Here is a 71,405-nt window from a genome sequence, read left to right as displayed (position 1 = left end):
GGTGATTCAACGCCGAAGAACAGAAACACTAAGACATGCTGTTCTGAAAACGGGGGCTGTACCTGACACTACTTTTATTTACCCAGAAAAGTTTTCTGCTCTGTATGCCCTTCCAATTTACCCAGTGTTAAGCAGAGTCCCCATCCCACCCTGGATGGTTCGCTGCAATCAGACAAGTAGATGGTGCTTCCAATACAGGTAGATTTTTTTTCCTTTAGGACCTATGAGAAACACCAGCTGAAAACCTGAGTATTACTTTTTACCTGACAAGGTGTTATACTTTCTTCCACCCCCTCCTTGTGCTCATGGCACAGAAAAAAAATCACAAAGAAACGGAGAGAGAAAAAAAAATCTTCCCACCTAAGTGTAAATATTTGTATGTAGCAAGAACAAAGTATTTCCATAAAGTTTTCAATAAAGGATAACTGCAGGCCAAATTTTACCCCTAGATACAGGCACAAAACTCCAGCTAAAATTACTCGGAGCTGCCCGAATTTCTGCAGGGGCCAACTCCAGCATACGGCGTTCACATCCAGAAGGACTGTGAGCTCAGGAGCTGAGGCCACACTTCCAGCTCTTGTCAGAAAGGCAGACGAGATCTGCTTCAAATCAGTGAAGAACTTCGGAGATGAGTCAAACCTGCAGGATTTGCTGCAATACTCGCTGCAAAAGAGGATGTGAGAACTGGCAAGTACGCTGTGTTTACTCACTGTGCCATCTAATTCTGGAAACTCGAGCTGAGATTCGGCGTTCGAGCACGACTCCAAGGGGTGGTAGGAAGATCCTGGCCCCGTTACAAAGCCACTCGCTGGGCAAAACTGGCGGTGTCTGCTCAAACGGGGCCACAGGCTGACCCTGCCAGAGGTTCTGCAGTTGGCAAGCAAAGCCTCCCCACGGCAGAGGCTGCACTGCATCTGCCTCCAGCCCAGGGACGAGCCTCCGCAGGCATCGGCGCACACGAGGAACAGAGATGCTCTAAAAATCACGCACTGCTTCAGTTAATGACACAGATTTACACTGGGTGTTAGCCTGTTTTGCTAAAAAAAGCCGACCAGATTTTTTTTCTTTTTTCCTGGTGCAAACTGTCCTTTATAGAGACTATTAATATCCCTCTTCCTTCAGTTTAAGCTCTACTTCTCTTCCTTGTTCTCCCACTGACTTAGAAGATAAGTTGCAAAACAAGATTTAATTTATCTCTATCTCTTCTCCTCATCCCTTCCCTCCTGTTACTGCCTGGACGGGCAGATTGTTTTGTAGGGAACCGCTGCATGGAGTGCTGTTTAGATTTGTGCAATATTCACATTTTTAAGCAGAAGAAGAGACCTAGTTTACACTAAACAGATCCCCTTTCATTCTGTCCTCATGTAATTAGTTCTGTGTTGCACACACTAATAACTTAGATAAAACACCTTGTTTTAAGCAGCCACCTCAAACAGCTGCAAAGATATTCCAGGCTATCAGACACCAGTGAAGACAAACAGCCGTGGATGGCAGACACCAGGAGATTATGCCGAAACAAATGCATTTTTATTTTTCCCTTTAAATTACAAAAGATTATCATTTTACTCAGCAATGCCCCTTATTAAATTGAAACTCTCCACATCAGAATTAAATACATCCTATCTACTCAAAATGAAGTGTATTATTTATCAGTAATATTTAATGACAAAAACCTGATAACTTTCTCCGATTATACCACTGATTTCCTCCAGTCATGCATCATTGGCTCTGCTGGTCATTAGCATTATCACAGTGCATAAACTCTGGCTTAGGCAGCAAGTTTGATAACAGAGCCAGACGCCTATAGCTACTATTTTTCAGTTTATTCGGATTTACTAGTTTACCTCTCTATGAGTGTGCCTCTATCTAATGGCATCTATTATAATCCCTAAAAATCCTAGAGAATAAATTTCTATTTCCATGCAACACTCTTCTGCACAATCAAAATTCCTCAGTAAATATAAAGCACTCTGTGAAAAATCAGATTTCCCCTTCAACTGTCTGAAGACCCTTTTCCTGAAAGACCATATGCCAGCCAATCTGAAAAATAAATAGGAAATATCTAGTCTTCTCTGACTGTTTAATGTTAAGAATATGCTGGATAGGCTTAAGATATTTTAGTTTCATTCACAGATCACATCCCATTTTAACTTTTACGAAACAGTATTTTTTGAATGCTGCAGATACTGCTTTTATAGAAGTGAAGGAAAAAAAAGAATCAGAACAAATGTACATGGTACAACATCAGCTAAAATCTACCAAGATGGGTTTCTCCCATTCTCAGTTAAATCCTGGAACTGAAATGACAGATTAGAAAGGTTTCCTGAGTAAGACCATCATTCCTTACACAACTGGCCTTCAGAAAACTCCAATGGGTTAGCCAGAGAATAACTTTAAAATACTTGTATAAACAGTAATTATGCTGCATACTTCTGACATTCCTCTTTCAAAGCCTTTTAAGTATCAAGTAATTTATCACGGAAAAATACATTTTCTCTTCTCTGAACCTACAATTCAGGAGCTTTACAAACCTAACACACATTATCTGAACATCCATGCACAGGCATGGCATTTAAAACTAACAAAAACAATTTACTACAAGCTATTTCAGAGCCACCTTCTCCCAGCACTCATTTAATTCAATGAGAGCAGGATGGAGCCCCTGACAACTCTCTGATTAAAATTAATTACCTAAGCTGTTAAGACATTATTACTATTGCAAAACTTGCTGAGAAAAATCTCTTCTACATCTGCTAAGGCAGATACTCACTATGATATTCTGTTCAAACATTCTTATATGTTACACACATGAATATTCTAAGACTATTCCCTAGACAAACTGTTGGGGTTTTTTTTAATATTTTTTAACAAAATTACCCAGGGAAGCTCCCATTATTTCAACAGGGGTATTTAGTGCTTAGGTCACATAACACTACATACGGAAATACACCTATTTATGAAATTCACCCCAGGGGAAGGAACAATTTACAGTACACTGATCAACAGAGTTTGCATGCTACTGTCTGAAGGAGCCCCATTTGAGAAGGAGAGCTGTTATGAAAGCAGAAAGTATCAATGCTAACACAATTGGTGCCACTGTGTTATGCTATTTGCTGGGCAGAATTCATCTCGCTCACAGAAAATTTCAGTTTAGGCATAGTTTCAGTATCACTGTGATATTAGAAGTTAGGGCCCTTATGTAAGAAACAGCAGCGAATTGATGAGGTTAATGCCAAATTCCATGATTTGTTGAGGCGAAAAACAGATCAAGCCCTGGAAGAACAGCAGCGAGCTCGGGAGCACAAGATGCAGAAGCACTAACAGAGATACTTCCCAGTCCTTGCTCCTCTCACCATCCAGGGGCTTCAATCTGATCCTCAAAAATGAAACGGTGAAAAATATTGTCACTGTCCTCCTCTGCCCACCTGCTCCTCTATCTGCAAAATACACTTCTGACCCTACTGAGTGCCAGCCAACGTCAAACCCCTCGCCAGATACATCCTCCCCTGGACTGCCAGTCTTTCCCAGCCAAATCCAGCTTCAGTGTCCTCCAAAGCCAATGCCAGGAGCCACTCTGTGATCCGCCACAGCCTCCTGCACTGCCACTGCTTTTGAAGAGATTTCTGCCACAGGAGGAAAGGAGGATTTACACCACTGATTTTAGTGGAATTTTTCTTTCCAGCGCCAAGTACAAAACGTGGGAACTGGGCTGGACGAGCTGCCTGACCAGCTAACAGAGATTTGTCATGAGGTTCATGGAAGACAGAGTTCATGACTCACTGGCAGCAAGCTCACTATTACAACATAAAAACTATTATTAAAAATAAAAATGCAAGCATCAAGAGGAACACTTCAAGAAGGTTTTAGCTTCTTAATCCTGAAGAGAATACCCTTGAAATGAGGCTAGCCACAGGCCCACCTGAGAAAAGTCATAAAAGACAACCTTGTAATCAAAAAAGCTATTAGAACAGCACATTTTAGTTGTAAAAAAAAAAAAAAAAACAAAAAAAACCCTCCCCAAAACATAAAAAAAAACCCACACAAAAAACCAAAACAAACAAACAAACAAAAAAAACCAAACCACCATCCTATTTCTGCTCCCTTGGCATTTCCAGAAGTTTCTCGGGAAGAGGTGTCCCACTCATGCTCACCACCCTCAAGCTCTCCAGCAGCAGAAAAACATATACTTCACTTCACCGTGCAACACAAGGAAGATGCTTTTTAAAACTGACTTGGGTTCCTAAAGAAATATCAGTTAATTACTTAATCCTTCTTAATGGAATGATCAACATCCTCTCGGCAAACAAGGCCATGATGATTTAACATTTTACTGCACTGGCAGAATTAACCCCCCTCCCCTCCTGTCTGCTGCATTGACTCGTTTCTTTAGAATCAGTTCCATTTTTCACTTCTGCAGAGCAGCCCCTGCACCCAGCCGAGAAAAAGACTCAATCAGACAAAAATCTGCATTGTTGTTATTCTGCTGTGAAGCCAAGGCCCAACCTCTGGGAGGGAACTGACAGAAAGGCAGGTGGCCAGGGCACCCAGGAAATCAAGGTAGGAGACAGCACAGAGCAACGAGCCCCAGCATGAGCCTGGAACAACTTCATCAGCATCCCAAGATGGATGAGGGGTAGCCACTCTAAGGGAACCAGGGAGGGATGTTTGAATCCCAGCTCAGACAGCTCCTGAATCCCTGAGAACCCCTGGCCATCGTTCTGGCAAGAATAAAAGTCCTTTCAGGGCTCCACCACTCACTGCAATCAGACCAGGCTCAGACAGGATTCTGCAGGCAACTGTTGTGCAAGAAGGGGAATTCAGCATCGATTTTTGTGATCAGATGTTTAGCAGCTGCTCTGAACACTCCAGCAATCCCCCCTCACCATTTTATCTTCCTTTATCACAAGCTTTTTAATAGAGACATGACATTCTGCTTACTGCTGGGCTCTCTCTATTTATCTCTCTCTTAACAACACTTTGGCATCATCGGCTCCGCTATCTAAATCAGCAATAGTGCATGTCCGGTCACATAAAACCTCAGAGGGTTTCCCGAGATGCCTTGGGAAGTCGGACTACTCTGGTTTACTGATGTGTTAATATGCCCGATCCACTAATTAATGAACAAACAGCTTAGGCGAGGAGCTGGGGGAGGGACACCAACAAGAAGACTGCGAGAGCCCAAGGAAAGACACTTGACCCTAATTGTTAGCAACAAGATGACAAGACTGATCGGGAAGTACAGCTAAAACTCAGATCCAACATGAAAGGAAATGTCTGGCAAAGAGGGGAAAACTAACGATGCCGTTAAAGAGGCTCCAGCCAACCTGCCGAACTGTGCCACCTTCTGTCGGGCTGCCAGTGCTCAGCGCCCGAGCACCTGGCCAGGGCTCCCCAGCACCACACTCCCATCACCTCCCTCCCTCCATGCCCAAATCTTCATCCTCCTCCTGCGACCCTGCAGCTCCAGGGTGTACACTCCAGCCAAGGAAAGCCAGGAGTTTGTTCCAGTCTGAGATGAGAAAGCATGGCCCTTCCTGCACCTTCACAGCAAAACCACCTGCCTTTGTCCACATGCAGAATCCCAGCAGGTGGGTTCTAAGTGGGACCAAAATTCACTGGAACTTTCAGCCAGACCCAGTTTTATCTAGGGCAAAACATTCCTCACCTTGAAACAGCCTGGACCAAGTACAACAAAGGAGATGCACCAGCAAGAGGGTCCTGTGTCCCGAGTGCACACACCAGCAATTCAGGAAATGCTTCCATACAGAGTTCAAACATTTGGAAAAAAGGTCATAAGCACTTTCTACCCGAAAAAAATCAACTCAACCAACAGTCACAACAATGCAAGAGACCCTGCAGCACCGTGCTCGGGGACAGCCAGCCAGAAGAAAGTTGACTTAGAGATCACACATCCAGCGCTGCCACACGGCAAATGCTGCAGAACGTTATCCCGCCGCACAGGGAGCCTAAGTTTTCCGTGTGCCTCTGAATTAAACTAACTTTGTGAGGAAAACAGGCACTTTGAATAAAAACACACCAGTGACAAATATTGTACAGAGAGCACGATTAGCAGTAAACAGTACGCTGGAGAATCATCCGAATAAAACATTCTGGGCATTTATTTGTGTTGCTTTCCAAGACCATTGCAACTGAACGGGAAACTGGAAAGAAAAAAGCCCACAATTAATTTCAGAACAGCACTCCCAGAAACACTGTAGCCTATGAGATATATGTAAATATTTTACGATATGGGTTCCATTTCAGTAGATCTGTCAAGATATTTGCAGGGCTTGACAGTATTTCTGCCTTTAATTAAATTTTCACACACATACTTTAATGTAATTTAAATAGATTATTAGTTGTCAGAATATAGTATAAATTTTGTTTACGATTTAGTTACTTTAAGTACTCACATTGAGGAAACTCATTTAACCCCCTGACTGAGGAGCATTAACTGTTGCGATGAGACTTCTAAAGAGCTTCTACTGCCCTTTGCACTCTCGCAATAATCTTAAATTACTACAACTTAATTGCAATTTCAAGGCACTAAAATGGAGATGTTTTAAAAACAGCACCATGAGGGTCAAGAGGGGAGAAAAATTATTTAGTCCTCCTCAGGTACCAGATGCTTCTTGGAGAGAAACTGATTTTGCCCATTTTCCATAGAATCCTGTCTTCATTTGCAGGATGGCACGGAACAAAAAGTCATCAAGATTATTCTGGATACTTGCCACATCCAAACAGCCATTAAGACATAAGCCTGCTCACTTGCATGCATGGAAGAGACCCGTGCCAGGAGAACAGAAAGACAAAACCCTAGAGCACATTTGCAGAGAAGGCTGTACACGAACAGAGCCAGCAGCTTCTCTGACTTGGGAGCTCCCAGGCTGGAGTAAGAAAACAGAGCACGTGTTAAACCACTCCAGAAATCACAACCAACAAATATCTGATCTCCTAAACACAGTACAACCGATTCCTGTACAGCACAAAATATAAGCATTTTTAAATGAAAAGACTACAGAGACTCCACAATCAAGTTTCTCCTCTAATTACTGCTTGATTTATTCCATCCTATTTTTTTCCCCCTCTATATACACTGGCATCACCTTGTTACCTGCAGTAGCTGCAATTCCCAGCACACCGCGAGCTGCGGGAATCAAACGGCACAGTGGTTTGTGAGAGCAGCAGGCTGCGAGCAGCGCCTCTGTCAGCGCAGAATCAAGCAGTTCTAGCAAACACAAGATCTTCTTCGCTTCTTCTTGCAACGAGACATTTTACAAGGATCTGGCCAACAGAAAAACAATCAGACTCACAATTTAAACACCACTGTGCCTCAGCACGGCCGAGCGCTGACGCGTGTCCTCAGTGGCACGAAGTCAAGGGCTCCCAGCCCGGCCGTACCTTTCGAAGCATTTCAAAAAAGTTTGGTTGCCAGGACCTCTAAGAATGGTCGCAAAGACGCCGCTGATCTCTAGTGCACAACGTTTCCAAATTCCACTTAGCAAATGCTTTCTGGCTCCTACTGCACATCACATCCCCGCTGAACCGCTCGCCGGGTGTGAAAACACGCCACTATACGTGGAGGGGAGGGGGAGAAAAAGTTTCAGTGATACCAGTTTGTGGCACAGACCAAAAGCCAAAGGGAGCAACATGAAGCCCTGGTTGATGCCAACACGCTCTGGATCTGGCCCAGGGCAGCCAACTGCACCCTGAACTGGCCTGTGGGGACACAGGGACCATGCCGTGCCCATGGGCTGTACAGAGCAGAGTGGCACCATGTCCCCACACTGCTGATCACCTGCTGGGTTTCCCCTCCAGCTGCCAGCCCCTTCCCACCTGCCTTCCCAGCAGAGACTCATAGGGAAAAGCACCGGGAAGCAACCTGACAGCAAGACTCATCTGAGGAATAATTACAATATGCTGTTTAATTCAGCTTAAATAAGAACACCAAACACAACACTTGTGCACCCGAGCTGCCTGAGTACTGCAGGGCCTGATCCCGCTCGCCCTGAGGTGGGAACCCCTGGCAGAGCTCCCTCCTGGGCGCCGGCACCGTGTCCATGCCCACACGATGCTGTGCTGGATGTGCTCCGAAGGGCAGGAAAGGCCTGAACAAACGCTGTGCCTCCAAGAGACACCCAGCTACCTGTGAAAACCTCACCGAGTCTTCTGCAGCCCTGGCTCAGCTGCATAAAAATATTTCAGCTCAGTGCCTTGAAGTTGCAATTAAATTGTAGTAATTTAAGATTATCACAAGAGCAAAGGGCAGCAGCAGCTCTTCAGCAGACTCCTCTCACCACTTAATGCTCCTCAGTCTTGGGGTTAAATGAGCTTCTTTAGTATAAGTACCTTAAAGCAAGTGAATCGTAAACAAAATTTATACTATTTTCTGACAGCATATAATCTATTTAAATTTATTAAAGCTTCCGGAGAAAATTTAAGATGACAGAAGTATCATTATGCCCTATAAATAACTGGACAGCCTTGCAGAAATAACTGTATTTTACATACATATCCTACATACGTGTGTGCATATGTTATTCCATTTGATATACAAATACATGCTCAACAGATATTTCACAAAAGGAATTGCATTATCCGGTTCAATCTCTCAGTACAAATGACCACAAGCAGTAAGAATACTAAACGCTAAGATACATTCCATAAATTTGCCTTTTTACTACCAGCCTTTTTCCTAATCTTTACAATGCCGTGAAACAGGAATAATTCTGGAGTTACAAATGTTTATTGTATATCATATCAAGGACGATAATGCAAATTTTAGCTCTTAAAAAAAGGTGATCCACTCCACGAGAAACTCATATTGCAGCATGTGCTGCACACTAATGTCCGATGCATAATTCCCTGCTCAACTTTCCTGTTCCTTCTCTTACCAGGGCAAAAACCATCTGTGTTACGGTTACTGGTGGAACTGATTTAAGCAGAAAATGTTTATAGATGTTAAAAAACACTACACATTACACAAAATGGCTTAACAGCATACACAGCACGTTTAATGCACATACTTTTTATTGTCTAATTAAAGTATATACCATAAAAATCTACAGGCTTTAGAATAAGTTACGCAGGACAGTTATGAAACCTTACCTTACAGAAAACATAAAGTACTTATTGTGTGATCTGCACTGCTAATTAAAGAAATGCTTATGCAAAAAGGTTTGGGATTTCTTAATTCTTCAGTAGATGTGCACTTAGTCTGCCTCCTGATTAATATACATTAGGGTAACAGCCTCTTCCTTCGATTTTTTTTTTTTAAGATATTTCCATTGTTTAGAATACTTTAAAAAAATGAAAGGAACATATTTGTAAAGTTTGCAGTGAAGTGTTTGACTACAAACATGAAACTGTCACGCAACAAAACTAACCTCACTCCCTTTGGTTCAGTTTGATTAGTACTTAAATCTTAAATGTTTATTAAAGTAAAATCAAGTGTCTGTTAATACTCTTTACTGCTATTGCCACTAAAAAACTACACAGTAACAGAGTCTCTCTGATACAGACATGAAGACACTTTACACACAGTTTTGTAAAAATCATGGCATATCAAAAACAAGGTCCATCCTGACTGGTTGGAAATACATTTGAAGGAAGGATATTACAAGTTTTCCCAGCTCTAGGAATGCACTCATACAACATACAATGCTTAATCACAACCAAACTTCTCTATTATACAGCAACACAGAACTTACACACAGAGAAAAAAAAATAAACCTATGTTTCCTTACAATTCAGAGATCCAGAAATAAAAGCTGAATGTCACAGAACTTTTAGTTTTCAACATTACACTACTGGAACATCGCCTTCTCTGCAGCTCTAGACAGCATAAATGAAATAAAATCCCAAGTCTCTCTCTGAAAGCATATACAACACACTCTAAACCACCATCACTTTAAAAAAATAAAAAACACCAAACCCAAAACCTAACCCATGCACAAAAAACTAACTTTCCAATTGAAATCGTAAGCAACAGAAAGCCTTGTTTGAAACAGTCGTTATTTTTCTCAGAGTTATCCTTTGGTTTCACAACAAAGATCAGCATTTGTAATGGTCCATTTCTGCATAAGTGAACATATAGCCTTGCTGCCTGATCGAATAGTCCAGAGCTTTCAGTGAGGCAGCTCCTGACAACAGCCCAGCAGCAGCTTTGTTTGATCTCTCCTGCCTTCCTTAATCTGGGTTGTCAAGGTTCACTTGTTGGAGGCTGTTTACTTTACTTTTTCCAGAAAAAAAAAAAAAAAGTGATTTTTTTTTTCCTGTCTCTCATACAATGACTAATCCAAAGACTAAGGGGGAAGAATGCTGCCAATGCAAGATGTTAAAGCTACAATACCTTTTTGCAATGAGATTTTAGCCGACACCTTTTGAATGGTAACTAGTGAAGAGCTTCCTCCCCCAGTGCCCTGGTCCATTCAATATGGTTGGGAGATAGTTCAAATAAAATGTGCAGGGAAAAAGCTTCAGAGCAGAGAGGTTGAAACCAGTAGCCCCAATTTCCCCATCCTCCCCCAAATCTGGTTGCAGAGATGCACGATACCTCCTTGCCCACACTCGCTTCTCTGGGAACTTGAGTTATTTCGGGCTCTCTCAAAGTTACAAAAAGTAGGAGCTTCTCAGCAGTAACAGAAACTGTAAAAATAATACTAAACCGAGTGAAACGCCTATTTTCCAAAATATTAAAGGAAACCGTGGATTAATAGCACAAGCAAAAAGTTTCTTCTATTACAAGCTTGCAACTTTGTCTAATTAAGCAGCTGTCACTACTGACACCAACATTTGGTCAAAGCAGGTAAAAAGCAAGTTCAGAAAAACTCTATGGAAAGGAAACACAGTTTAGAGAATTGTTTTAATATTTAGAACCATCCAGCACCCTAGAAAACAGTAGGCTACATGGCGTAGACGACATGCTACAAGCAGTACACATCCATTACTCACTCCGAGAGCAGTTACTAAAAATGAAACCTTAAACTTCTGAGCACAGAAGTTGGGCTCCAGCTTCTCTACAGAAGCGGCTCAGAGAGCGCTCGCAGGCGGCTGATACCTCGGGTAGGGACGGGAGGGCTGCGCGCTGCTGCCGCCGCCAGCCCTGGGGAGAACCGGGCGGGGGGGGGAAATTGGGAGGGGGTGGGTGGGTAGTAATGTCGCTCAGCTTGGTTCACTCAAAGCAAAACCACGCAATTAAAATCATTACAGCGAAGTGGCAGCTGACGGCTCGCTGAGAGCGCGGCGCTCCGCAGCCCGCCCGGCGATGCTCTCCGCGCCGGGGCCGCACGGTCACCAACAGTTGCGCGGCGGCGGGGAGGGGGCTGCGCTGCGCCCCGCGCGGTCCTGCCCGCGGCTGGGGCTTTTTTGGGTTTTTTTCAAAGGGGGGAAAAAAAAACAACAACAAAAAAAAAAATCCACAACCAAAACCAAAAAAACAAACCAGAGCCCGGCGGGGCGGGGAGGAGGGAGGCGCGGACACGCCGTCCGGCAGCGCGCACCCACCGCTGCCCGGGGGGGATGCGCTGCGCGGGGCGGCAGGTGCGCGGGGCGGCCCCTACTTACCGGGCACCGGTGGCGGCTCCGCGGCGCGCAGCGAGCCCCGGCTCCGTCCCGAGGCTCCGCACCGCGGGGGGGGACACGCGCGCGCACACACACACACACGCGTGAAGGATGCGCGGTCCGCACCCGCGCAGCGAGAAGTTGCGCCGGGCTGGGGAGGCGCCTCGGGTGTTTATTCAAACAATTCGTCTCCAAAGGAAAAAAAAAAAAAAAAAAGAATGGGGGAATGGGAATGGAGAGGGGGATGGGCGCAGAGCGCCCCAGGGACCCGCGGTGGGGGAGGATGCGCGGTGCGGGGCTCCGCGCCTGCGGAAGGGGCTGCGCGGGCGGAAAGCCGCAACAGGTGCCCGGGGAAGGGGGGTCGGGGCAGGCGGGCCGGGCGCGGGGGGGGCGCGGCCCCACCGCAACTTCTTGCCCCGAGTGCCGAAGTTGGGGCGTGCGCGCCCCTTGCGCGGCGGCGCGGGAGGGACCCGGCGGAAAACACGCGGAAAGCGCGAGCGGGGATGGGAGGGGGGCGGGAGGCGCCTCATCCCACCGGGGCGGGGGGTGCGCGCGGAGCGAGGCGGGGGGGAAGTTTCCAAAGTGGGCGGGGAGGGGGTGCGGGCAGCCCCGCATCCCGGGGAGGGGGCTCCGCACCCGCGCACCGCCGCCCCGCATCCCCCCACCCTCCCCCGGTACCGCGGCGGCGGTCGGGGAAGCGGTGGGGGTGGGGGGCGGCCGGGCACGTGGGGCCGGCGGGGGGAAAAGTGCAACAGCCCCGGAGGAGCGGGGGAAAGTGTCGGGGGGCGCCGGACTCACCCGCAGGACTCGGCCCTGCCGCTGCCCAGCACGGCGCGGCCGCGGCGCGGGCGGGCGGCGGCGCGGAGCGGCGCGGGGCTGCCTCCGTCCCGTCCCTCCCTCCCGTCCCTCCGGCACGCCGAGCCCGGGCGGCGCGGCGGCGTGCTCCGCCGCTCGGTAAATAACAATAGAGCCCCTCCGCCCGGCGCCGCGCCCGCGGGCCCCGCACGCCGCCCCGCCGCGCCCCCGCCCCGCGCCGCCCCGCGCCCCCTCCCCGCCCCGCGCAGCCCCGCGCGGGCGGGCCGGGGGCGGCCCGCGACACCCCCGCGGAGGGAGATGTTGTTATTTTTTGCTGTTGTCAGTCTCTGACGTCACATCCACCTGCTGGGTAAACAAGGCTCGGCACAAGGGAAAAATAATAATGAAAAAAAATAAAATAATGGAAAAACGGGGGGGAGGCGGGCGGGGAGCGCGGGACGCGCTGAGGAGCCGCAGCCCCGCCGGCGCGGAGCTCCGCGGAGGGACGGACGGGGAGGGAGGGGGGGGGTCGGGCCGGGGGAGGCGGGGCGGCCCCGCGGGGAAGCGAAAGTGCCGGCGGTGCGCGGCTCTGCGGGCAGGGGCTGTCCTGTCGGCGGGGGCAGCGCTGCGCACCCCTACCAACTTTTCCGCAGCCGCGGGGGGGCATGGAGGGAGCGGCAGGCCCGCGGAGCTGGGGGGTGCGGGGGACCCCGGAGTGCCTTCCGCGAGTGCCCGCGGAGCCGCCTTACCTGCGAGGCGGGCGCTGCCCGCGGTGCCCCCGCAGCGCTCAGACCCTGCGCGGGTGCGCAGCGGTGCGCACCGGCCGCTGAGCGGGACTGACCGGGCTGAACGCGGAGCCGCTCCGCGGGGGCGGCCCCGGGCCGCGTGTCCACATCCCGGGGGGTGCGCGCTCCCGGCCGCGCCGTCGGGGTCCCGCGGAGGGCCCGGTGGCAGCGCCCCCGGGGCACAGGGCGAGAGGGCGCCGAGCCGGGACCTCCCGGCTGCCCCGGGCCCGGCACTCGAGCACGGGGAATTGTAACAGCGGAGACGGCCTTAGCGCGGAGCTTGGAGGCTCCGGCAGCGCGGGGGCTTCGTTGGCGGCGGCCGGACCGCGCGTGGGGAGCGAGTCCCGCCAGGCATCTCCCTGCCCTGCCCTGCCCGGGACCCCGGCCCGCCGCCGGCAGCACCGCCGGGGCGGAGGGGCGGGGGGCGCTCGGCGGGCGCCCCGCGGGGATGGAGCGCGTCCTGCCCGGCGCTGCGGGCGGGAGGCACCGGGCGGCCGCGGAGTTGCCGAGCGCCCGACTCGTTCGGGGAAAAACTCTTTTTTCTTGACCCGCGAGAGCCCGGGGTTTCTTCCCTCTCTTTGGTTTTTGTTTTTGTTTTTGTTTTTTTTTTGGGCGATCGCGTGTAGCTGCCCGCAGGACTGACCCGGAGCTCCGGGGACGGCGGCGATGGTTTCACACATTCCCAGAAGGGACCCGCGCCCCCGCCAGCCCCGCGCCAGGCCCATCCTCGTTCCCGGTCCTCGGTCCCGGTCCCCCGGCCCGGCGGCTCCGGCAGCAGCGCCGGGTCCGCGGCGCCACCTCCCGACGGAACGGCGGGAGCCGCTGCGGCAGCAATTAACACCTGGAATTACCCTAATGGCGAGGTACTTATGCCTAATTCATTATATTTTAAATAATTAAGAGCGGAAAATCGCTGCAAATAAATATTTGCGGAGGTGATGCTCGCGCCGCTGGCGGGGCGGTGCGCTCGGGCCGGGAGCGGGAGAGAGCCGGGAGCGGAGCGCTCGTCATCCCGCTCCTCCAGCCACGTACCGCAGGAGACACCGCCGTTTGTGTGACCGGCGGGATCACCCGCTTTAAAAAGCAAACACCACCACCTTCACCGTCTGTTGTTATATTTTTTAGTTCATCTGTTTCTTCAGTAGGAAGAAAAAGGAGCTAAACCTGTTAAAAGAGCGTTTTTTAAACACTCTCCCCCTTAGTGCTCAAAAAAAATATTTGTTTTACATTTCGTCCTCAAATAAACGGTTATTGGAAACTTGTTCATCTCCTGTTTTTAACTTCACAAATCCAAACCAGTACATCAACTCTGTAAAACATGATTAATTCCACAGACAATACCAGCGGTGGGACTTCTCCCTCCCCCTCTGTCGATGTAGCTGCTAATTGTACTTGAATTGTTTACTGCTGTATTGTTTTACAAGTGCCTGGAGAAAGATGCTTCATATTCCCACCACCGGCGGAACCATCCCAGGAGCAAATGCTTGGCAGATTTTGGCAGGGATGTACACAGGCTACAACTACAGCTTGTTAGGTAAAAAAAAAAAAAAAAATTACGAAGGTGATGACGCCTTTGTAATTATAGGTGTTACTTGTTATAAAGTCAGAATGTTTTCCAAGCTACTGTAATGCCACACCTCCAGTGTCCCAGGAGCCAGGCCTTGGAGTCCTTTCCGCTTTAGTCACTGGTTTATGAAGCTTTGCAGAGCACATCACCAGGCTGCACGGCGGGTTCCTGGCCCACTTGGCACTCCTGCATAGGTGCAAAGCCCATGTGGGTACTCAGCTGTTATTCTACATTTTACATCAGGCATGAAAAGTTAAGATACACTATGCACTGCCCCAAAAGCTGGTAGGCGTAAAAAGAAATGTACATTGGATTCACAGCCTGGTTTTACAATTGTCTGACTTTGTTTCAAATAAGTCCAAGCAGAAGTAGTCCTGTGAGTACCCTCATACTGCAGCTCATGGCAAAACCCCTTTTTGAGAAGCCAGTGGTTGCTGCTTTCCACATTCCCTTGTTTTGGGTGTGGTCAGGGCAAGTCAGATCAGTCTGGCAACAAGTAACCTTCAAAAAGCTAGAAAATGCAGCTCTGCCCATCACATGGTATACATGCAAGGTAAAAATAACACTGGACATGTCTTTTGCTCAGGTAACTTTAAAAACAGGAAGGGTTGATTTAGCTATGAGGGGGAATTTTAAAAGGTATAAACATCAGATCCTTCATTTGCAAACAGGTTTTCACCCCTCATATGCTTTTGCTGTTATACTTTCCTTACTTCCCTGGCCACAGTGGAAGCCGTGTCCTGGCCTGCGCTGAGAGGACAAGCTGGAGCAGAACTGAGCCTCCGTGTGCCAGGAGGTGCCTGGCAGGATGGGGCTGCCCTGTAGGCACCCCAAGGGCCGGTGCCAGTCTGGCTGTGGCAGAGGAGGCAGCGAGCAGCACAACCTGCTCACTGCTGATTGTAAGGGAGAGAAATGGCTGTTCTGCCCTGTGGCACCACAATCCAGGGAGAGAAGGCTGGAGACTGGCATCACACACAGGGCAGTGGAAGTCAGACACAAAATGAATGACATTTTGCTCTATTGTGAGTCCAGAGGAGCTCCACTGCAGAGTTGCCTTGGATTTGCATGGGCAGTGCAGAGACATGAGTTCTAGATTCATCCCAGCCTCCTCCGGGTTCCTTGGTGGATGGGAAAGGCTCCCCACATGCGTAGCCACACTAATCCTCTTTACTCCTGGAGGTGTCCCTCCAGCCACTGTTGTACCAGAAGCCACCCAGAGATAACTTTTCTATAGCACATTTCCATTTGTCCTGAGCTGCCAGCCAATACATATTTCCTTTTCCTATGGGGGTGACGAACAGCCATTTGTCTCAGTTTAACAAGATTACAACTTAAAAATTAAGAGACTTCAGGTGGAAGTGTGGAAAAGGAAAAAGAAACAGCTTTTTATTAACAAAATCTGAATAAACAACAAATGGTGCAACCAAAAACTTTCAGAAGAAACAAAACAAAGTCCCAAATCCCCAGGTGGGGGGGAGAATCCCACAGCAACCCGGGGAGGGTGTGGGGGAAAGGCAGGACTGTCCCAGCAGTTCAAAAAGCTGCTCGCAGCCACATGTGCCTGCAGTCAGAAATGAAGGAGTCCCTTTTTCCCCACAGGCAGTCTTGAAAGCAGAATACCTCACTCTGAGATGGTCAGTGACTCTCTCTCGGTCGTTCTCTGTGAGGTGTCCCACAGGGGAAAAAAAACTTCCTCTCAGGAAAAGAGAAAGAGGCGGCCAAAAACCGGGCTCCCACTCTGTCATGTCCTGGACCACCACCCCAAAAGCCCCCAAACAAAGAACTCCCCAGCTATCCTTCTGGCCACTGTGCTTCCCCACAAGAAAAAATTCCAACATCTCTTTTCAAACCTATGACATCATCCACCCCCGAATTTTTTCCCATACTAACATACTATATCGGATTCAAACTTTCCAACCGTATACATATATACATTACCCTCTTTTACTCAAGGTGTGTAATGAATTTGGAAGGACATCTCTGAAGGTGACATACACTCTTTCAATAAAATATTTAAAGTAAACTGTTCCTGTGTAGCAGCTGTCCCCATTCTTCAGACTGTTCCTTTCTTCAGTGCATTTTTCTGTCTCAACCACCTGTTCCCAGCAAATGGTTAAAACCCCCAAAACAAACCAGGACTTGTGTATTAGCAGACTGCTGTAGGTCAGAGACCTTTGAACACCACTGAGGCTGCTCCTCCATCCACCCTTCACACTGCTGAAGGTCTTTCCACATCTGTCACTGGATTCTCAGTGAAGGCACTGACATAAATTCATGACTCAAATTATTTTTTAAACAAAGCATGGCAGTAACACCAGTATTTGATAACCATCTGCCTGCAGGAGCAGTGGGCACATGGATGTGGTTGGAATGTTCCTGTGTGCCCAGCAGGAAGCACAAGCCCAGGGCTCCCAGCACACAACAAGGCAGGTGTGTGTAGGCAGGCTGGAGGACAAAAGGAACCTGCTCTGTGAACATGAGACATAATTATTACAAACAACCATAAACCATGGGAAGCTCTTTAGCACACACAGAGGGGGAACATAGGCCAGATGAAGTGATTCCATCTCCCTCAAACAGTGTTCTGTACCTCAGCTTCATTAACTTTGCTGCTTAGATGAAGCACAGCCAGCAAAATAAACTTGACTGTACCGGGACAGCTGCATAATAACCAACCAATATACTTTTTTCTAATGCTGCTGCCTCTGTAGCATCTGACATGCATTTTTTGACTTCTGTGAGGTAAAATATTTCAGAGGTGAAATGTTTCCAGGTTACACCACAGCTCTAGAGGTACAGCATGAGCTTGTGTAAAGTTAACTAACATTTGCATAAGGTTGCAGTGGAAAACTGAAGGCTTTCTTCATGTCACAGAAAGATAGCGGGCATATTCCAGTACCTTATTGTTTTAAAACCAAGGAAATGATCCTATCTGGAGGCAAACAGATGCAGCTGCAACACAAAAGGTCCTGGCTGGGGTTGGGAGCACCTGAGCACCACACTGGTGCTACAGCTGGACACAGGGCTTGTCCTAAGAAAGGCAAGACGCTTATTCTGTGGGATGATGTGCTTATGAACTTGCACTCTTCATCTTTACGCCCAAAACACCCCAAAACACTGGGAGAGAACTTTGTGTACCAGTGTGCACAACCTCAGTAACAACCTCGGGCGCTCTCACCCGTTAACCAAACTGCATGAAGGCGTATTGACTTGGCTTTATACTTCTTCCTCTGCACTGGGGCCACTTCTGCTGGCTGTGACTTCCCTTCTGGGGACTGAGCTCTGGGGACTGAGCACTGGTGATGTCTGTTGGTTTCTCTGCTCCACTGTCTTTCCCTTCTGACTGTAGGTGGTGTTGCCCAGTCTGTACCATGGTGCAGTAAGCGTGGGCTAAGGTCCAGCACGTTGCTATGAGCTGTCCATCTCTGGAATTTATGGACCGATGTTCTTTCAGGCACCCAGCAAGCTTACAGGGGAATCTGTGTTTGGTCAGGGGAGAGCTTCCAAACAATTGGGGGAGAGTATCCTTCAGCACCTGGCCTATCTCCTCCCATGCTCACATCCAATCAGAGTGATTTAGGTCTATGAAAGGCTGTAGCACAGTGGCAGGTTGTTGGGCAGGTTCCTGGGTAGGGTCCCTAGTGTCTGGGGTAGGTCTTGGGGCAGTTACCAAAGACAACCTCACCCTGTCTCTAAATGCTGGGTGGGCCACACTGAACGAACACAGCAAAAACATCATCAAGAACGGAATATCTTTAACGTCCAGGGGAAAAATCAACCCTTCAGAAGCTACTGTGGCAGGGCCATACGAGAGGTGGATGAAGGGTTGGGAAAAAGCATTTGCCTGCATTCCTCTCCCAGAATAGGTACCATTATCAATAAAACCTCAAAAATAGGAACCTGGGTTGTGGTAGTAATGCATCCATGCATATATATATTCCAAAAGAGAACTACGGGGCCAGAATTTTTCAGCCACTGGTACCAATTTACAAACTTAATAGCAGCCACAACTATTGCAGCCATGATGCCCATCTTTAAGAAGCGATCCATAAATGGAAAGACCATATACACTGCCAAATGCCAGAAGAAGTTGGACCACATGATGGCTAATGGTGTCTCTATATGCAATACACAGGTGATTAAACAAGAGGGTTTATTCCTTTTCCACCTGTCCTCTAGTCAAGCTCCACATTGGGCGCCAATTAATATCTTAGTTTAAAAAGATTACAATTTAGAAATTAAGAGACTTCAAGTAGAAGTGTGGAAAAGGAAAAAGAAACAGCTTTTTATTAACAAAATCTGAATAAACAACAAATGGTGCAACCAAAAACTTTCAGAAGAAACAAAACAAAGTCCCAAATCCCCAGGTGGGGGGGAGAATCCCACAGCAACCCAGGGAGGGTGTGGGGGAAAGGCAGGACTGTCCTGGCAGTTGAAGAGCTGCTCACAGCCATGTGTGCCCGCAGTCAGAAATGAAGGAGTCCCTTTTTCCCCACAGGCAGTCTTGAAAGCAGAATACCTCACTCTGAGATGGTCAGTGACTCTCTCTCGGTCGTTCTCTGCGAGGTGTCCCATGGGGAAAAAAAACTTCCTCTCAGGAAAAGAGAAAGAGGCGGCCAAAAACCGGGCTCCCACTCTGTCCTGTCCCGGACCACCACCCCAAAAGCCCCCAAACAAAGAACTCCCTAGCTATCCTTGTGGCCACTGTGCTTCCCCATGAAACCTCCCACTCTCCCTGCTCCTGCACTGCCCCACATGTGTGGCCTCACTCCACCCCCACCCCCATCCTGGAAGAAACAGACAAGGGCAGGGGCAACATTGGGAAAAAATTCCAACATCTCTTTTCAAACCTGTGACACCATTGTATTTGCATTGGACTGTTAATCTGCCTGAATTTGGTCGAGATTCTTAAATGAATATTCATGGTAATTAATGTCATTTAATACCTATTGCTCCCTGAATATAATCATGTGCCATACGTGAACTGGCAAACACCACAAGATGTCCAATCTTGTTGAGAGTCTATGACCGATTAAACGCCATGAGCTGGACACTTGTGCAGTACTGAAGATGCACAAAGCACTACCAAGATGCAGCCTGACTTCAGAAGAGGGAGCCAATTAAAGAGGGAATATGTACACTGTGGGAAGTAAAAAACACCTTTAGGGATAGAAAAAAGGTATTTTAATATGAGCTCTTCCCCAGGTATTTGCCTACATGTAGAAACTACAGTAAACATTTATATTATTTTGCCAAAAAGTTTTATTTCTCCCACTTTATTGCCCACAGAAAAACATCTTTCAGGGTGTCCTATTCCTGGCCTCTTTCAAGACAATAGCATCTCTTGGAAGACCTTCAGCACATCCTACAAATAAGAAATGCCCAAGTCCAATCCTCCTTCTCCCAGCAGTCTGCCTGCCAAGGTTCATGCTGTTCCCCGAATAATAAAGCATAATCAGCTCCGTATTGAAGCAAAACCCATCCCCGGCATCAGTGCTACCAACCCCTGTCGTAACATAACAAGGACTCTTCCCAAAATATTTGGGCTTGCCCTGTCACAGTGAGAGGCGTTCGAGTTCAGCGCTCTGTCAACAATGCCAGGTGTCTCCTGAACCTCCGGCGCCCGAGCCAAGAGGGAGAGCTCAGAAGCACAGGAATAATCATTATTCACATTACTAAAATGTAACGGAATGTTTAAACAGATAACGTAACACAATCCCTCACAGCAGAAAAAAAAAAAAAATACTGTTTATTATTTATCCCAGTCAGATAGAAAATGAACTCAATCTCCTGGAAAGGAAAAGCAAGGCTCCTTTTTTTTTTTTTTTCTTTTCACAACTGACATCCACAAAAAAAATATTCTATTGTGCCAGCTGTGGTCCTTCAAAGGGGCTGATGTTCGCTGTGGCTCTTGATAAAATCAACTGGCAAATTGTGGGGTGAAAAAAGTGACTCAAAGCCAAACACATCTAAGAAGAAAAAAAACCCTGGTGAAATAAAAAATCCAAGAACAATTTCATGTTGAGTCAATCTGAAGATTTCATTTCAATTTTGATTTTTTGGGGGAATAAGAAAAGACACACACCCCCTTGCTTGAAAATAAAATTAAAGGACATTTTGAACACAAAGTAGTTTCAAAATGAAAAATCAAAGTGTTTCATGTCAGAAGTGTCAAAACTAACAGCTTCAGCATTTGTCAGAGCTTTTTTGAGTTTTTATAAATGACAAGTTTGGCATGTGTGCACAGACCGTTTTGGTGCTGCTGAATCTGCATTTTTGCATGCAAAAAAAATTGGTTGGGTGAAATTTTCTGCGGAGAAGCCGTTTGCTGTTCCCTTTGTGCAGAGACCAGCAGTGCTATCCCCGATGGCTGTGCCAGAGCCTCGCTGACACCTCCAGCTCCTCTTTGGCTTATTAATATTTTACTCTTTGGTTTGCAGGACTCTGCAGGCCTGGTCTTTTCCAGAACCAGCTCCCTGGTTAGCGGGAGGAGGTACAAAGGTTAGGAGAGGCTGACTGTGCGTCTCCAGCTTGATGTGCTGCTGTGTGACAGGTGGCCACGGACCTATCCTAAGGTGACATTAGGTAATTTATTAGCTTGGTTCATTACTGCCTTAACAAAGTTACAGGCTAAGCTCTCTTTCATCGGCTCACTGCCTTCCCAAAGTGGGGGTTTTCCAAAAACATTTTATCCCCAGAAGTTTGGAGATCTTACAGTCAGGTTTACACCTTTCCTGGCAGGAGGGTGAGGGTGGAAATCGGAGTAGATAGCACCTGAATTAAGGCATTTAGTTTAAAAACTTAAATTACATAAAAATCTTAAATTAAATTACATAAAAATCTTAAGTTACATAAATGCTATTGCTATAAAAATGTACCACGAAGCATTTACAATATTAGCAACTGAATACATTCTTGCTAGGAAAGCAGCAGCCACCCAGATTTTGCAGGTCTGCTTCCAGCATAGCTGACTTTGCTGCAGGTTTGGGACAGTGCCTAGTCCCCTGGGAAGGCAGCAGATAAAATCTTCTGCAGATAGCAGACACCTACCTGCCTTTTGCTACCCAATTCCTGTAACGCTTTCTACATCTCTCTGATGACAGCAACACTTCTTGCTGTATCTTGACAACTTCTAATTAACCCAATCTCAGCATCTCTGAAGCTTCCGTAGAAAACCAATGTAGTTCTTTAGAGCAAGAGACAAATCCAAAGCACCATCTCCTCCTCTGACCTCCATAGGGGCTACAAAACCCAAGGGTAGTCTGACTATGCTGAAGGCCAGACCAGCTCCTTCTCTGCCTTCCTGGAAGGCAGTACTGAAAGCCAGCAGAGATGGAAACAGATTTCTAACATCTTGTTGGCATTTCTGGGTCTGCTTAAACTCCTGCTGCAGGAGCACATGCAGAAATGTCCGTGAGGACATGCCACACATTCAGCTTCCAATGAGACAAGCAGTACCACATCAGGGAGATGGTGTCCTCACTCCCTGCCCTGCTCTCCCTGCCAAGTTCAGTATTCCCTGGGAAGGAGATGTAGTAATTGTGACTTTCCCCGTGAGGGGTTTTCTGTTGATCCTGTCTCAAAAGTGTACTACACTGAAATATTATTTCATCTTAACTTTTTCCACTATTATGACTATTTTTCAATCCAAAAGTCCAACATCAACAAAGATTAAAGCTTTTACTCTAGTTACATATCTACGAAAACAGCAGTCTCCTGTGTTTTGGGAGATAAACACTACCAGATGCTCTAGTAAACATAAGAGAGGGGGGAAAAAGAAAAAAGAGAGTGGCCAAGAGAAGGAAAGAGAAGTTAGAAATAGCAGAAGAGGAGGCCAGAAAAGTAAATTCCTGGTGTTTCTTGCTATGTGGCAGTGAAGAGGTTAAACCCCAGAACGCTACCATCTCTAGACAGAATTGGTTGTTATTGCATTGATAAAACCCCGGGTTGTGTTTTCCTTGTCCATTTTGACCCGTATCTGACGTTAGCATTGCAAATGATGTCTGCTGCCATTCAACTAGTCAGAGTGAGCAGACAGAAACAAGGCAGAGAGCTTACCAAAGACGATACTAATGGAAGGGGTGGGGAAAAGTCTGATTTACATGCAATTAATTATTATTTATGTAAAAACCATATCGTTGTGGTGGTTCTTGACATCATTCAAAGCCTCTTTTCAAAAGAGGAGTCCCCCTGGTTAGTGCACTGATCTTGCCTGTGCTGCAAATATGAACTGTGATTGCTGATGGCAGCCACGTTGGCCCATCGCCACCACTTGTAGGGTTGAAGTCAACTGCCCAAAAGAGCAAAGGAAAAGGATCCTGCCTCCTCCTGACTTTGCATCAACAGGGCCATGGGAAGCTAGCGATTCATTTGGTGGGAAGTCATCAGACCCGAGGCCAACATCGTGCAGAAGATGACAGAGTTGTGCATAACCATTGTGAAGAAGTTTCAGATTAAATAAATGTATTTTCTTCTGAACTTGTACAATGATTAACTTATTTATTTGATTTCAGCATCTAATCACAAAATAATTACCTAACCCAGCCCCAAGGTATCTTGGCAATGTTGTTCAAGACACACTCCAGCACAGACAAAAGCTCCCGCGGGAAGACATCAATCATCTTCCTGTACGAATGAAACTGGTCCACAAAAATGAAGGGCACGACTCCACCCCAGCTCTTTCAAAATTTGTGCGTCTCAGCCATAGTTCCAGTCCGGCTCCCAGACACATCCCTGCCCACTAGTTTTCACAAGAGCTAGGTCAAACCTCAAGTGCATGGATTACATATGGCAGCATGACCCAATTTATTCGGGCTCTGCTGGACAAAATCTATACAGTGGGAAGTTTATTGACAGTGTCTCACTGGTTCTCTCTAATTTGCCAAAGGAGCTGCTGGGCAGGAAACTCAGTTAACCTCAATCATGGTAAGGACAGATTAAAGGGAGCTAGACTCAAAAACAGGCAGGTCTCAAGCCATCTTCTTAATAAAGAAAAACAAACCACAGCATTAACTGGAGCAATTGGATGGGGTAGGAACTTTGGCTCAAGCCTGGGAGCGGAGGCTGGAGAGGATGGGATGGGCAGTGCTCATTGGAAGGAGGGATGTCACCTGGACAGACAGTCCCACCCACCCACTGAACTCTGTACAGCCAGTGTACCCCCAGCACACCTTCCCATCCTCCATCTCCCCCACACCCACCTCCAGAGCATTTCTACACACAGCATTGCCTCTGCCAATGCTGTCTGCTCACAGGGGAAACGCAGTGATGGTGGTGGCTGCTGAGCTTTGGGAGGACACACAGGGCAAGCCCAGGTTTTCCTGCCATAGACCAGGTGGACAAAAACAAGAGCACAGCCCGCAGAAACCTGCCTGCAAGGTTCCCACCTACCCTTCAGCTTTTAGACCACAGCACAACATTTCATGCTCTCCCTATCATTGCCTCCCTGTCAACTGCTGGGAGCACCAAAGCATAGCTAATCCCACCTGGAAATCTCCCTCTAAACATACAATTTTATCCCAAGCAATCAATTTCCAAACAGCACAAAACAGTATTTCCTTCAACCCTTGCACACCCCAGCTGTGATAGGATTTTCATCCTGGGTGAAATGGCTTGTCCAGCCTTGCCCAGTTTGTGAACGAGCTCTTATGCCAGTCAGGGACCTGATATCCCAGTTGGAAGGAAAAAAAAAAAAAGGGGGGGGGGAAAATAATTTTTCCTAGCAGAGAATAATCTTCTCTTTTGCATTATTTGTTCTGTTAAAAGCTTCTGTCATCAGCTTGAGACCAAGCAAACTCAGCTCACTCAGAGCATGCTTGGTATGAAGAAACATTTTCATTTCTTGGAGCAGGCTTCAAGATATTCAGCTTAGCTTGCCTTGCCTCCACTCCATTTCAGGCTTTAAATATTTTGCATTTTGGTTTTGGTATTTTTTGCCTACATCATAATCAACACATTCATTTCTAGTTTTATTTTGAGGAGGGTTTTTTGTGGGTTTTTTTGTCACCTTTATCACAGGGATAAATAGACCTGTATCTCTATATTCCAACCTTCAAACTTTGTAAAAGTGAATGAGGAGAGACTGTTTTTCCTTGTGAAATTAGCACAGCCATAGGGCAGAAACATTTTCACAGCTACCAAAAGCTCTTTATCTGGTTGGCCTAGAGACCAGATGTTTTCCTACAAATTCTTTGGCTCTCGTTGGTTCACAACTGCTCTCTGCCATCCTTGCACATTAAACGTCTGCTCTGGGTTTTTTTCAGAGAGAAGAAATTATATAAATGGGAAACTTCACACCCAAGAACATTGTGGCTGTTTGTTCCTACCCAGGGTGATTCTCTGGCCAACACATTACAGCTTCCACCCCGATACTGTGTGAGTTGGAGGCACATTTCCATCAACCCTCTAACATGCTTAATTACAGCAAATAATTTGTTTATGAAGTTCAGTTCTACTAAGCCCAACCTGGAAGCAGGTACTCATCCTCCCAGGTACAAGCACTTCTGCTGTAATTTCTTTTAAAGTCAAAGCTGATCTTTATCTACAAAAGGCCGGAGCAATAAGTATTTAGTGTGTTTAGAAAACACATCTCTTTCACCACACCTGCAGCCTGCCTGCCAGCTTTCAGCCATGTGGACTCTCCACTGCTCTGGGAGACTCCAGTGCAGTAAACAAAGTAGATGTCCCTGGCTTCCCATGTTCCAGGTACCTCTCCCAAATTATTTTACATGCTCATGCCCTAAAGGTCTTCCACAGGTCCTGTTTCCACAGCATTTCCAAGGGCTTGGATTGGCTGGTGGGAGGTGATGGTGGTTGGGTTTTCTTTCACTTCTCCAGTTCCTCTAGGTTGTTCTATTAACGACTTTACAAGAGAGACAGAAGAGCCTTCACTGTTGAACAAGAGCAGGAACCATTTCAGGAGTTAGTCCTAAGACTTTTTCTTCCCCCCACCCTTGATGTAAAAGACAAGTGAAATCCCATCCTTTTTGGGCTTCTGGTGAAAATTTGTTACAGCACCCAAACCTGCAGCTGTCTCCTATGAGCTGCTTCTACCTAACTCAAGATAATGTCCCATAAGCCTCTCCCCTGGCATTGCTGGTGTTCATGTGGGTCATAACAATGCCAGCACCACTGAACAAACAAACTTCAAAGGAAAAAGAAATGCCAGAGCCAGGGAGACACGCCTGGGGGCGAGAGAACTGGGATAATAAAACTCACGGCATCACCCCGGTGCCAACAACACAGTACTTTTTGTGCCTCTCATTCCTGCAGTTTCTTGGAATGATTTGCTAAGAACACCATTTCATTTTGGAGATGAAAGGAACAAACAGGCAAGGGTTAAGCCAGAGCCACCATCCCCCCACCCCAGCCTATTCACAGCAGAAGGAAATCTGTCTCTCTCCCACCCCTCAGCATCCTGTCTCTGCTGCCTTGGAAAACACACAAATCCCTTACAGCTTCCTGAGGGGCAGAGACCTCAGCCTGCTCCCAGCTGCCCTCCGCCCCAGTGCACCCTGCAGCATCCTGGTTTCCCCATGAGCGCCCTTCCCAGGGGCTCCAGCCACAGCAGCTCCTTCCCTCCCTCCTGGCCTGGCCAGAGGAGCTGCTCCAGTGGCACCATCTCCTGGGTTTTGTCCCAGCAGATGTTCAAATTTGGCCTTGGGTACAGTGGGTACCCCACAGCTACCACAGCTCTTCCTTCATGAGGGACTGAATTACTGCCAAGTGCCTGTTTCTCCCCCTTGCCCGCCTTTACCAGGTCTACCCCAATGGTTTATTTTCCCTTTTCTTTCTACAGTTGTTGGGGACAGCCAGAAGGGACTTGAAACTGCTCCCTCAAGATCATCCCAAGCTCATCCAATGTATTCCCCACTGGGCACCCAAGAGTTTCCCCATCCCACTGATGCCTACTACGTGGTTCCAAGGAGCCACGACATGTTCATAGCAATCTAGAGACGAGGAACCCACAGGCAGGTTTGTGTTAAACCAAGTCATGCAAGCCTTGGGAAGCCCCTCAGAGGTCACACAGTGTTACTGCTTTCCCTACATGGCCCTTGAGTGTTGCCGAGCAGCCCTGCCCTGCTGAGCAGAAAGGTTGGCTCCAGAGCCACAAGTCCTCACCAACAGGCTCAGAGAACAGAGCAGCTATCCAGCTACCCCTTCAGATACAGGGGATGGGTTTTAGGAGAAGCCAGCCCTGGGCACCTGAGGAGGCTCAGCATCACACAGAGCACCCAGAAGGCATCCCACCAACTATAACCACACGGCACTGCACAGCTGGGAGGTGCTCAATATCCTCACAGCAGCATCACCTCAGCTGTGTCCATGCCAGTAAGTGCAGTTTGAAACACGAAACGGCCTTCTGTGCTGCTTTCTGTCTGTGAGCTGGAGCATGGTGGTGTCAGCTCTAGGGCCTCTGACCCACAAGTTTTGTGTTACTCACAGAGGTATGCCCTGAGAACACTTCCAAAGCGCAGGTAGAGCACACTCTGCATCCTCATGGGGAATCTGTGCAGCCTAACTAGGCCACTGGGAATTCACACCCTGGCTCTCTGTGCTGGAACTCGCCTGTGGAGAAATGGCTTCTTCCAACACTCCTGGTCACGGGGAAGCGGCACGGAGAACTACAGCATTGCCAAATCTAAACATTGAAAATCATGAGTCATAGTTTCCGAAAATTATCTAGCTGGTATTTAAAAAGAAAAAATTAATGAACTCCATTTTTCATCTCTCAGATGACACCCAAAAGTTTCTCCACAGTTCTCAGTGCTAAAAACTCAAGGGAAAACAAACACATGACAGAAAGCAGGAGCAGAGATTTTCATGCATTCTCATGATTCCAGAAGCTGAAGCTTTAAGGAAATAGAAATAAACAAAAAAAGGCTCATGATATAAAGATTATAATTTGGCTAGCAGCAGAAGTAAAACCTCATGGTTTATGTGACAAACCTCAACTGAGTAACTCAGCTCAAAAACTTGGAAAAAGAAGGTGAAACATTCCAGCATCATTTTGGCTGCCAAAATAACAGAAACAATTGTGCAAAATTTCAACACAAGAAAAAAAAAAAGATCAGTGAGATTTGTTCCACTTTAATGAACTCAAAGGCAAACAGATGTTGACAAAAAGACGTTGCAAATAGTTCTTGTTGTTGTTCAGCTGAGCCTGACTCGCCGTGATGCGACTGCATCTCTCGTTCATTAAGTCATCCCCCTTCACTCTCACTCCTCACCAGTGGCTCCTCAGCCAGTGCCTCTGCACCCTCCGTTTCTTTTGCATCTTTTACCAGTACTACGAGTTTAATTTCAGTCTCTTGTACACCACATTAACAGTCATAATTAATTATTCTCATTTCTGCTGCAAGAAGTACCTGTACTGGGTACTTCTCTAAGAGAAAGAAGCACAGACCCTGTTTCAGACACATGAAAAATCCCCATTCCTTGGTAACATCTGCACTTTTTAATATGATTCTACAGTTTGGGCTAAAAAGGGCTCAGCTGGCTCCCACGTGCTACCTTCTGTCCTCCTTCAGCATTGAAGCAACTCTTAATTTTATTTACTCTACATTAGACTTGTAGGACCCAACCTAAATGATACCAAGATCCAAGAGGTGCTCTCTTGGGAAAAGCCCTCCGAAATGGATCCCATGTCCAAATTGAAGATGACACCAACACTGGTTTCATTTCAAGGCCATCCAGATGTTCAGTAAAGTGATTAGGAAGTGGTGTGTATCAAATATAAGATACTCTGCATTGAACTAATGCATTTATTTGCTCTGAATGGTTTTTCAGTTCAGGGCAGCACTTTGCCTGTCACAAGTAAAGTGCTTTGACAGAACACATGGACGTTTCTGCTGCTTAAACTGAGCCAGCAAATAGAATGGCCAGCAATTCCCAAGTCTCAAAAGAGTCCAAAGAAGTACTGTCACACTGATATATTTATTTCCTGGTCAACTAAATGCACGAGTTCAGGTCCCATTTTTCAGCATCCTTCATGTCCACAGCCATTTGAAAGGAAGCAAATAAACATAACAACATTATCGTGGGGTCATTGAGTTTTCAGCCTCTTACTGGCTACCAGGTGTCCAGAATATCGCTAAAATCAGGTCGTATGACCCTTTGCTTAGAAGAACAAAGGCCAAGAGCTTGTCCCAGATATAGGTGGTACAGCACCTTTGCCCAGACAGGTTTGTTTCAGTGCTGTTCCCAAACCAGGTGTCCATGCTTGTGGCACCAGGCTCTGGTGCATAACCTGGCTCCAGCTGTGTAACTGGGAAAAGGTAGGCAAAACCTGCCCAGGGCTAGCAAAAGGTGGTAAAGCCTTGTCTCAAAGGTGCAAGCACCTTCTACCTCTCCCATAGGGACCTACTGGGGATTTATCATTCCCTTCAAAGAGGAAGAATGAGGATGAAGTACAGCTGAGAACATGAAATTGGTGGGTCCCCTGTTTCACTGCTGTATTTAGCAATCCAAGAGAATAAGTAGCCCCCTTCTTCCTACTTATCAGAGAAATGCTCAGTGGATGTGCTGACTATTCCCCTGTTTGCCACAGTTTTCTAGGGAGAATTACAGCAACAAAATCCCCAGGCAATCACTAAATCCAGAGGCATCACATCCTCTGCTAATGGAAAACACTAACTCCATCCAGCTCAGAAAAGGCACCAGCCACCCCATCCCATCCAAATGCAGCATCCATAGACACGAGCAGGATCTCCCCTGTCAGGGTCCCTTTTGACTCTGAGCCTATGTTTCTTTTTCTCAATCAGGTTTCTCCTTGTACCTTCTGCTTGTGCAGAGGGGAGGACTCACAGGCACATGGGGAAAAAAATCCAGATAAGAGAATGCAGCTGGGTTGTAATTTGTAGTTTCACAGTCCTCGGTGGATAAGCCCCAACACAATACATCCATTTGCCTGCAAATTCCGAATTGTGTTAAACCCACAGTAGTTCTAATGTAACAATATCTTCATGCTGAGCAACTTGAAGACTGCTGAGAAATACAGCACTTAAAGAGAACAAAAAGCAAATTCCCAGCAGCACCTTCCCACCCCCATGTTTTTATTGAGTTTTAGTAGAAAAGAATTCAAAAATACAGAGGGCCTGCAGACCAGATTAGGCATTGTCTGCATTAATTTGGGGTTTACATTACTTTCAGCTGATACTCTGATGAAAAATTAACCCAGCATTCCTCCATGGCTTGGGATTTCATGAACAAGTTTTGCAGACACATCTCTGCTCCCTGTGGCTGGTGTTCCCAACAAATTCCACTTACATGGGCACATGGGAAAAGGAGGAACAGCCCCGTGAGTGTATATTTGTTTGCAAGGCAGTCACACAGATGAAAAAGAAACATGTAGAACATCAGCTCTGACACAAGAGCTCTGGAAGGGGTTGTGGTAACGTGACTTTTCACCAGCTTTAGTGACAGAAGAATCTGGCCACCAAGATACCTGGTCTTTTGCCATACAAATATCAGAAACTGATTTAAGTGGCATTGAGATTTTTCATTAGTGCCTGAAGGAGCTGGAACTCACATCTTCCTGCACATGAGGAGGTGTGGGGCTCCTCAGTCTAAGGTGATCTTGTAGGTTTTTATCTTAAGCCTATCCCTGAAGGCAAAAAGTTTTTTAAGGTTATGAAGGTGTTATGCTCCCAGCTGAGCTTATCCCATTATGATATCTTAATTCTCAAAATATATAACAACTTCATAGTTGTCATTTTATTAAGATATATAGGATGCAAACCAGAGAACTGCATTCATAAGATTCGTCAGTGTAACATATTTACATTTCCTGGCTTATTTCTGATGGAAACTAAGTTTTTAGCAGCCACCTGTAAATTCAAACACCCGAGGTCCTCCCTCTCACCAGAGGTTACAAACTTGAGCCACTTCTCCCAAGAACATCCAGGACCAGAAAACTCTCACCATAAGGGGCACTAATAAGCAAAAGCTCCATCTGTGACTGAGCAGGAGGAAACATGACTGTGGGAGGATAACAGGGCATCAACACACCCCAGCTGAACAGAGCACATGCTGAGCACTCCATCCAGACACCTTCAGCAGCAATCCAACATGCTTCACCATCCTGGAAAGACAGGCTCCTGCAACACCACCATAGTGCTTCCACCTTCCAGGGAAAGGCTGGTGGCCTTTTTCAGTAGCAGCACATCCAACTCCTGGGAAGTACCACCACAAAACTCACTAAGTCCCATTACTAACGCTTGTAGCTTCCCAAGGCACAAAAATCACTCCTGACTCCACCAAAACCGCTCCTCTCTCTCAGTTTTTCACTGCACCCCCCTCCCAGCAGCCCGCAAGCCCCCCAAGCAGAGCCCAAGAACACCTACCTTCCCACAGCAACACATGGTCTTCCTTTTCCCTGTGGCTTCATTCCAACCAGCCTTGATCCATGGCTGGCAGAGAGCTGAAAGGCATGGGAGCCCCTTCTCAGGGGCCATATTTCCCTTCTCCCTTCCAAAGCACCTCCCCAGAGGAGAGCTTACCTTCCTTGTGGGCTCTTGTAGCCTGAGGGAGCTCTGGGAAAACAGCTTGTGCAGATGGAGCAGGTCAGGCCCATTCCCTCACTGTCTGCTCACAGGTGTAGGCGTTTTCCTCTCCTGAGCAGGAACTGGAGGTTGCAAAAACACAGTGTGAAGCATCTCCCTGCTCTGCTCCCTCAGGTGGGATGGCAGGCAGGAACATGGGGACCTCAGCTCCAGAATTTCTTGTCTGGATATCCTCCACTTAAAGGATTTAGACCCTCTAAGTTAAAGGAGTTTACATGAGACAGGGTGGCAAATTTGGGATTAAAGCACATCAAACATTAGGTTTTTTAAAAATACAGTAAAAAACAACATCAGTTGGAAGTGATTGGCAAGAATTAACATGGGCATTCTCACTGGAGCAAGGTCTAGAAGCTGTAGCAGACAAATACAAGCATTGCCATCACGCATTGCTTTATATACACCCTGCAAAGGCAAATCACTGGGTGGGAAATGGAAATCATGAAGGAAAAATATACATGTTTCTGATTATTCTATCCCTAATGTTGTGTTCTGTCATTATGGCAGATTGCTTAATTGTGCTGCTGATTACTTTTCCTGAATTCTTCCTACAGCTGTAGTTTTTGCAGCGCCGTGGAAACACTAATTAGCAGGAGGAATGTTGCCTTACATTTCTTTACAATATATACATGTTAAAAAAAGAGAATTCCTCAGCATTTACTTACTTAGTCCTCCTCTGTTGTTTATTTAACCCATCTCACTCCTTGTTGATCTGTCCCTGCTGCACACCGTGCCTGGGAAAGGTGCAGAGGTCACGTCTCGCTGTAGGCTGAAGGCAGCTGTAATCCCAGGCAGCAGCAGTTCAGCTCAGTCCTTCCCACCCCACAAAACTCACCTTATCCAGCAATCCAAGTGTGCATTCACTGTGGGATGGGTTAGTCTTTTGCTACCAGGAATTATCTCTATACTTTGCAATATGCAAAATAAGCTGCCGGTATAGGAACATCTGCACGATGCTGTAATCTTACTGCATGTTTAGACTCCACATCCTTAATGATCCATCACAGGGCTGATTGGAGGTTGTTTAACTCTTGTTTCACTGTGACGTGTTTGCCCTGCTTGTCCTGCCATATATTCCTGCAATATATCCACTCGCTGAGGAGAAATGCTTATTATTTTTTGGAAATTACTGCTGTGGCATTGGAATTTTTTATTCTTTTGTCCTTAAGTGCTAACTTCCAGTTCAGCCAACCTTCCTCTTCCTCCTTGTCATCCTCTCTCCAGCAGATGCAATGGGAATAGAGAAGCTGCTCACTAGAAGTGTGTGTGGAGCCCTCACATAAGTTATTTTAAGAGGGGTCAGAGGGGATCCTAGTCTGACAGTTCCATAAACCCACCAGTATGGGATTGTTGGGATTAACAGCAAAATCTGAGGGGGAGTAAGCAGCACATGGCTGCTGTTTGTAAGCTTTGCCTCTCTCTGAAGTTACTGATGCATTGACCCCATCTAGCACAGCACTTTTTCTGTTTCTCTTGCACATTTAACCGTGGTCTGAGCCAGCACCTCAACTGTAACCCCAGGGCCAGCCAGCTCTGTGTAATCAGCATTTTAAGCCTCCAGCAGAGGAGGTTTTGCTCTGGATGCTTGAGACTACAGCTATTCCGTCAGCTCAGTTTGGGTTTGACTCTCTGGGAGCTCGCACAGCCCACGCACCACAGCACGGCCACCCTGCTTCCCAGGAAAGGAAACTTGGGTGGGATGAGAAACCTCTTCAGGCGCCCCAGGGGCCCGCGGCGTGGCTGACTCATGAGCGATGCCCACGGGGCTGCCGCCCGGCGCTGAGATTTCGGTGGCTTCAGCGAGTTCCCCACTCAGCCCTGCCCACGGCCCATGACACGAGCGATGGGTGTTTCGGTTCACCAGCAGCACCAAAGTCAAGACAAAGCAAACCAAAAGCAGGTTGGGCTGAGCAGTTTAACAGCTCAAAACCCAAGGCGAGGAACATCTTGGCTCAGCTGAGCAGCGGCAGTGGGTGAGGAGTGCCCAAAACTCACCGAAATAGGGTTTGACCACCTGAAAGCTGAGAAGGAAATAAATGAGAAATCTGGGTAAAGCCAAGGGCAGCTCATTAAGTCCCATTTGTAAGCAAGAAGCCAGCTTTGGGGCTTAGAGCACGTGCTCAAGGAACAGAGGCTACAACACAGATCCATTGGAGCAGCCTCCATGCTTTATGCACATTCACAAAATCCATTGGCTTCTTCTGGCATGTATTTTCCCACCCATATATTGCTCCTGAAACTAAAATGACTTGAACAAATAGTGCTGTGCACCAGGACAAGGACTTGAGGATGCATCACACTGACTGAAGCTGGCTGTACTGCTGGGACAGGCTGTAGGAAGAATCCTTGGCACCTCCTGGGCTTCCTACACACCCTTCAAAGGACCAGACACCACGTGCATGGCCAGCCCCGTGGTGCTGGAGGCACTGGGCTTGCTTTGAGCCTGCAGTGGAAGAGCTCGTGCATGCTTAGCAGGCGAGGTCAGCGTCTCCGGACATCTGGCAGCTCCCAACAGGCTGCCAGACATTGGGAAATCTGAGACAAACACACAAAAGACTCCAAATGGGCCCGTACACAATGGTCAGGTGGGAAATGCCTGGGGAAACCAGCATGTATGGTAACCTGGCACTCTACAGTCTAGTTTGCTTTAGCCATGATTGGAATGCAACCAGTTCTGGGTTTTGTGGAGTCAGGAGTGGGATCTTCATCCCTGTACCCACTCCACAGTCAGGTTCACTAAGGTATTTAGACACTGGAATCTCATTGAACAACTAAATCCCATTCATTTCACTGGACCTCTGCTCACAGGGAGAAGTCCCTACCCAAAAGAGCTTGCCAGTGAGGAGCAGAAATGTCAGGTAGAACAGACTGTTAAAAACCAATAGCAGACACATATCCTCCAGAAGAAAAGCCATTTTATCTGGCTGTTTCCAGTAAGTACAGGAAGAGGTTTCATGGTCACCATAAGTATTAGGATTGAATAATGTTTGGCTATATTAATCTGAAGTGCACAGCAGGGAATAAGGTAATTTTTCCATCCTTCTGATTATATGTAAAATTTTTATATGAGCTTTTTGTGGATTTGATTGCAGCAACTTGGGATGTTTCCCAGTTTGCTCCTCTCCCAGGACACTTTTTCTGGATCAGCTGCTAGCGAGCCCTAGTAGAACACATGCTATAAAATATTTGTTGCTTTAACATCTCAAACAACCTAGAGAGAGGAGGTTATACTCTCCTGGCCCGTGGCCCATGTGCAGTGCCTTTGCTGTCTCGGAGGCCCTCTGTTAATATCTGCTACAGCCAAGCACCAAGGAGTGGGATGGTCCCACAGCACCATGTGGGCTCACAGTGACTCACCTGCAAACAGAAATCCATGCTTTCCTGCCCCAGCATGCCTGGTGACACCTTTCACTTTGGTTAATCCAGGACATGTTGGCTAAGAATGTCCTCACCCACCCTCTAAGTGGCAGTGCACATAAGTCACTTTGTTACTTAAAGTCTGTATTTCTTTGTTAAAGGAGATGCTGCAAAGTGCTTGCAAATACTGTTGGCTGCTGTGAACTGTGGTGCCCAAATCAATGAGGGACATGACAGTCAATTACCCTTCCACTTTCTGTTTGTCCCCAGCAATCAACCTAATCGATACCTTCAATCTCAATTGACAGGAGATATGAAATCTGATATAGGACGTTCCATTGTTCTGGAAGTACTGTCACATTGTGTGCAGGCGGCCACTGCATTTATTTAACCACTCATTTCACTTCCACCTGCTCCAATCCAGCAGGGTGATGTGCTCTCCAAACACATCACATGCATCCTTCTGGCACAAGTGCCTGGCCGCCGTCATCGATGGGGACAGCAGGACCACAGCTCATTGCCCTGGGGCATCTTCACTGCAGAGTTAGCTACCTGAGAGTGGCTGCGGTAGAAAATACGGATAAAAAGTTTAGGCCACTGCAGCAGGGCAAAAGGAGGAAAATCAGGAGGGAAACTCAGGTGCTGAAGCAAGGAAGATGTTTCCCAAGGTGCTGCTCCGCAGAAGCACTGTGAGAGTGGATCAGCCCCAGCCTTGCTCTTGTCCCAGGTGGCATCTCCATCCATTGCCACCCCTCATGTCACCCAGTCACCGTTCAAGCAGTGACAGTCTCTCGATGTGCACTCACTGGCAGAGCACTTGGCTTTGTGGGAGGGAGGGTGGCGAGGAGCAGGAGGTTGTGCCTGTCTTTGTTACAGGAGACTTAGCAAAGCTTCCAAATATTTGAAGAAGAGCCGTGCCAGGAGCTCTTTCAGAGTTTCCTTCAAAGATGCCAGTTTGAACAGGCTTTTGTAATTGAGAAGGATGATTTGCATTTGTAATGGTTTAAACACAAACCCATACACACCGGCTGGGTGCAATGCAGCAGGGACGGGGCTGACTGGGATGGAAGCAGTCTGGAGCAGAGAAGAGCTTCCCTGTACTCCTGCCCTCCCACCCAAAAGCCTTGTGGGCTTTTTTTGGTGTCCCCCACACATCCCTGCAATCACAGGCTGCATGACATCTCCCTGCCATTGGCACCTAATGGTGCCCAGGCCCCCCACCATGACAGACGTATCCTCTTGGTGGCCCTTCAACACCTGTCCTTTGAACAGCAGGATAAGCTCCTCAATGGAATGACTACAGCAGCCAAAAATGGCCATGCTAACTTCTGGAGCTCTGCTGCCAGGTACCTGTGGGCAGCTCAGCTGTGAAGCCAGAGGTCTCTTGCCTGCAGCAATTGCTCCCCAAAGGTGAATCCCAACTCCATGACTTACCACCACAGTGCTTCCAGCTCCTGCAGGCTTCGCTGCAGGGAACTGGCTCCTTAAAGCACATGTCCTGGGGTCAGACAGCCAAGGCTCTTGGCTTCACCTTAAAAATACTCAAGGAGGTGGTGAAAATAGGAGGAGTACCTGCTGCATCCTCGGAATCATGAAGAAAAAGCTGGAAGACTTGTACTCAGGAGCTCAAGATGTAGACAGCAAAAAACCTGCTCTCTCAAAAATGATTTGGTTGGCTGTAACAGGTCTGAGCTGTGGGTCCCCTCACCCTCAGTGACACCCTCAGCTCCCTGCAGCATCGGGCAGCCCCAGCAGACCCTTCAGGGTGCACTGCACAAGCAAACACCGCAAGCCCAGGCCAGGACCATGGCTGGAGGCTTGGATGGAAAGGAGGGGAGAAATAGCTAATCCATTCATCAGAGCACTGCACAGCTCCAGCATATCCCAGGAAGGACTGGGCTGGATGATGCTGCTCACAGCCATGCAAGTAGGAGGTACTCCTGATACACACCTTTGGCTTCTCTCATCCTGCTCCTTATTATCCCTGAATACAAACATCCAAGGCAACCAACCTTAAAGGTAAATTCAGACATCCCAGAGTGTTCCCTCAGCCCTCGCAGCCCCAGGTTGGTTCTTGAAGCATCCTGCACACCATTTTTAGAGGACAATCGAGTGAAATAGATCCTGATGAGCCAGCTGTGAGTAACGATGTTCTGATGTCCAATGTGCAACGGAGGCAGGAAAGCAGCTGAAAGATAATGGAGATAAAGCATTATTCCTAGGATTGCCGTATGGCCAGGAGCCAAGGCATTCCCCTTTCTTAATACACAATCCTTGTCATAAGATTGAATATCCATTTGGGGGCAGAATTTCCCTACTTTCCTCTGCACACTCCCCTCTGAAAGCGTTGTAATGCTTTACTTATTGGCATCTTATTTTGATGAATAGGCTGCAATTGGTGCAAAAATCTACTGAATGGCTTTAGGAGGCTCAGACATGTGATCGTTGGCCCATTTGCACTAAGTATCATCACTCAAAGTCTGTATTACTTACAGGATGCTTAAGCCAGCATATTTTCCTAACAGGCACAGTCCTCTGAGGGTATAGCTAAGTGTGCTGGGGACTTCTTTGAAGTAGCATAAACAGTAGTTACTCCCCAAAGACCCGTTCAGAAAAACACCCTTAAAAACTAAGTTTTGTGCCTTTGGAGAAAAAAAAGCCCAACTCTAACATACTGCATAGGGAGCAATGCTGGGAGGGGTGGCTGCCTGCTGGGCTCAGAGTGGCATGGAAAGGAGAGATGTCCTGTCTCTGCTCTTTGGCTACAGTGAAATGCAGGTATTGGTGGGGAGTAAAAGAAAGGGAAGGAAAAGGGACTTCGGAGAAATGTGGGTCAAGTACAAGAGGCTGCTTTTGTTTGTTGTATTTTATGTAACGGGCAGGGATAACCCAGGTCACAGTGCCTGGGAAAAGCAGACCTCAATCAATCAGCGATGGCAACAGCAAAGTCTCTGAGCTCAGGTGCATTTCTGCAACCTCTTACAGCCATGAAATAGCTTCTCTGCTGACAAGCTGGCCCCAGTACCAGACTACTCCTTACCAAAGCACTTTTCCTCTCTGGAGCCCAGGGAACGCAGGTCCTTAGGGTGGTTTGTGTGAGCACCCCTTGGCACATGTTTTGGGGTGGCACAGCCATGCTGTGTGAGGTTCAGGGACACCTGTGCTGGGCAGCACAGAGGGTAATTAACACCAGCAGCTAACCCAGTTATGAAGCCCTCCTCGTGCTGTGTGGCAGGAAAAGGGCATCACTACCCCCAGCACACTCACCTGTATGGGTTTTGCTGGTTTCTTCCAGAATTATTCCTGACCTTGTCAGTACTGTAGGAGACTCATCCCACTCTTACCTTCTGAGTGCAGAGATGCATTTGATATGCTGCTGTTTACTTTCCAAGAGTCAGACCCACACAAGGCCCTGTCTTAACATCAAAACCAGCTCATTTCTAGGTGAGGAGAAAAGAGGGAAAGGCAGCTATTCCATTTAGCTCAAGAGAGGGGAGAAGCCACTTGCAGCATATAGAAGTTCCCTCCGTGGTTTAGTATTCCTAATTACAATTAATTAGAAGTTGTAGTGTGCTCTACCCCACCCTTTCTGCCTCTCTTTGTGCAAAATGGTTGGCAAGAGTTTTTTTCAAGAGTGTTGTATTTACAGTGTCAGAGATGTCACCAACACAACGGTGTTAGCTGGCACTTTGTGTGGGATGTGCTGCTTTGCCCCACTGTGGACATAAAGTGCTTTTTCTATGTTGTACCAGGAGTGCAGAGCCCTGGGAAGAGATCCCATCCCATCCCCAAGGAGCAACACCAGGGCAGCACTGCCAGCTCCACTCCAGCTGCAAATCTGCCCAGCCATGACAGCTTCTCCCTGTTCCTACAACTTGCTTTAAACTTTGTGTGCTCAAAGAAAGTTATACCCTGACTATTTTTAACTTGCAGTTATGTTCAGAAATGCCCCAGAAATCAAAGACTTTATGAATTTTTCATCAACAGTTGAAGAAAATCTATTTCCTTAGTGCTCTTCATAATTTAGCCACCCTCCCCTCTTATTTGCACTGTTTATACATGAATTCCTACAGCATTATGTGCTTTGTGTAAGCAGGAAAAGTCCAGTCCAGACACGGCTCCATGACAGATCCCCCTGACTAATAGCAGAATTATCCTTACATAAGTCCTTTCTCTTCCTTGGCATTTTTTCTCCCTCCAGGAGGGTGCTTCCCCGCACACCACGCGGGATGGAGCGGCTCAGCTCCATGCCTGATGTCGCAGTGCCATCTCATGGCAGCTCCAGTGCCAGCCTTTTACAGGAGATCCACTTGCTTTCAACTCTTAGCAGGTGTTTCCTTGTTGAGCTGTTGAGGTTTTAAATTTATAAACTCTTAAAAAACCCCAAAACATTAAATAAGAGTTTTTGGTAGTTGAAAACTATGTCCAAAACTTAAGAGGCTTCAAAAAAAGTTCTGAGATGAGCACAAGCAGCAGACATAACTTATTTTCTTAGAAGATGATCAGCTTTCCAGCCCAGCCTGCTGCCATATAAACGGTAACACTACACAAACATGTGTCTGCCATATTCCAGACCATCCCTAATGGCTCCTTCATTTCAACAAAGAGAAAAGAGAAGACAAAAACATACTTAAGTCTGGAAGCCATTGCAGGCTTTGAACAGTAAAACTCCTGCAACTGTTGAACTTCCACTCCCACCTCCTCACGGCTCTCAGAAGCTTCCAGCAGTAAATGCCCATGGGGGTTCCAAACACCAAGAGCTCCATCCAGCATCTGTGGGTGCACAGCAGGAGCACCTCCATAAAGGCAGCAGAGGAGAAGCAGAGTGAGCACACACTGAAATTTGAGTCTGCGCCCAGTCTTGTGGCGTTCCAACGAGCTGGGAGGAGTGTTGAGGAAGCCACGCTTTCTACAGACCTTTTCTTCGAGGCTGCAGCTCATCCTGTGCTCACAGGAGGATCAGCAGGAGGCCTAATCCCAAAGACTAGGGTCTGGATGCCAGCGGTGGAGGGAAGCTTTTTCCCCCTCAGAGCAGCAGCGCACACAGCACTGGTGTGGAGGGGTATCCTGCTCCAGCAGGGAAAACCCAGGAAAATCAGATGTTGTTTCCAACCAGCTCAGGACTCTATTGGCAGAGGTCCAGTGCCAGGGTGGGAGATGAGCTGTCAGGACATGGGAGGGTCTGCTGCCCCCCATACCAGAGGCAGCTCAACAGGTCCCTCTTTGGGAAAACTCAGGGTCTATATCTGATAAAAACAATCAGAGAAAATATTAGAAAAAAAGGAGGTGCAGCACCTGCCCTGCTCTTGGAGCTCCCTGGCAGGTACTTCCCCTGGCTCAGGCTCAGCCCCCTCTGCTGCATCCATGCCTCTGGTTTGGCTTTGACTCTCTCAAGACTGTGGGTCTGGTAGGATTGGGATCTCCAAAGAAAGCTGAGAGGTTTACTCAGAGCATGGCAGGGTGGCATGACCACCAGCAGAGTTTGTTTTCTGTGAAGACAGTACCTGCCTCTTGCAGACTTCAGGCTGACTCAAGAAATGTGTGAAGGAGGGAGAGGTGCTCAGGGAACACAGACTGTGAGCAGCTAGAAAAGGTGAAAAAGGAGCAGGAAGGATGAAGGTGAAGGCAATGAGGATACTCACATCACTTTTGTCATTGGCTTGACTCCAGAGGGAGGATTGTCTCTGGAAACATGGAGAGGGGCTGCCTGAGCTCCTATGGTTGGGTGTCCTGCAGGAAAAAATTCCAGGAAAGTCACCTGGTGACTCCTCACCACACAGCCAGAGCAAGAGGGTGGTGGATCTGAGACACGAAGCCAGAAAAGTGGTGCTGCCACTGCTGCAGAGTATAGATGTAGAGAACAACTAGTAAGGTGGCTGGGAAATACTGAATGCAAACAGAAAAAAAAAGTCCCCCCCAAATTATCCCAAAGAAAAAAACTAAGCCATCAAGCTTTCTGTGCAGACCACGCCTGTGCCACACACTGCAGGATCATTTCCCAGGATCATTTTGAAACGTTGCTGAGAGCCAGCAGTGCTAATGCATTTGGGTCAGCATTTTCCTACTCCAAACCCACTGTTTCATGACCAAAAAACACTCAGGAAAAATCCCTTCTACCTTTGTTTGGATTTACTATGTGATCTACCCCATGAGTCTGACAGCTGCAGGGGGAGGCAGGGGTGCAGGGTGCCAGGATGGGTGCTTCTCTGGTGTGATGGGAGGCCATGGAATATGGTTATAAGCCCAGGAAGGGCACAGCATGGCACAGAATTACATGTACCATCCATCACTTGCTGACTGTGTTGTTTTCTCTTTGCACACTTGTATGGAAATGTAACTACAAAACATTCCTCTGAACAGTTCCCTTATGTGCAAATATAGCTTTAAATGACTTCTCTAGGAAAGAATCCTCACTATTTTATACAAATTGTCTTGCATGTTTATTACACAGAATCGTGATCCAAAAAGAAGGGGATTCATCCCATGCCTGTTCATAACACTGCTGTCCCTTACTCATTAGGAGCTGGAACATACTCCAGGCACCCTCATATGATAAATGATACTGACTTTGCTCTTTGCTTCCAGCCTGCTTGGATGTGCTTATTTATGGAGCCTTAGTGCACTGATGGATATGGTTCTCTCCCAGTTCCTCCATGAGACAGAGCACATTGTGGGCACTGGACTTGGAACAGGCAGTTTGGAGAGGGATCAGTAGAATCTGAAACTCTGCTCCTGGCCTTGCTGCTGTGCAGGGACACCCTGGGACTGCTCCAGAGGTGCTGCACTTCCCACTGACTCTCTCTTCCCAGCAGCTGGTAGCTTCCCCACCACATTTAAAGCCCTTTTACCCATCCCATGACTCAGAGCAGAGCACCAGGCTGGACTCTGAGCCACGCAGGTGCATGGATGCCCACTGGCCTGCCCTGGGAATGCTGTGCCTGGGAGGTGTGAGCAGGATGTCTCCTTCTGTATTTAGCTTGGCTGGCTCAGCCAGCCCATTCCACTGTCTGCACAGCCTAGGGGAGAGTGGAAGGAAACAACGAGCTGCCCAGCCAAGCCAAACACCAGGAGGTCAAATGCTGCAGCACGGCTTCTCGGAGATGACACACACACCCGGGGCAGGTCCACTTGACTCCTGGCACAGGAGCATCTTTCAGAACCCTGCAGTAACACTGCAGCTGCAAATGCCAGCCCCTGCCCCAGGCTCCAGCACACACCACCTCCCTCCCAGGGATGAGATTTGCAGCCTGCGAGGGAGGAAGGTGCTGGGATGGGTAATCCTGGTGCAGAGCACAGCCTCCCTTCCCTGGAAGTGCAGGGGAAATAATACAGCCTTCATTAACTTGTCAAATTAAGAAATTGAGAGCTGTCAAAGTGTAGCGAAGATTGGAGGTGGCTTTTATAGCAAACCTTCGAATCTCCCACTGTTTGTCTAATCTAATTTCCTCATCCTCTTGTCCTAAGAGAATCATTACAGGAGAGGGAGAAGTGGAAAGATGAAGACATGCACAGTTTCCATCTGAAAGCACCTCCTTTCCGTGTGTGTGTGTGGATGAGAGTGTTTATATAAGCTGTGCGGGATCAGCAATTTCCCTCTGCCAGGTTTATGTTTTAAAACAACTCGTAAACTTCATCCCCTCTGGTCAATCTGCCACAGGAAGAATATAAAAATAAAAATATTCTTTTGTTTTGGTGAAAACCCTCCTGTCCTCCAGTGCTGACTTTTAAGAAGGCAGCACCAAAGAGTATTCTGAAAAAGCAACATGTGGCACATCTCAAGCCCCTGCAGCTGAGATAAAGCCCTGGAGGAACCAGCTGCTGTGACAGCAGAGGGTGAAGAAGCTGTCCAACGACAGCACAAAACGCAAATAAATTCATGGTTAACATCATCTCTGCTGGGGAATGAAAGGTTAAAACCACACCAGCAACTGATTGGGAACAGGCTTTTGAGGCAAAGCTGCCATTCCTTGCCTGCTAATTGTTATGTTTTCCAAAGATTTCATCAAGTAAGTTGTGTTCAACAAACTGCTATTTAATTACCAGAGTAGAATCCTGTTAATTAGCCAGCCCCAGAAGACAGCCCTTCATCCCTGTTAAGTGAAATTCCCAACTAATCCCTCCAGCAGCCACTGTGTTGCAGCCTGGGGAGCCCCAGAGAGCTATTAGAGATGCCCCCAAAGGTGGGGGGAGCATCAGAGCTCGGCCCCTGCCCAGGACTGTCCTCAGCCCTTGGAAGGTGCAGACCAGGACAAGTGTAGCACTCAGAAGTAAAAAGCTGTTTATTCCTCAGCTCTCCCTCCCAGCACTTTTTTCCCAGGTGGCTTCAACCATAGCCCAGCCAGCAGCTCCTCTTCCCCTGGGGCTGGCACTCCCATTGCATCCCTGGGCTGCATCCCCGTGCTCCCTCCCTTCCTCCGCACAGTCTGTGCCTGTGCAAGAGGCCACCAGCTCCCCTTCAGCCAGTTCCCCACCATCCTCCACGTACCACCACATAGCACCAAGAGGTTCCCCAGCTTTTACAAGGTGCTACAAACATTTCCAAACCCAAGCAGTGCTCTCTCTCCTCTCACCTCTCATGTCACCTGGTACAGAGGACAATCCCCATGTGACAGTAACTCCACACCCAGCAGACCCGGGGGGGCAGGACAGGCATATCACGGATATGAAGTTCCTATAAAACTCAAAAAACCCAGTGCTCCAGCTGTGTGAAAAGATTCAGCCTTTCTGGATAGAGCCCAAGGGCACCATCCCAGGGTGGGAGGGATCAGCCAGGGCTTGTTCCCACTCCAAGAGGGAAGATTTCTTTCATTCTGCTAATCTGGACAGGAAGTTGTAGGCACTTCTTTGATTTCCATTTAAACAATTTAGAAGATTTTGAAGAAGTAGGGGGGGTCATTTAATCAAGTTCAATAAAGCAAATCTCCAGGTGAAAATAATAAATATTTAAAAGAGTAAAACTATTAACTGTTCAACATCATTTGGAATAAATACATCCCTACAGATGCAGGGATGAAAGGACAGTTCAAAAATTCTACAAAGTCTTTAAATCAATGGTTGCAAAATACTAATGTGCAATTTGTCAGGTTCCTGTGAACTTGCCCCACCCAGTCTGATCCAAGCCTGATTTTGGATTGTGGCATACGATACACTGAATTTTAGTCAAGAACACATCCATCAACCCTGATTCTAAGTAATAATAACTATCATCAGAATTAAGCCATATGAAAAAAAATCCATGATTTTATAGATGAATGAAAAATTGACAACAGTTTGTAATGTGGACTTTAGTAGTCAATGTGCAGCTACCCTGCCCTATGGGTAGAATAAAGTGTCTCTCAGTCTCTACCCAACGTTGAAGCAGAGAGGTCTTTAATATTGAAGGGGCACACAAGGCAACAATATAAAAATAATTTCCTTCAATAGGATGAATAAAGTAATACCTTAAATTAGCAAGTTCCAGTGACATCACCAGCTCAGCCATTCCTGCCAGCAGATCCAACTCTACTGAAATCAACATCCGTGCTGAAAACAAACCTGGGGAAGAGGTAAGAGAGTCTGGCTTGTTTCCAAAAGTAAAACAAAGAGGAGGGAGAGGTGTGTGATTAATTCTCCATTGGTATTCCACTCACATTTCCTCCAAAGACAGGGAAGTATTTCAAGTGAGAAATCTTGCTCATCAAGCTGTTACAAACATTTTTCCTCAATGTGTTCTACCCCTCTCTTCTCTGAAGTCACTTTTCTTCTCCATCACACAGGCCTGGAGGCTTTCCATGTACATCCCACCTGCAAGTATCTGCTGGCACTCCATACTTTTTCATTAAAAAAAAAATAAATCTCAATCTATGAACAAAACAGATAGCTTTTAAGAGAGTTTTACTGAAAAATACACAGGTTTGAAAAAACAGGACCAGAAACATTTAATCTCAGAAAGCAATTACAGAAGCAAGACATTTGGACTTTAGAAAATGTGTTTAATTGTTAATACTCATTAACTACACAGTTCATAAATACAAGTTAAAGTTGTAAATACAAGATGAAGTTATAAAAAAAAATCTCAAATGCATGATACTTATTTTTAAATTTATTTGATTTTTACTGTTGTCTCCTTAGTATGTGGAAATTAGTGGAACTTGAACAGCTGCCAAACAAAAACCTCTAAACGAGGAAGGAGTGCTAAGTGGCACAGTCATCTCTACCTTGCAGCTTCTTCTCGTAAGGGGAACTAAATCAATCTTTGGTAGTATATTAAAGCACCTCAAATAGTTAAAATAGACAAACACTTAAAGGTTAACACTGTTTATATTTCTATTCTTGCTGCAACACAGTCTATTACTTTTCTGTATTTTTTGTTTGTTTTAAAAAGGTCACTTAGGAAGTTTTCATGGCTTGAAACTACAGATGCTCTTCCTTAGCACTGAAGTCAGCAGCAATTCTGACACTGACCTAGTGGGTGCAGACATGGGCCTGAAGTACTGGAAGTGGGAGGGATGGATCCAGTTTGTAAAACACATTAGAAATTATTCATTACACGTTTTCATGAATGTACAGAAATGTACCAAAGGAAAGCATACAATATAAAAACATAAACACCCCATCGCTTCTTAAATAAGATGGGGTGGAGTTTGCAAGTTTTCCTACCAAAAAATTTCTCATTCTAGCCTGAACGAGGGTTCTTCTGAAATCAATACAATCAAAAGACATTAACATCATCCCACACAGGGTTAGTCCCAATATAATGAATATAATTTAATGAACCCTTTTCTATTTACATTTACAGTATGTGTGCTGTTGTCAGTGCACAACCAGATTACACTGAATATTAGAATATTAGAATAAATGCAGTGCAATTTCTTTCTCTCTTGGGACAAACTCAGTGAGTAAATCTTAACATGATAGGAATGTCTCAAAGTGAAAATTGAAAACACATTTCCCCAAGCCAGCATTCCTCTATGCAGAGCACATCTCAGAGAAGCAGCGCAGCATCTCTGTGCATGTTTGCTTTTCCACTAAGTACAGCACAGAAGGAAAGAAAGCCTGCTGTCTTAATGAAATGGGAATATAGAATCAGGTTGCAAAAAACAAGTGGCCAAAATATCTTTTAAAAGAAACAATGAAGAATTAAAAAGGTCAACTCAACAAGAAGTGATGAATCGCACATTTAGTGGTCAAGGCAACTGTTTTTTTCTTCATTTTCAACAGCAATAGCCCAGTTTGAAATGTCAGAAACTCAAAAGGACCAACTGCATGTAGCACTTCTGCAGGGCTTCCACCATTCTCCTCCTTGTTCAGACCACCTCAAAACACCAAAGAACAACAAATGAGCTTGGCACACACTGCACTTAATGCTTTCCACGTCAGCCTTCGAAAGCATGATGCTCTCTGTGGGCTAGGGAAGAGAGAAGGGGAAAAAAAGAATAAAAGAACATGTAAACTATGGCAAGGAAAAGATTAAAAAAACAGAAGATGGCAGTGTATAAATCAGTCAAGGAAGACATAACATGCCAACAAGTGATCTTTGAGAATACACTATTCTGATAATACATTTATAGAGATATTAAAATACGAGATCCCTTAAAATCCTGATTGTAAATGGTTCCTTTAAATGAATCCTTCAATTGAACAGCGTGTAGCCTTGAGAGTTATCAAGAGATTTGTCTCACTTGTTTTATGACTCAGGCATATTAAACATGAAACCAAATATATTCTACGATTAAATTAAAAATATCTTTTGAATGATAGCTAACTTTTACATTGAAGGGACCTAATTTTAATGCAATGACAGATGCTATGTTCCTAAGTGATTAATGATGAATCAGGCAGGATATTCCCATGGAAATACCCTCCCAGCATCTTGTTTTTCTAATGAAGGTGGAAATTAACAGTACAAACAGTACAAAACACTTACGTTTATAGAAGACTGCCTTAAAAGATGTGTGTGGCAGAAGTTTGTGTATCTTCTCTAGAACTTTTGCTTCACTTGCTGAAGAGGCATTCACGTTCCAGACTTGCACAACATCTTCACGGTCCCGAACGCTGACACTAACCCCTATTACTTCATCTTCTGCACAGAAGGGGAAGAATCATTAAGGAATACTTTAAAAGTGAGACATGTCTAATTTGCTAGTTATGTATTATGAAACAGTGCCCAAAAGCTGAGGAAAAAAATGAAGACTTGAAAAAAAAAAAAAAGCAATCTCCAGTGAGGAAAATACCAATGTTCAAACCAGACAAAATAGTTACCAGAAAGAACCACTGTGTTTATAGAAGCTATTGGAAATATTACCTCATAGTGTTTTTTATGAAGTGCCATAAGATTATTCATCTTTGCTATTAGCACTCTTGATTAGAAGGGAATCACAAGACTCCCTTCAGTAAGGTCAGCAATAAGATAATTTACCTACAATAATGCCTACAAGCAAAAATGTGAGGATGAGGGTGAAACAACTAAAACCCCAGGAACAGTACCTGGTGGAAATCAGATACCAGCTTTTCCAGACTTTATTCCCTTTTTCCTTTACATTTTGTCAAGACAGCAACAGAAAAAAGGAAAAAAAAAAAATTAATAAAGCCCCAGTCAGGCTGCTGCTGCCAGTGCTGGTAACTCCATGTTTTGCTGAGAAAGCCCTTTTTGGTGTGAAATTCTCAGGATGCAGCTTTATGGAGAGCTCAAAGGCCGAGCCACAGCTTTCCACTGGGAGCAGTGGGTGCCTCCAGCTGTGAGCTCCATGGCACAGCTGTCCCATGCATCCTAAGGAAGGGGTCAGTAATGATAACACAGAGATGGTGCCAAAACCACATGGACAAGGGGAAAACTACCTCTGTAGGCAGCAGAGTATCATAAAGTGACCCCAAGTCAACCCTATCAGTATATAAAGGGTGTGAGAGACACTGATTGGAAGGTCTTTGCTGAACTGCTCTGTGAACCTGAGTAATGCAATTCTTTTTTATGGAATGACAGAGCGGTGAAGGAACATTCCTAACAGGATATTCACAGCCACTGTAACATCCAGTTTAGTCAGATATTCATGCTTAGGAGAGAAGTAAATATGGTCAAAAGAAACGATGGAGAAGTGCCATTTGAATTGAAAAGTTAGTTTAGTAACAGCTCACAGAACACTTTCCCTCTAGGCCAGTGGGTCAGCAAGTTCATCGTTTGCTTCACCCAGAAGCAAGAAACTATTCTTTAACAGAGCCTTAATGAATTAAATGGTCAGACTTGTACTTGCTTTTCATGACTAAGAAGTTGCCTTTGACAATCTGTTTTAAAGCAGCTAGTGTTCACAGTACCTTCTCAGAGTTCCTTTCCTTGCAAGGAACCTTGCAGGCCTAGAGAAGATATTTATTCTGAAAGGGACTTCATTAAATTATTACCTCTGACCAAAATAATATGTGAGCTTCTGGTTGATTAATGCCCGTTTTCCAGTAAACCAGCAAAGTACTTTTAGAATATTTATGTAAATTCAATTACATGAAACATTACCTTGACCTGAGCAGTATTTTTAAGCAATGAACAAAATATTGCTTCTGGGTAGAGTGCTAACCTGGGATTCAGGAGAGCCAGGTTTGTGTTGTGGCCCTGCTGTGGGCTTTTAATGTCACCACAGGCAAACCACGCAGTGTCCCTCTGCTTCAGGTCTGCACTGGTGCTTCCCCTGACAATTCCTAACCAGTGGGACCATGAGGGCAAATGGGGACATCTATTCAAGGCCAGGTTGGATGGGGCTCTGAGAAACATGCTCCAGTGGAAGGTGTCCCTGCCCATGGCAGGGGGTTTAGAACTAGATGATCTTCAATGTCCCTGCCAACCCAAACCTTTTATGATTTCTATGATTGATCTAATTTAGATGCTTCCAACAGTGACAATCCAAACAATCTGTATGGAAGTGCCATTTAGGGTTCCATAATCCTGATACTGGGGAATGAAAATTAATTATTTAAATACTGGCTAACTGACAGATGTTTAATAACTAGAAAACCTGCTGGCTTCCCACAGACACAAGCTGTCAAGCTTGAGTCTTGTACAAAGGTAGTCAGCATACCTTGTCCTCTTCTTAATGACAACAGGTATGAACAGGGTTTCCAGCCCTACACCCCATTTTTAGCAGTGCTACCGTGTTCTGTATTCCAACTCAATTTGTCATGCTTGCCTCAATCATTACCTGCTGCACAACAATCTGTAAACTGCTCTCCAATAGTTGCCAGCAGTAGCTCTTTCCAAACTGCAGCCTAAGGAAGCAGAAAAAAGTTACATTTGCATTATTATTTTTTAATTTAAAAGTTAGTTTTGCTAGCTCAGTTTGGAGTGTCTTCTCTTTCTGAAGTTGTCTAGAAAAAAAAGGAGTATTTATTGCAAGTACATGCTGTGTTATATAATTCATAGTTAGGTCTGAACAAGATGGTTCATCTCAGTCAAGGAGATGCTGTGATGAAGAACGAACCCAAAAAATGAGAAACAGGCATAAAGGTATTATTTATGTTATTTACAAGGCAATGAAAGCTGACTGAAGTTCACCTTCAAGCAGACCTTTCAGAAGTGACTGGGGCCATGTGGTGTGTAGTTTGAGAGATCAAAAGTACCTTCATTTCAAAAATGGGCTGTCATTCAGCCTCTGAAAAACAAGGCCTCTGGGGCCCCTAAATTCACTGCCCAGTAATGCAGGCTTCCCAAACCACTTGTCACTTCTGGCAATCTTCACACCTTGGATTATAAGAGGAAAAAGACAATTTGAGTCTTTTGTGATCACTTGGGACTGCAGGGGAGGAAAGCTGCAACTCACATAGAGGAAAAAAGCCCACAGGCAAAAATCAATTAACTTTTGGCTGAAATTGAGTGCCATCTTTCAGCATTTAATGCCTTCTGCAAGGCTGTCACATTTTCCTGACACTTCACTTTTCGTGTTTAAAGGCCTGATCCAAAGCATACTTGCACACATAAACACCACCTGTGAAGAGGTCAAATCTCCTCGCCATGGAAGTTCACAGGAGAAGTTACTCACGTGCATTTGATTAGGGATGCAGAGAGAAACCAGTTATTTCATCAGGGCTCAAACAATGACATGCCTGAACAGACTTAATCTTTAACACTTCTGAATTAAAAAAAAAAAAAAAAGAGAGGGGAAAAAAAAAAAAAAAAGGAAAGGGAAAAAAACCTGAGCAGCACTGCAATTTCCCAAAAAGCACACAAGGTGCTCTGACAACTCACCGTTGCCAAAGGGGATGATCTTACTTGTCTTTTCTACTTTACGCCCATCAAAAGCTCCCCTGACCTTACAGTCTAATTAAAAATAAAAAAAACCCAGGAGACTTTTTGCAACAACAGAGTGCACTAAGCTGGTTCATTAAACAGTCTGATGAGGATCAGAGCCAGTGCAAGAGGGATCAGAAGAGAAGGAAGCAAGATCTTGCCTCTTCCAGTGGGAGCACAGCCGTGAGTTACTGGTGGAAACAACGCCTTGGTCCACGTTTGGCTGTAGAAAGTCACAGGCTACTCAGAGCCATCACAGGGGCAAACAAGCCACACCAAGCAGAAATAGTCCTACAGAGTTTGACAGAGTGTTTAGGAGCATTTCAGTGAAACTCTGTGCTGTGTCGACTGTGGTTCTGGCTATAATTTAGCATAGATTATCAGGAAAAGGTTTCCTGTTTTCCTTTGTATGCCTGTAAGCAAACAGTCTCGAGAACAAAGGTGATTATAAATTCCCATGTTTCCAAATGGAAACACTGCAGTTTTCAATTGCTTGATAACACGTTGCCAAATGTTATCTAAAGCAAGAGAGACGGAATTATTGGAAAAAAAACTTTTGCTCATTGTATTTAAAAGGTTATGTATGGTAAAAGTGTTTGGTTGTTGTGTTGGATGATGTCAGAAGTAAAAAGTTTTACAACAGCTTTATCAGATACAATTTAAAGATACTCCCTTACTAAATAAGGTCTGAGTAAGAAGTCAGTATAACATACCGTACTTTCTTTAGGGACCTTCATTTTCCATATACCTCCTTTGGCATTGCTTTCTTCTTCCCTGTTATGGGAAATAGATCAGTGAAAATAAACAGTCAATTCCACATCTAGATAACCTTATGTTTGTGGTTTAATTTTCCCAGAAAAATCCCATCTGAAATGCAATTACCAACTCCAGGGAGCATGACTCTGACTTCTGACATCACAGATAATTCTTTCATTGTTCATATGAAGTGTATCTCTCAACACCTAATCCCTTTTCCTAAGTTTTGTGTCTTGGAAAATACTTACATTTTCCCTGACAACAGACCATCTTTGAAGTGACTGCACACTGTATGGGAACAAGCCACAAAACAATTTTACGTTTTACCATGGTAACCTTTGATTTTGGAAAACCTCTGGCATATTTTCACAGAAGCAACTTATTAGTCTCCCATTCATCCAATTTAACAAAAGAACATGAGCACACTTCATTTCAGTTTTGTGACAGCTAGAAATCAATTGCTCATATTTAAAAAAGACTGAAGTTGCCCAGGGTCAGGGCAGACATAATCATTAAACTGCCTTGTAATGACAAAGGCACGATGTGCAAACCTGTGAGCTCCTCAAGTTTATTCTGCCACAATTCATTCAATAAGATTTTAAATTATCGCTTTTACTTTCCTGTTAAAACTCTGTAAAAGCAAAGTTAAAGGAATAACCTAAAATTCATCTTTGGTGGGAGTCTGTTGGTCCTGGGGAATTTCCATTAGGTTTCATAAGGGGTTTAGATATTCCAATCCTGACAGATGCTGGGGAAAGGAGCTGGGAAGCTTTAGGAGGACACCTTCAAAAAAACCTGCAGTCCTCAATTCTTACTTCAGAACTGGTTTTTCTGTCTAAAAAAAAAATTTACATATATATGTATATATATATATATATATAAAAATGCTGATATTGGCCAATATACTTTTATGTGTAATTACTGAAAAGTTAGTGGGTTACTGATGATGAGATCAACCTCTGGCAATCCCTTTCCTAAAACACAAAATTACTTTGATAGACTTAAAATAAAACATAAACAAGACATTCCTGTCCCACACCTGTCTCCTTTCTCCAGTTCAGGTTCTTCCACTGCCCATTCCCAGAAATGTCTGATGAGAACACACGTACCAGAGTGGGCGTCTTTCTCCCCGCATTAAATGGTAACTACATCTCAGAGGCAAATCTGTCACAGGAGGAATGTTGTTGTAGACACTCCAGAAATCCTTAAAAAGAAAAAACACTAGTTGCACTAACACAAGAGAGTACGTTTCCTGCAGATTTACTGCCTTGCTAGTTTGCTCTAAAACAATTACATATCCTTCTCCTAGAGAACTGGCATCTTCTGTGTTATAACAAAATGCTTGGAGAAGAACTTGTTAAAAGTTAATTTCTACTTTTTTTTTTTTAGATGCCAATTCTGCATAAGTGAAGGTGGAAAGAAGGGAAGCAGTCCAAGTGTGGATTATTTTAGAATCAAGGTCCTTTTCAATAGGGAGGGAAGAAAAATAATAAAAAACAGAGTTACACTAAGTATGTGAGAACAAAGCAGCACATAGTATTTTATTAGCATATAAAAAAAATATTTGTATCAAATATCCTAGCCTAGCCTAAACTTCATTGTGATTATCCTGAGTTACAAAACCACCACAAACGATAATTCTGGTGAACTAAATGCCTAACCAGCAACCCAGCTACTTTGTCTAAATGAAAGGTTTCAACCACATGCAAAGAATGTGAGATGCACATGTTAATACAGGAAGGGGGGAGAAATCAGAAGATCCAAGTTACCAGGAACCATTTGATTACTTCCCAGTGTCTCTGCTGGTACAAGCAGAAGCTGTCATGCATGTTTGGGGTGGATAAAAGGCACCCAAAAGCAGTGGTGAGCAACAGGGAGGGATGACTAAAAAGATCCCAATCTCTGTTCTTCTTTATCCAACAGCCGGGAATAAGATTTTTAAAGACTTAAGTTGCATCAACATGTGGTGATGCAATATTAATTAGTAGTGCAACTCATTAAGTATTATCTACACATAATATTCAAGTATTATCTAATACATTAAGTATTATCTAATACTTAATCATTAGCACGATTTTAGTAACAAAGATTGCAACATTATGTGATAAAATTTTGCGGCCCTTGGTGACTCTGCCTACCAGCAATTACCATTTCCCAGTCACAAGAAGAGAGATGGAAGACTAATAAAAATATAAAAACTTGTTATGAAACACCTGTTTCAACTTTTGTCTTATTCTTACCTGGTTGTTTGCCCAAACCCTAAAGCTACTGACAGAAAAAGAAGCAGAGCTACACTGGCAGATGGCTGTGGAAGCATTTGAAAACTCTTTATGTCCTGAACCAAGGACTTTGTTTGGAAGGTTTTGGGTTGAAAATATCCTTCAGGTGGTGGAGGCTGGAATTCCTCATTGAGTAGGCACTGGCCATGAAGGAGAGTGATGGAGTCAATGAAGATTTTGGCTTCACTTTCCCAAGGAAGATCATATTATATGAAAGCCTTGTTTAAAACTCCAGGAGATCACTACAGCTGTGCTTCTCAAAGAGAAGGGTTTGGCACTACCTTAGAATTTCAGAGATTTAGTGAACTAGAATCAGCTTAGCATTAAGGTGAGAGAAATACCAATTGGCTACACTTCATGGTAACTGTGGTATTAAAACAGAAATGCAATTTTACGTGCAAGAGATGTCCACTGCTAGGCACTGGCAGATGACACAGACATGCAGAATTTCTCATTACTGTGAGTTTTCCATGATGTAAGAGTACTTTAATTCAAGTCAGTTTGCTAAATTTTTTTTGATTCATGCTCAAGTAGGAAAGACCAAAAAAAAACCCCCACAAGCTGCAATTTTTAGTCTTTGTATAATGAATTTCTGTGTTAAATAAAACATGGGAAAAAAAGCAGAAAAATTATTAAAATAAATCAAGTATAACAATCCAACAGAGGTACAAGTGGAAACTCAGGAAAATTTAATAATCCAATATTTAAATCCAATATGCCTCCTCCTTTCCTGGTCTGGAAAGCCAAGTGAAATTCAAACAATGACTCAGTAATACACACACACAACTCCAACAAAACTCACGTTTCACACCTCAGGTAAGCAAAGCCACAGCTGTGACTCATTCTGTGAGGAAAAATGAAACTTAAGGTGTGAAGTTACATTAATAACGTGTGGTAGCTCCTGTAGCAGAGCCTGACACTTTACCTGCACTGTTTGTACTGTATAAATCTTCTTCAAGTTTGATGCACATTCAGCCGCTGTTGTACCAGGAAGTGATCTTGAAAACAAAGTACAGATTAATTAAAACATCTGTTTTATCAAGGAGGGAAAGAAGGGAGATGGAGAGGGAATGTGAATCGCATGAGTGCGAGGTTGAAATATTCACGTGTCAAAGTGGAAGCCCAACTCCAATTATCATGAATCATTTAAAGATAAGAGTTTAAAAAGTGCTTTTATACTTGTGAATAGGTTAATACTGACCACGTAATTTGTAAAATATGTTGATTAAACGGGAGAATTAGGAGTTTTAAACCAAGCAGCACAGCGCTGCTCTCAGGGCCACCCCATCCCCTCAGAGCCCTGCTGTTCACAGGTGACGGGCTACCAGAAGGGGACTGCATGGTCATCCTCTGCAATTATTTTTAATTGCACTTAGTACACTTTAGCTCCCTTATTTAAGCGTTTTAAGACACTCCCAGTGCTTCACACTTGGAAAAAGAACATAATCCGCGCTGTTCCCAGCGCCGGCCGCTAGGTGGGGCAGGCGCACAGGCGGCGGGAAGGCGGGATGCGGGATCACGGAGGGATGAAGGGAAGCGGGATCATGGAGGGATGAAGGGATGGGGGATCATGGAGGGATGAAGGGATGGCGGATCACGGAGGGATGGCGGGATGCGGGATCACGGAGGGATGAAGGGAAGGCGGGATCATGGAGGGATGAAGGGATGGGGGATCATGGAGGGATGAAGGGATGGGGGATCATGGAGGGATGAAGGGATGGGGGATCATGGAGGGATGAAGGGATGGGGGATCATGGAGGGATGAAGGGATGCGGGATCATGGAGGGATGAAGGGATGCAGGATCATGGAGGGAAGGCAGGATGTGGGATCATGTAGGCATGGCAGGAAGGCGGGATGCGGGATCACAGAGGGATGAAGGGATGAAGGATCATGGAGGGATGGTGGGAAGGCAGGATCATGGAGAGATGAAGGGATGCGGGATAGCGGCAGGACCTTCCCTCAGCCCCACACCGCCCTCACCGGGCCAGTCACAACTGTCATGGGTCCCTCTGATGGATGGGTCATGCACACGGGCTGAGGAGAAGCACACGTCCCAAAGGGCAGCTCCCCTGCCACGTAAACCAACACACACAGCTCTTCCACCGCTGGCACTGTGTCTTCAAGCCACATCTACCACCAGCACGTCCCGTAAAGCCACAAGATTCTCAGGTTGGCCTCACTGCCAGACACGCTGGTACACCAGGAATGGTTCAGCTTCTCCAGCTCACCCTCGTACTGACCATTCCCAGCTCCCACCTGGAGCTGCTCCCTTCAGGCACGCACAGCACCAGCTGCACCTCATCCTCTGAAAGGCCTTTTCCAACCTAAATGATTCTATTTATAACCTTTGTCATGAATCTTCAGTGCTTGAGACACAGGACGGTGCATCCACACCCTCAGACATCACTTGGCTCCTGTCACCACACTAATAGTGCATCGTAACGCCCACCTTACAATTCCCAGCACACAATCCCACAGACACAATTTTTAGAGGAATGAGGTCAAAATTGCTAAGGCACATTCAATTTGTTAGAACTGGAAATATTTTTTCTCTTCAGAAGCTGAAGCAGGATTTCTAAAGAAAAATGAAGATCAAAGACGAAGCAACCTCCCATTGTGTCCCAGAAGAGGATACAAAAATGTGTAAAATTACTAAATCTGGAAACAGAGGCAACAGAACAAGTTTAAGGAAACAGAAGAAAACGCAGCTGTTGCTCAGGTACCAGCTGAAGAAAGGATAAAAGCAAACTAGATCTCAGTAACCCTCCCTGATACATCTGATCAGAATGAAATATGTCCAGGGAAACACTGAAGTTACTCTCAGTTGTTACAGATATCATTCAGGCTCTGGGGCAAACCCTAGACATTCACATAAAGGAAGAAATTTAATATGCAAAACTACTGAAACATCATCACATCTTCAGAAGTCTAATAGCAGCTCTAAGGTTTTTTGAAGGCTCCTATCAACGTAAGTTACTTTAAAAATACAAAACCAAAAGAAAAATCCCTCCCAGCTTTTCCAGTATAGAACAGGCAAACTAACACCTACTTTATTATTTGCCTCTTAATTACCAGACATAAGAGCACATTACAGTGGTGGAACTGGCAAGAAAACAGTGTTACATGTCCAAATCTCAAAAATCACTTTAACTAGAGGTTATAAAAACAAGCAAACAAAACCCAAGAAATTGCTGTGACACAGATTCTAGTCCTGTGCTCATGAACTATGAAAACTTCCATGAAAAAACTGATAACTTGAAACCAGCAACAAACAAAACTGCCATCAATGCGATCAAAAGGAATTATCATAGTAAGGACTTGGGGTTTTTTTTGTGTTTTGGCAGTTTTTACTTACACTTTACACTCAGCATTGAAGAGCAAAAAAAGAAATTCACATTATTTAATAGAGAGTGCCAGTCAGCCTGGTTTTGAATGCACACAAAAAAGTAGTAAATAAAACAGACTTTGAAACTTATCACGTGATATTTGTCAGCAGGGAGTAGTGGATTTGCAAACTACCCCTTGTTTTTAACTTGTTGCTGACAGAAGTAGCACCCCTCTACTAACACTTGGTTTCATGTAGAATAGAACACAAACAGGCAAAGCCTGAGATAACTTTGCCTCTCGCTGTCCCAAACCCCTGCTCAAGAAATTACTTCTCTTAGGCACTCTCAGTAACTTAGCAGTCACCAGTGCATGTGGGGTAACATATGCTGTACAACATACAGTATCATCACTCTATATCCTCATTCTGATACTGCCACTGAGTTGCCTCAATAGTAAGGTTTACTCAAATAAAAGATTAAAATGTGTTCTCCAACCATAGCCTTCAAAGGTTACCTAGATAATCATGGTAGCCATTTAGCAAATTCAATGCCGTTTAAAAGAGCAGCTAAGACAGGGTAGACAGAATATTCCACTCTGAGGTTATAAAATGGTTCATTTTGATAGCTGCAAATAACATTTTCCAGAGAAACTGTGATCAGCTGGCAGAAAGCACCAACCAAGCAGTAAATTATCTTTTAAAAGTTATGGTGAGTGACCATTTATTTCTAGTGACCTGCCCAGTAAATGCTCCATGCCCACGAGATTACATAGTGTTATTTCAGCCTTTCATCTAGCTCTGGAAAGTATTAGTCATTTATGGATGTGAGCATGAACCCCCAAATATTTTTATTAAAAAACAAACAAACAAACACAAAAAGAAAAAAAAAATCCCAACAATCAAACAAAACCAAAACCCTATTGAAAAGGCTGCAATTGAGAATATGATGATGCATCAATTTAAAAGTTCAGGGTCATTTGTTGCAGAAATTACACCTGTACAAATTTGGTTTGATGGATGTGTATAAGGCAGAGACAGTATTCTAATCACAGACAGACAGAAGGAAAAATTCCTGCAAAATTCCGGACTGCTGACAAATCTTAACTGCAGTATTTCTGTGATAGTCACCCATAAACTCAGCAGATCCACACAGATGATCACTGTGGGGGTTTTGTGCCTTGAAGCCCATGAAGTTTTGATTTTAATTTTTTTCAACTGAGTATACAGCATAAGTTTAATTTAAGTTAGCAGAAATGGCAGATGACTTCCAATTGAAGGAATCTGTAGAAATTCCTACTTCTGTAAGTCTTCCAGGAAACACACTATGCACTAGGAGTAGTAAGATGTTTGTGTACTTTACTAAAAACCTCAATACACATGGTACTACAAAACAAGACCCTGCAAATACTGACCCTTGAAATGAAGCCCCTACAGGAATCCTCCCATTTGGATAATTTTACTGCCATCAAAATAAAATTAATCTGATATGCCATACTGACCTGTCAATTACTGCCATGGAACAATTCATTTCCAAGGAAGTCAGCAGGCCCTGCCAGTCCCCCTGAGCACAGTAACAGGAAGGGACACGGATCACAGCACCAGCCTGGCACCGACAGCTCTTCTGGGCATTGAAGTAGTTGGTCTGTTGCCACTCCACCTACAAATGCACATCTGGGCTCCCCGTGGAGAGTCTGCACATAAAATATTCAATGGTTCTCCTGGCCTGCCTGCTCTGCTTCTTCAGGACATTATGGGAGAAATTTTAGTGCAATATCAGGGCTAATTGAGCTGCCTAATCAGGCCAGACCCACTGTACAGCATCTCACGGTGAACCACATGGGAACGTGGAAACAGGAATAATCTACATAAACTGAATCCTAATGCTAGCTTGCTTCACTACTCCTTCATTATTCCAGCATGAATAAAGAACAAAGGATACAAAGATAAATCCCATTGTTTTATCCATGAATAAACCTCCAGGTGGTTGCGCTTATGTTAATTTCTGATGCTGAACTGTAGCTTTTCTGTTTTTCTGCAAAGAATTAAGTATAGAAGTTGTTTCATATGTGCTCACACTGGCCTTTGTTTCCCAGTGGGAATCTCATCACGGCTTTAGCGGGAGCTTTAAAAGCTGCCAAGCAGTTTTGAAAATACCCCTGCAAGTGCTTAACTACAACGGCTTTTGGTATAAATAAGCAAAATATTTACTTACAAAGCATAAACTCAAAAACATGCTGTGGCAACTAAATAAATCTGGTAATCCATTCTGACTACAAAGACTGATTTCAAGCCATCAAAGCCTGTCAAAATGCACTTAGTGGGTTGAACATTCTTATAATATTAACCATCATTTTTCATTGTAAGCCACCTACTCATAAGCTGTAATAGATGAAATAGAGGATCCTAGATAAATAAGATTTTTCTATAGGGAAGAAGGGAAATTATTAAGTTTAGTTTCAAACATCTGATGTGTTCAGTTAAGAAGATTAACACATTATTAAAATAGTTCAGTTATCAAAATTTATCTACTAAACTTTATATAGAACTCATCTATAAGATACAGAGGGAAAAATCAGCGCAGATAATACATTTATGCAAGAATATTTTGTCTTTCCTGGAGTAGACTAACAACCCTGCATATTTGACAGTGTCTATAAGCACATACTTCCCCTCACAAAGATACTGAAGAGTTAAACTTTTCTTGCAACAGAAATAAAATTATCTAAAGAGCATTGTTTGAACTCAGGCGAGAAGGCAAGGCAGGCAGGCCATGATCCTGCAAAGGGACCTGCCCTGCTGTACACTGAGAGTTCCATGGGAGCGAGGTTTACCTAGAAATGAGGCTTCTGTCCTGGGCTTTTGTGTGATGTGTGCTCAACTCCTGATAGCACTGATTTGTGTAGAAGGGTTCTGGCATTTTCCTTGCTGTTGACTGATAGCGGTCTGGCAGCAGCGCTGGCAGCTCAGACGCAGTGAGATCTTCAAACGATGGCTTTTTGCAAGGATGTGCAACATCTTCATTATCACCTGTGCACAAACACACACTGGACTGAAAACCCTGACCACTGACAAAGCCTCTGGCTTCTTGTGATGCCGAAAAAATCAAACAGCTACTAGGACTCCGCTATTTTGGTAGCAAAAGGCTCAGTGCAGCAATAAACATGAGATGTGCGCTGGTTTTGGCTGGGTGGAGTTGGTTTTCCCCAGTTGGTCTAATGGGGGGCTACATTTTAGATTTGTGCTGAACACAGAGTTGATAATACAGAGATGTTTTTGTTAATGCTGAGCAGTGCTCACACAGAGCCAAGGCCTTTTCTGCTTTTCGTACTGCCACACTGGCATGCAGATAAGTACTTGTACAGCAACGCTGGCTGGGGGTGTATGGGAAACTGGGAGGAGAGACAGCCAGCACAGCTGACCCCAGCTGACCCAGGGGATATGCCAGACCATATGCCATCATGCTTAGTCTATAAAGTGGAGGGAAGAAGAGGTGACATTTGGAATGATGGCATTTGTCTTCCCAAGTCACTGTTATGCACGATGGGGCCCTGCTCACCTGGAGTTGGCTGTACACCTGCCTGCCCGTGGGAAGCAGTGAATTAATTAATTCCTTGTTTTGATTTGATTGTGTGCACAGCTTTGGCTTTCCCTATTAAACTGTCTTTATCTCAACCCACGAGTTTTCCAGCTTTTACCCTTCCAACTCTCTCCCCAATTCCACTGGTGGGGGAGTGAGCGGCTCTGTGCAGCTTGGTTTTTGGCTGGGGTTAAACCACAACAAAATGGCATGTGATACCCAGGTTAAGTAACAGCTGGGATTTGCAAACTAGGATATTTTCATGATGTCCACAAGTACATCAAAAAGCATAATCAGTTTCACAGCTTTATATTCATACAAATATCACACCCAGATCCACAATCCCAAATCCCATTAAGTGATGTTTTTAAGTGCCTAACATGGCCTGTTATTCAGCCTTTGATAGTCATGTTACTTGACTTCTTTTGTGTAATCCCTATATTGAATGCTCTCCACAATGCAGTGACCAGATTCGTAATCCTCATTTTTAATTAGTTATATTCAGTGATGCACACTGACACTTTGTCATAAAAAGCAATTTAAAGGCTACACAATGTAGCAAAAACAAAAACGGCAACCTTTCATTTCAGAGCTAGAGGCCACTACAAGCAGCACCAGAATCTCACCAAGGTTAACAGAAGTGTAAAGAGCCACCAGCACGAATCAGCTTCCCATGGTGGCAACCAACAACCTCTGGAAGACTTGCCGAAATTCCCCATGCTCCCTAAGACCACTGCATGCAAAAGTCCTGCAAATGAGACATGTGGATATGAACTTGGAAACCTGCTGAATAGACAAACAAAACTGCAGATCTAAACTGCTGTTTTCCAAACTTTTACTACGTGACCTTAGAACATTTTAACCATTGAAAAGGAAACCTCATTGCTCTTAAATGAAAAACACCTGCCAGCTTTTCTGCTGCCTTCTATGAAACTGCTGACCTGCGAGCATTTGAAGATCATAGATGGGATTTTATTTGTCCAACTGGTGAATAATATTCTCCCAAAGCTTTTATCGTGCTCACTTTCCTAAGGCATTTATGGAGTAGGACACCAGACAGCGATATCAGGTGGTGGCTATTTCAGACACACATACCAAGAAAGGCTCAGAATGTATGGGAAATGCAGTTGCCCTGTGACATGTGTGAGGTGATGGCAATGAACCAGGACCTGGCCATAGGATACCAGCCTCCAGATGTTCAGCCTGTGCCAGGGCATTCACAGAAACAAGTGCTGATGTAGATCAAACAAAGGCATTTAATTCCAGGGCAGGAGATGTATGCAGTGATGCTGTGATAAAAGCAAGGCTGTGAACCCCAAGGGTAGCACATCCCTAGTTGCTACACAGAGCACCACTTAGCTGATGGATATTTATTTTAACAGCGTGACTTAATGAAAAGATACATTTTAGAGATCTTAAAATTGTATGTCATGGATCTCTCTCACAGTAATTTAATAGAAAAAGATAACTACATATCTGTCTCGACATCTATTTATCCTTACGCATCACTTCTTCCTGCTTTTCAGTCCAAGTACAGGGTAAAATGTAGCAGCAGCCAAAAATCAATACCATCTCCTGAGGAAACAGCACTGCTCCACACTAGGTACTACTGAAGTAAGTTAAAAAAGCACCCACAGTTATCTGCTACAGAAAGTCCATCCAACACAAGCCTAAGCAGAGATTCCTCCATCAAATCTCCATGGATGTACCAATAAACATCCCAGCCACTTCTCTGCAGAGACATGAACCCCCACACACAGCAGTAAATTAAGTTCTTGGTTCCATCTCCTGTGTGCTTTTTAATGCCTTGAATGTTTTTTTGACAATAAAACATGCCTTGTTTGCCATCATTCTTGTTCCCTATTATTCCATTGCTGTTGTCAGTAAACAAAACACACAGTTTTGTGTATAAATGATCTCACTTTTTTTTCCCCCCTGCTACATACACTCTTGGATTTATAAGTTAAGAAGCAACAATACTAATTAAATGCACTTATATGTGATCTGAAAGAAGACAAAACCAAGAAATCAATAAAATAACTGAATTTTAAGAGTCTAAAGTACGGTTGAACCAAGACTTAGGAAAAAAAAAAATCATGATACAACTCAGGAACTTGGAATGAGTTTTAACTTCCGATGTTGATTATAAAAGATAGACATGCTTATCTCTACATGGCTTGTGTAAATAAACAGATCTGGTTGGGGGCTTGCTTAAATACCAGTCCAAATGGTGCTTTTTACAGATAAAGACACAAAAAGTATTACTCGGACCCTGAACCCGACCACAACTATGTCATGAGTACAAAAGGATTAATCAGAAATTATTGGTGGGTTTATTTATTAGATTTGATTTGTGGGACCTGATAATATTTGTGTGCTTTCAACAGTTTCTCGTTATTTCCCTGTCATGAGTTGAAAAGTTACCAAAAAAATAACTAAAGGGGAGAATTTCACCAATAGTGTGAGGCAGTTGAGTGGCAGAAAAGCTGATAAAGGAGAGAACTTTCCTTCTGGAATGGGGGGGCAGGGGGGAGCGGAGAAATACACCAGAAAACTGGTAAAAGGAGACAGAGAGGATTAAAAAACAAGATGCTAGAAAATACACACTTGAAAAAACAATCTCAAATTCTGGTTATAAACTTTCTGTTTCAGTTTTGACTTTGGTACTTTTTCCCTATGCCTCTCTGCGTGCACCACGGAGGTGAGCTCCCCTGGCAGAGGCTTTCCACGGCATTAGAGGCTCCAACTTCAAGCACCCAAAATGTAATATGAACACTGCAGTTAATTAATAAATTTTAGCTAATCCTTCAAAACAAGAACGGATCACCTACAGGAGCCAAACCTGATACTAAAAGAGTTGTAAGACCGGGCACATCCCGGCCGCTGGGACCGGGTCCATTTGGGCAGCAGCAGGGATGCACAAACCACAGCAAGCAAAGCACAACCTTTACCCTTCCATTCCCGGGGCTGTCAAGCGTCATTTCTAAATTTAGAGCCCAAACCTCCACCGACGTTTCCTGGGTCAATGTGCGGCCGTTCAACTACAAAACCGAAAGCGTTTCCAAACCGGTTTCACTACGCGGCTCCCTCCTCGATGGGGACAGGCACCGGGACAGTCCCTCGCACCAGCGCTTCTCCCGTGCACGCAGCCCAAGATTAATTTCCCGGTGTCCAATCTGTTGGACGAGCGAACCGATAACGCGCAGGGATGCTCTCCACGGACGGATCTGGGGGGTTTTCTCCAGCTCCTCTCCGCCCCCCTGGCCCCACTCACTTGTCCAGCCAGAAGGTCCATGGCGAGTGGAGCGGCAGCCCCGGTAGCCCCGGCGCCTCCTGCTCGGGGGGGCTGAGCGCCATCAACCCGGGCGGGCGGGGGGGCGAGGGGCGGGACGGGCGCGGGGAGGGGACAAGGGACGGCGAGGAGGGACGGGGAGGGGGCGAGCGGGACTCGGGCTTGGAACAGGGGCAGGGGAGGGACAGAGAAGCGGGGCAAGGGTGCGACGGGAAGGACAGACGGACGGCATGGGGAAGGGGGAGAGGGAGCCACGCTGATGGTGACAGCGATGGACGTGCCCAAGGGCCCACTGGAGAGCACGGGTGGCTCCCCAGAGGGGCCGTGACCCAGGACATGCACTCGCCCGGTCACTGCCTCTCCTCTGGGAGGGGAATCGCCGATCTGCTTCCTTAGACCTTTACGAGGACCCACGGCCAGGAGGCTCTGGGGCAGACAGGGTACCCAAAGCCCCGCTGGGGCAGACAGGGTACCCAAAGTCCCCGTCCTGCACCGCGCACGCTGCTGGCAGCCCCTTCTCTGCACAGGCACAGCGCACATCGCGGACCTGATGCGTCTCTGGGGCTGCCTTTTTGAGCAAATTAACCTTCGTGCTCAGTTTGGCTTGGCAACACTGACCAAAACACTAAATCTCTCTGAAAACCCAAGGTTTAGGACGCAAAACCTTTGCACGTTCATATAATAGAGGGATGGCCGCCTTGCAAACTGACCATGGATGGAGACAACACAACAACGAACCTTTCCAGACTTTGGGGTGGGGGGGGATAATTTCTCTGTCTTCTCATCTTCTCTGCAGCCCATTTAATTTATATATTTGGTTTTAAAGGGAGATGTTCCTCACAAATCCAACATGGACATGTGCAAAAAAAACCCTCACGTTATTTTTATAATAGTATTTTTAAAATTAAGATTCTCCCTATTGGGACTGTGCACAGTAGTAAAGTTAAACACCCACATAAGTGATAGCAGGATCAAAGACTATGAATCACAGATTGCCTTGCAAGCACATTTAGTAGGATGAATAACTTCATATATACTTCATCCTATAGGAAAAATCAATAAAGACACACTCCTTTAAAGAAATAAAAATCTAACTGTAGGAAAGGGCAAAGATCACCCATAAAAAGCAGTCTGCACAGTGACAATAAAGAAACACAAAAAGTTAATGATTATGTTGTCCAGATGGAAAATGCAAACCGCTAATCCAAATTAAATAAGATCTGGAAAACCAGTTGCGCCATCTCATGCAATTTAATTTATTCCTCTTTAAATAGAAGGCAAGATAATGACCATTTGGGAGAGCTTGGAATCTAAAAATTCATTGCTATGCCCACTCTGAGCATTTTCTCTCTATTTTAATGGTGAGCCCACCAAAAATGTTAATCCTGAAAAAAACCCCTACAATAAATGGCTGTATCTAGGCACAGATTTTCTCAGAAGAGCTGGAGGAGAGGAGGAAAGTGCTAATTTCTTATGACCTCAAAGGGCCACATCTTGCCTCTGTGACTGCCCATGACAGTCTCCATGCCCAACATTTTTGGTGTCCTCTGCTGAGGCTGCCAACAAAGTATTACATTTTGGATATGCAGCAGCATCATTGTGGAAGTGAGGCCTAACTCACTAGGCTGTATTACAAAAACTAACTTTGAATCCAGCACCTGCCTCTGATGGGAACCACATGCTTCAGGTAAACCTCCAGATTCCATTAGGAGGGAGCTGCTCATCAGTTAAAACATTATAGCTCAAGCTGAAAACAAATCATCATGTTATAAACAACCTGAGCTGCAAGGAACAATATAAAAGTACAACCCCCACACCTCTGAGACATGGAGTGAGAGCCAGGCAGCACAGCCTGTATCATTATTCCAAATGAGACATGTAAAGCCTCCATTTATTCCTTATTTACATCGGTAAATACCAGGCTTCACAGTGGCACAAGGAACACTGTGGGAATCTCAACTAACAGTAAATTAATTTGGCTGTGGAGGAAGGGCAATCACAGGATGCATTGAATTAGCACATCCTTTGCTTACAGAGATTGCTAAGTCGTGACACAGAGGCAAGAACGAGTCTCCCGAGATGAATCTCGCAAGGAAAAATGATCACGAGCGCAGCATCCTGATTCTGCTCAGCTACCTCGCACTGCCAGCACATCTTGAGTGAAATCAGTTCAGAGATTAAAAATCCCAGCAAGTTATTACCACTTTCAGAAAGGTATTTATAAGGCTTTAATTAAAAATTTATTTTATTGATATTTGCCATCTATTTGAAATGTTCTTTTGTAAGGAAACCCTAGTGATGCCTCCTGTGCTTTTGTATCTTCTCAGGCAGCTTTACCAGAAACAAACAGTGTTACAGTTCAGCCCTGTGCTAAAAGATGGTGCAGAGATGAGTTGCTTAAAGCTCACCACCAGGGAAGGGGCTTGTGGCTCCATTCCTTACACCTTCTCCCAGCCACATCCTCCTTTTGCTTGCAGAGTTCTCCAGGTAAACAGGTAGTTTTCTGCTAAGGCCTTATAAAGCAGGATTGTGGGGAGGAGAGCAGGACTCAGCCAGTAGATTAACTCAGATAATTTCTGATGGGTAACAGCTGAAATTTTCCCAGGTAGCAACTGGGGTGGAAAAAAAAACAATTTGGAGTGGGGAATACTGTTCTGCCCCATTCTGTGTGCTCTCAGCACTGTTTGTCTGTACCCAGTTTCAGGCACCTGAACCTTTTTGGCACACAAATGCCCAAACCACTCCATGCTGTGCTAATTAGAGCTGAAGAAGGTACATTACAGCCAGAAGAAACAATGAATACTTCCTACCTTTTTCCATGGTTTTACTTGAGATTTAAATCCCTATTCTTATAATCCTTGCTGATCCCAAAATCTTGATAGCAATGGGTACATTACATGTGCTTGAAACATTATTTGCCCATTCCAGGAGATTTTCCAATAGTCCCTGCCCCAGCTAGTGCAGGAAATCCCCCTGCTATGATACAGTGGTGTTTTGAGGGGACACATTGCCTCTTAAAACCATCAAGACCCTCCTTTCCCCTGCTGAGAGTTGTGCACCATCACTGTGGCAACTGGAGTGCCTGCGTACATGAGAAATATTAGGAAAGCAATAGGCTTATTTTAGCTATATTCTAAATATTAGGAAAGCATTAGGCTTATTTTAGCTATATTCTAATGTAGTGCAGCACCTGGAAGGGAGGAAGGGAACAAGCACCATATGAGCAGTCCTACTGCATTTCCACCCTGGAAGCGTTCCACAGCTATGTCCGAGGCAACAGGCACCACACCTTAGAAAACATCTGAGATAACCTGGGTTCGTTCAGTGCTCCTGATACAAAATGAGTGGTGTGAAAGGTTGGGCTGGACCTCTCTCCAGCCAAAGCTCCTCTTTCACTCTGAGTTAGCTGGAACATAAACCTTCCTGGACTTGAGGGATGGCTGGAGCACAAGCCTTGGCTGCTGTGCCCAGCTGCTGCTGCTGCTGCTGCTGCCTCACATCCCGAGCCAACAGCCATGAAATGTAATTTCTCTACCAAATGCTGGTGTCACGATCACTTGCTCTTGAAACACTGCCTGGGACTTCAGAAGCATATTAAGTAACACAGGAGCTGCTCCTGAGAGGTTCCCAGGAAGATAAACTGAACAACCGAGAGCTGAAGCAGAGGTGAAGATGAAGGGATTTTAGTTGATATTTGCTTCCAGAGGCTTAAATAAATGTTTTTTAAACCCTAAAACACGATAATAAAGTGTTGAATCCCAATGCTTTTGGCAAAAGCTCCCTCATCTAGGAATGATTTCATATCAGCCAAGCTGTTAAGCAGAGGTTGTCATGGAAACAAGTTATATTCAAATGATATGGCCAGAGATATACTGTATTTAGTGAGTTCTTCATTTGCTGCATATTGGGAACATGTCAGAACTAAATGATATTGCATAACTTTGTTTTGTTAAAAACAAACTGGCTCGCTGCCCCTGTTTTTCTCGCAGGCTTGTGTCCAGTCCTGCCTGGGACAGGTGGTTTTCCACACAGTACCAAGCACTGCTCCACAGGAGAGGCTCCTCACACAGCTGGTCCCTGCAAGCTCCCATTCATAGAAGCCTTCCTCCAAAGGCATGAACCTGCCCGAGTCAAACAAGCAGAGGAATCTTCCCTTAGCTTCTACAATTGACATAACCATCCCTAACGAGTCCGAAAAGAAATGCTGTTAACTAGATCCTTTCCTCCTCCACTAAAAAAGTTCCTGCATATGCATTGTGAAAGTCTGGAAAAAAAAAAATCTATACAATTACATAAAAGTAAAGCCAGTTCATGTGTTTGTGGGCATCCCATAGGTGTCCATGACCTCCTTGTAAACACAGGAATCCTATTAACTTACTGTTGGTGACTGATGCCAGAACAAATCTCAGAGAGGACACGTGCATACTAAATTTGTACCTCTGCTTTTTTAGCTGTGGAGCTGTTAAAAAGTGCAAGAATTTTGTTATGTATCCCATGAGTAAATGCATATTTTTCATAATATAAACAAAATAGATGGAATCATTCTTGCTCAAGCTATAAACCAAAATCAAATCATCTTTGGCCAGGATGCTGTGTAGAAACTCTATCCTGAAGAGCGAAAACAAAAATGAAATACAAAATTGGCTCCAAAATCACTCTCATGGGAAACACTGTGCAGCTTTTATGAAGCAGAGTCCAAAGGAGGGTGGTTTAAGCAGTCTCCCAAAGGATCAAGATTCCTGATTGCCCAATAGAAGCTGAGCAGTAAGTATAAGTCAAACAAAAGTAAAACCTTACCCTTAAAAGTTGTTACATAACTGAACATACTGTAAAATGCTTCATGGGAAGGTGATGGCATCTCACAGCCTCCAGGTCCAGAGGCATGGAAAAATGGAATGGGAGCTTGCTAACCTCTGGGGTAGGTTATTCTAAATTTCTCCAAGCTTTCTATTACAGTTTATAAAGAAAAAAAAGAGGCTAAATTGCTCCTCTGGTATCTGAAAAAGCAAATCACAGGATGGAATTCTGCCAGATGTGAACATGAAGAATTCAGTACCAGTCCTCTACCTCCCTCAGGTTAATGTACAAGTTGGAAATACACCAGTCTTCCCAGGATCCTTGATGCATTCCAGAATCACAGCTCTCTCTGGTTACCACCACTTGTGAAGGAAGGCTGAGCCTCATCCAAAGCCCTTTACAGTTAAATAAAGACATGGATTTACTTCATCATGCTTTAGATTAGATCTTTTCCCTTTACTTAGCCATCTTTAGGGAGCTGAACTGGCTTAACCCAACACTCAATACGTGTATCAGGTATTAGGAGACTTGAATTTCCTACTTAGCTTTGGATACTTGGCTTCTGCTTTCATCCCTCCCTGTTCCCCACCCTTTGAAGGCACTGGGACTACCTAAGGTGCTAAAGGGATGCCCAGCAAAGGTGAGGTCAGGGGCATAAATGCAAGAAATCTAACAAACCTCAAAGTTAAGTCATATGTTGGAAACAAACTCCAGAGAGCTTGCTTTTCCCGTTTTCCCAGTAAAATATCTGCAGAGTGTTCCACTTAGATATTGCTTCCCCAAACATGAGGATCCCAAAATAGCACCATCTTCAATGCTCTTCTGTGTTATAATGTTATTGGCATCACATCTGGCATTGGCTTTGATGTGGAACATGAGCTTAAATACTGATCTTTTTCTTTTACAGGCATCCCAGTACAGAGCTGAAGGAAACAATGTGCAAGAGTCACATCCTACATGCTGAGCAAACCATGTTAGTCCATACCACAGAGTGAGCCTGGGATGGAAACCCTCAACTATTACTGATATTGTAAAAATAAATTCTAAAATATAAACCCCACAGAAAATAGTATTTTATAGGCTTTATGCTCATCTCTTAAAAATTACGAGCTCTATGGTTCAGCTCGTAGGGGTCATTACACTTTCTGCATCACACCATCAAATCTGGGACCTGTCCAAGCCAGCAAAGCCCCTCTGGAAATAAACCACTAGAGGGAGACTTCAGCAATGGAATACCCACAGGGAGAAAATCCTGCACATCCATTAAAAAAAACCCCAAGATTTGGGTCAAAGTTGCTCTTTGTGTTTCTTCTTCACAAACAAAAGTGGCTGATATTAAAGGGTCAAGTTTGGCTTAGTTACTGTAAGCTGAGGGAGCATTGTGTAAATGGGATCAGGCAGTCACGTATTCCTCTGCTGTTTGTAAGAGGTTAGGCTGACTCTATTAAAAAAAAACCATACCAAAAAATACCCCAGCCACTGAAAATACTAATAGCTGTATCCTAGCAACATCACGGATTCCATGTGGACTTTGTTCTGGAGTCTACAGTCCTATTTCATCAAAATTATTGACTTTCTCAAAGTCTCTAAACGACCATCAAAAAACCAGTTAGTGCTTAAAAAATACAAACATTTAATTAGTCACATTAATAAGAAAAAAAGAAGTGCAGCATTACATGCTAGCGCTCCCTTTTCATGGAGCTCAATTTAGCTTCCTTTGAAATCATCATCAAAATTCCCACTTTATTCATTCATTGAGTAGCAGAGCCGGGTCCCTCCTTCAAGAAAAAAGCTGGAAATGGCCCTTCAGAATTTGGCAGATGAGGTTTGTTTCCCAGGCTGAGCTCACTTATTGTATGGATCAAACTCACAGAGCTCTCCATGATCCCCCTAGTCATCATGTCCTTACTGTGAAGGTAAATCAAGTGGCATTCAAATGATATCCAGAGGCTTTCTACAAGGCTTTTGTACTATGCATGTAACCAGTGTCCTCTTTTTCCCTAAGCTTTGTTTTTATTTAACCACGACAAATTTTTTCAAGATCACAAAAAATGTGAAATCCTGTTGGATCTTCCTAAAAGCTCAGGCCCTGCTGTTCTCACATATGAAGACTTCAGGTTTAACACAGCTCTGGGAGGTTTTTCCTCATCAATCCTGCATTGCTGAAGTGAACTTTATTAGATAAAATGCAAGGGCAAAAGGCCAAATAAATAAAAAATGAAATGACCCAACCCTTCCAAAGAAAAACCCTTGGCACAAAAAGAACAATTGAGAATAAACCCAACCCTATCCGAAACAATTAAGCTCTTACCCTTAACAACTTGCATGATGATACAAGGAACCCTGGGGCATTTTGGCATTTAACTCAGGGTTTGGGCAGACTCAGGTTTTGGTCACAAGTTTCACTCAGCTCCAAACTACACCACAGCTTTTCATACAGTTTTTATCTATTATTCCAAGCTTCAATAAATTAGCAAGACCTTTTACCAGAGAGAAAGCACTGTTAAAAGAGTAGATTCCTTTTTATCAGTCTGCCTCAAAAGCTCAGTTGATAGGGTAGCACAGAGTAGAATGCTTCTCACGCTTTACTTAGCCCACAAAGTTGGTTGAGACCCACCAACACTTTTAAACTGCAAAACCTTTTAATGTGCTATTTCTATAGTTCAAAGTTAAATGGCAAGAGAATGCCTTTGTTGAAGAAGTAATTTAAATACAGAAGGGTTAGTTAGAGACTTTCAGCCCGTGACCATGAATCTGGTGATGGCTGGATTTGAATTCCAGGCATGGCACTGAACTGTCTGTACTCCTTCAGCCTTGAGCTGACCTCTGAACTGCTGCTCCTGGTCATGGGAACACGCTGCCAGATTATCATCCTGCTCCAACACCCCAGGAAGGGCTTTATCTCAACAGACAACACCCAAGAATTTAGCATTCAAGTGTTCATGGGCTCTCTGATACTGTTAAATCTCACAGTTTTAGTCACACTGAAGGTTTTTACATTGCTCATCCTTTCAGTTCCACCAGCTGTGAGGGGGGAAGGGGCCGTAGGCAAGGAAGGGATATCCATTTGCACAGAGTGCCAAAATAAGGGAGTAGTTCTGGCTTCATATAAGCTGTGCACAGGTGTAAACCAACAGGGTAATAAATATATAGGACAACAGAGCAGAAAAGAAATGGGCTTTCAGATTTTATTTACTGAAGTTAAAAGATGGTATCAGAAGCTACTTCTAGGACCTCACATAACTTTCCCTGGTGACTAGATTAATTCCAAAACTGCTCCAACGAGAGCAACTAAACAAAAATTTGAGAGTTGCATACTAAATTCTGTTGCTAATTATGCCTTGAAAGAGAGCTGTTGGGCTGATTTATACCTGTACGTAAATATGTAAAGGGGGGGGTGTAAAATACACAATAAAGATGGAGATCCTTTGACTAGCCAAGCTGCTTTGATTTGAAGGCTCTCTTTAGCATTTAGTAGGAGTAGAAACCTGAGCCTGTTGGTCAGTTGC

General features: G+C 45.1%; 2 protein-coding genes and 1 long non-coding RNA gene across 14 annotated transcripts in view; all 3 read right to left on the bottom strand.

Annotated features, from left to right (window-relative positions):
- Nucleotides 1–13,197, bottom strand: part of FOXP1 (forkhead box P1) — a 382,295-nt gene extending 369,098 nt beyond the window's left edge. For 3 of the 8 annotated variants that reach the window (XM_064667183.1, XM_064667193.1, XM_064667192.1), the window contains exon 1: nt 12,361–12,497. The gene's annotated coding sequence lies outside the window, so the exon portion shown is untranslated. Of the gene's footprint in view, nt 1–12,360; nt 12,498–13,106 lie in introns of those variants that run through there. The other 5 variants (XM_064667195.1, XM_064667201.1, XM_064667196.1 and 2 more) reach the window with 3 other exon arrangements.
- Nucleotides 13,198–18,968: 5,771 nt separating this feature from the next.
- LOC135420149 (uncharacterized) lies at nt 18,969–40,357 on the bottom strand. Of its 3 annotated transcripts, none has more exons than XR_010433395.1 (5): nt 40,268–40,357; nt 37,893–38,065; nt 37,666–37,783; nt 36,638–36,813; nt 18,969–35,187 (listed from the first exon to the last, which is right to left on the bottom strand). It is a non-coding gene; the product is annotated as an uncharacterized LOC135420149 (long non-coding RNA). The 3 variants fall into 3 exon arrangements; XR_010433394.1 differs by lacking the exon at nt 40,268–40,357 and adding an exon at nt 38,787–40,261; XR_010433396.1 differs by lacking the exons at nt 37,666–37,783; nt 40,268–40,357 and adding an exon at nt 38,787–40,261.
- A 4,218-nt stretch (nt 40,358–44,575) lies between these two features.
- On the bottom strand, nt 44,576–63,191 carry EIF4E3 (eukaryotic translation initiation factor 4E family member 3). 3 transcript variants are annotated; one of them, XM_064667181.1, is made up of 7 exons: nt 63,082–63,191; nt 53,830–53,902; nt 51,735–51,829; nt 50,583–50,643; nt 48,785–48,851; nt 46,531–46,683; nt 44,576–46,011 (listed from the first exon to the last, which is right to left on the bottom strand). In XM_064667181.1, the coding sequence occupies exons 1-7, from the start codon at nt 63,162–63,164 to the stop codon at nt 45,980–45,982; spliced, it is 564 nt and encodes a 187-aa protein (XP_064523251.1). In that variant the 5' UTR covers nt 63,165–63,191; the 3' UTR covers nt 44,576–45,979. The 3 variants fall into 3 exon arrangements, with proteins under 3 accessions (XP_064523251.1, XP_064523250.1, XP_064523252.1); XM_064667180.1 differs by having other exon boundaries at nt 46,531–46,686; nt 63,082–63,190; XM_064667182.1 differs by lacking the exon at nt 63,082–63,191 and adding an exon at nt 62,810–63,053 and having other exon boundaries at nt 46,531–46,686.
- Nucleotides 63,192–71,405: the final 8,214 nt, after the last annotated feature.

Source organism: Pseudopipra pipra, chromosome 11 (genome assembly GCF_036250125.1).
Source record: "Pseudopipra pipra isolate bDixPip1 chromosome 11, bDixPip1.hap1, whole genome shotgun sequence".
NCBI classification, from domain to species: Eukaryota; Metazoa; Chordata; class Aves; order Passeriformes; family Pipridae; genus Pseudopipra; species Pseudopipra pipra.
The sequence above is the reverse complement of the archived record's forward strand: the minus strand, read 5'-3'. Positions and strand labels throughout refer to the sequence as shown.

What these genes read in the sequence shown, in the direction of transcription:
- EIF4E3 (XM_064667180.1), bottom strand. Translation starts at nt 63,164, where the DNA reads ATGGCGCTCAGCCCCCCCGAGCAGGAGGCGCCGGGGCTACCGGGGCTG. An exon ending in GGAGAAAGACGCCCACTCTG is followed by an intron (nt 50,644 to 51,734) that starts GTACGTGTGTTC and finishes TTCCCATAACAG; the next exon opens with GGAAGAAGAAAGCAATGCCA. An exon ending in TAAGGCAGTCTTCTATAAAC is followed by an intron (nt 46,012 to 46,530) that starts GTAAGTGTTTTG and finishes TCTCTTCCCTAG; the next exon opens with CCCACAGAGAGCATCATGCT.